General features: G+C 36.3%; 2 protein-coding genes, 1 long non-coding RNA gene and 1 pseudogene across 4 annotated transcripts; 2 read left to right on the top strand and 2 right to left on the bottom strand.

The window, feature by feature from the left end:
• Positions 1 to 4,985: 4,985 nt before the first annotated feature.
• Positions 4,986 to 6,557, bottom strand: LOC143600167 (putative histone H2A variant 1; annotated as a pseudogene). The gene is made up of 2 exons (XR_013147427.1): positions 6,448 to 6,557; positions 4,986 to 5,328 (listed from the first exon to the last, which is right to left on the bottom strand). The product of XR_013147427.1 is annotated as a putative histone H2A variant 1 (transcript).
• A 15,193-nt stretch (positions 6,558 to 21,750) lies between these two features.
• Positions 21,751 to 22,951, top strand: LOC143600162 (uncharacterized). The gene is made up of 3 exons (XR_013147425.1): positions 21,751 to 21,860; positions 22,570 to 22,672; positions 22,763 to 22,951. It is a non-coding gene; the product is annotated as an uncharacterized LOC143600162 (long non-coding RNA).
• An 829-nt stretch (positions 22,952 to 23,780) lies between these two features.
• On the top strand, positions 23,781 to 30,261 carry LOC143600153 (uncharacterized). Its single transcript, XM_077077921.1, has 12 exons — positions 23,781 to 23,894; positions 23,996 to 24,053; positions 24,196 to 24,260; positions 25,087 to 25,093; positions 25,218 to 25,278; positions 25,536 to 25,595; positions 25,817 to 25,902; positions 26,200 to 26,367; positions 27,669 to 27,926; positions 28,660 to 28,872; positions 29,441 to 29,712; positions 29,902 to 30,261. Exons 1-12 carry the CDS (start codon positions 23,806 to 23,808, stop codon positions 30,035 to 30,037), a joined length of 1,473 nt encoding a protein of 490 aa, XP_076934036.1. The 5' UTR covers positions 23,781 to 23,805; the 3' UTR covers positions 30,038 to 30,261.
• A 2,174-nt stretch (positions 30,262 to 32,435) lies between these two features.
• Positions 32,436 to 33,383, bottom strand: LOC143600141 (auxin-induced protein 22D-like). The gene is made up of 2 exons (XM_077077915.1): positions 33,181 to 33,383; positions 32,436 to 32,836 (listed from the first exon to the last, which is right to left on the bottom strand). The coding sequence occupies exons 1-2, from the start codon at positions 33,381 to 33,383 to the stop codon at positions 32,455 to 32,457; spliced, it is 585 nt and encodes a 194-aa protein (XP_076934030.1). The 3' UTR covers positions 32,436 to 32,454.
• Between the last annotated feature and the right edge of the window lie 38,706 nt (positions 33,384 to 72,089).

The raw sequence follows: 72,089 nt of genomic DNA, 5'->3' as shown, positions 1-72,089 counted from the left end.
CTCAAGGGCCTTAAAGGCCTTCTCCTTTTCCGCAGCTATAGCGGAAAGCCTTTGGTTCTCCTCCCGGATGGCCCGCGCCTGAGCAACTTCTTTAAGGCGAGCTGCTTTTAACTTGTCGTTTTCACGACAAAGCAGCTCGACGCGCGGCTGCATCCGAGCAAGGAGAACCCGAAGCTCATTGGTTAGCCTACCCTCCTGGTAGCTAGCCATGGCTTCCCCCAACGCACCACTAGGAGCAGCGTGACGAGCCCATTCCACGCACTCCACAGGGGTGCGAAGGGTTGTTCCTCGGCGAATGTTCCATCGTGGAACATACACTTCATTGGAATCCGACACTGCAAAAAACAAAAAGCAGTTAGGAAAAGATGATAAAAAATATATGTAAAAAAATGGGCCAAAAGAACCCTACGCACCTGTAGGGTCAATTACAGGCCGATAGCCGCCGAACCCATCACCTGAACCCAACGGAAATCCATCCAAGAGGTCAGGCAGATGGGAAGGTGGCGGAGAGATGCGAGAACCCCCATGCGTACCTGATGGATCGGCCGTCGTTGCCGATGGCGGGGGCATCGTAGCAGCCGCCGCGGTCGCTGCCGAATCCGCAGCAATCGTAACCGCCGGCTCAGTGAAAGATGCTGTAAAAATCGCACTCACGGCCGGCGGTGACGTCATCTCGGCTGGAACAGTCGGCTCAAAGGAGTGAGCAACTGAACCAGCGGGCGCAGGCGCAGCCGCCTGGGTCGTCGCCTCAGGTAGGCTGACCGGGCCTACCGTCATTGGCGTGGAGGTACCACTCTGCGCTCCACCCTGGAATGCGTCAACATCCACGCCTGCGTAAAGAAGATAAGTGTTAACGATATTAAGCTATGAAGATAAAAGCAAAAAAAATTGTACTTACGGGTTTTCTTGAGCCTGAAGGTTCGGAGAGGCGGGGACGAACCCGATGGAGCCGGCCTCTTTGCGCCGGTTACCGTCGTCTTCTTGGGCTCTCCGGAGGTGACAGTCACAGCCTCCGGAGCAGTGGTCTTATCACCACCGGGATTCCCCGCCACCTCTTCGCTCTCGGTCTCCGAATCAGACCGAGGCGCTGGATCGGCAGTGGAGGCCTTCTCCTTCCCCTTCCCGCCGGCAGCCTTCTTCTTCCGCACCAACGGAGGACCATCTGCGGATTCCTCATCAGAACAAACGATTAGAGGAATTCCAGCAGAGGTTTCAACATTGAGGGGTCGAGGGTCGAAGAGCGCCTTACCTGGCCGACGGGCGCTAAGGATCTCATGGCCTAGCGGATAGACCTCCACGAACCGATCCGCCGTTTGTTCTAGGATGGGCAACTCGTTCTCGTCCAGAGCGCGAGTACCCATCCGTGCGGGACCGTCAACCTCCCGCGGGTTAAGGAGCGACTGCAGGTCGTTCCCCTCTGAAATAAACAGGAAATAAGTTAGAAGAAATTTCAAAATCAACAAAAGGGAAAAAGGCATACCGTAAGGAACAGAGTTCGAACCGTATTCGAGGACGATCGGAATCTTGCGCGCATCAGCCTCCTTCCACACTCGGCTCATCCCCAGCATCACCATCCCGGACTCCGCAAACCGGTAAACCGGAGATTGGACCCGAGATATCTTCGCAAACCATTCCGCCTCCTGGTAGTTGGAGGCGTGAAGGCTGGGAAGTGCTTGCCCGTTCTTGAATTTCATGGCAATGGGGATGGCGCGAGCGGAGATGAAGAAGAACTCCCGCTTCCACGCGCGAAGACTGCGCTCGGTCGCGCAAATCTTCAAACCCTTAATCCGGGTTGTCAACGTGTACCACCCCTGGATGCACCTCCAAGTGTAGAAGGTCATCAGGCGGTCAACGTAGGGCTCAACACCCAAAATCCGGCACACCCACTCAAAATGGCGAATCTTGGCGATCGCCATGGGGTGCAACTCGGTCAAATGAACACCGTGCCTCTCAAGGACACGGAAAACAAACTTTGTCAATGGGAACCTAAGATTCCCATAAACAAAGAATGCTGCATAAACCCCGATCTTGCCTCTGGGGGCATCGTACACAGTATGATGGGGCTCAGGAAACTCAGGCTCGAGAGACTCGAGCATGAACTTCCTGACGACATACCGGTACAGATCGCCAGGCAGAGCACACTGGCACTCACCAGCAGTACTCTTGTCATCGGCTATGGATTCAACATCACGAGACGACATCTTGTGAAGGAAAGAAGAAAACGATTTCGGGAGAATGCTTGCCTGAAAAGGGGAGTATTCGCCGGAAATCGCTTAAAAGATGAAGAGAAGAGTGAAAGTGTGGATTACAAAGAGCCCTCTACCCCTTCATATACTAATCGCAATTAATGCGATGAAATTAATGCGGAGGGGAGAGAAAATGAAGGTGCAATGAAACTATGACACGTGGCAAAAAGCAAGCTGGCAACAGCTGTTGACAGGACGCATACCATTAATTTCGCGGCCACGCGCCCGAAAAATCGCGCTCACGCGCCTGAAAAAGCGTCTGGATTGACCATGTACTGTCACGTCACCATAACTTCCTGCACGATCTGACACAGTCAGAAGAAACCGTCGCACGACGTTTCAGAGTTTTGGACTGTTCTTTCCACCAACTCTTCGAATTTAAAAATTCAAAATTCAAAAAGATCAAAAAGTAGGCGGGAAAATACCCACCTTACCTTGGCGAACAAGTAACCGTAAGACGGATGCGGGTACAGTGTTAAGGCAAAACCCTTCACATACCTAGCACCCGCAGGGAATTGAAGCCAAGTAAACCTTGGCGAACAAGTAACCGTAAGACGGATGCGGGTACAGTGTTAAGGCAAAACCCTTCACATACCTAGCACCCGCAGGGAATTGAAGCCAAGTAAACCTTGGCGAACAAGTAACCGTAAGACGGATGCGGGTACAGTGTTAAGGCAAAACCCTTCACATACCTAGCACCCGCAGGGAATTGAAGCCAAGTAAACCTTGGCGAACAAGTAACCGTAAGACGGATGCGGGTACAGTGTTAAGGCAAAACCCTTCACATACCTAGCACCCGCAGGGAATTGAAGCCAAGAATACCTCGGCAACCAAGTAACTATAAGACGAGTGCGGGTACAGTGTAAAGGCAAAACCCTTCACATACCTAGCACCCGCAGGGAATTGACGCCAGGAATACCTTTGAAGTAAAGTAACCGTAAGACGAGCGCTGGTACAATGTTAAGGCAAAACCCTTCACATACCTAGCGCTCCGCTGGGAATTGAAACCAAGAAGGATCTTCTGGGCAATGCTTGCGGAAACGGAAATAACATCCCCGCATAGCGGGAACGTCGAGAACATTCGTTGTTTGAAGCTCCAGGATGGAATTGGTGGTCTTAACATAATTGATCACTATGTTCAAAACTACCAAAACTTCATGGAGAATCCACACAAGTGGGACTCAACGCTCCTGACGTGCGAAGAGGTTACATCCTACCCGCATCATACCCAAAGACCAAGCAGGAAACTCGGGAATTTCTGCAAGTGACAAGGACTTCCGCGGGAGGAATCCCCATGGAAAACCTTAAAAAACCCTTTTCAAAACCCTCTGCTTAAGTCCAAAAGTTCACCTCACTTTATTAAACACTCATGAGAAGAACATTGGACTAGGGGACTTGAAGAGGTAGGTCCCAGCAGAGCCCAGTTGGACCCGCAAGACTCACCTTGAAGAGGGACGTCTGCGCAGAAACCAACTGGATCCGCAGGACCAACCATGCTCAGAGACGTGACGTCCTTACGTGCAGTACGCAAGCTGGTCCCGCAGGAAATGCCTCCCGATGGTGAAGGACTCCGCCTGTTCCCGCAGCTTCGGATACAAGCCATCAGGGAAGGCCACCCGCGCAGCATGGCTACACGCACAAGGCACTTAGCTCTCAATCACTCAGTGTCACCTGAGGGAATGAGCAAAGCCGGGAACAATCCCGCACAAGGGCGGGAGGGGGAATACTCCCGCCGAAATAAGCCAGTCCGTACGATACGGGAAAATCTTCTGTACTGTACCTGACGAGGTATGGGAAAAAGATCTGACTAAAGGTACGACAGCTTATTGACAACAGTACGGCGAGCAGCATGCTCCTGTACTGTGTCACTATTAGCCGCTGCCTACTCACCAACTACTGCCATACCACGTGCGTAGCCGGCAGTTGGTGGAAAAGGAATAGTACACAGCAGGCCTGGTCACTATCAGCCGCTGCCTACCCACCAACTACCAGCAGGGCACGTGCGCAGGCCACTGTTGGTGGAACAGGAACACTGTTGCAGCCGGCCACACCTCCTTGGAAACCTACCTTCGGCTATAAATACCACAAATGGTATGACCATCTCATCTTATCTCGTATCATCATATTATACCTGATATCTGCTCTAGCAATCTCTTAATATCTCTTTATATTTAAAGAGCAATCTAGTCTGATTCTCACGCCGGAGGGTGGTCACAAGGAGGAACCCCCCCCCCCTTCTCAGTGACAAGCTCACGGTGTCTGTTTTGCAGGTTATCAGAAGAACCATCTTCTCAGGGTCTAACCCCTCGTGGGAAACATCTATCTAACCCCCAGGTTATCAGTAATCTGCCCGGGGTCCGGCTAGTGTTTCTTCAATGTGCCATCCGTGTGCGTCGCAACTACACCTTTAATATTGTCCATAAGGATAATTTTATATCCATGTCTTTTTTCATAACTTTATCCTCCATATGTTCATAACAAAAATCAGCTTATTATTAATTAAATGAGTCAAGATATACATGTCTTTTTAATCTAAAAATATAAATTATATGTTTATAACATTTAATCAAGAGTAGACCGTAGAAGATAAAGAATGAAAAAGGATTTAAACATTGACAACCAAAAGTTACCAATTCAAAGACACAAATTAACATGTCATCTCCTGTTACAATCCTACAACTATAACTTAGACCCAACACTACAATCACACATGCTAAAGTCAACAGTCAACAGTCATAAAAACAACTTTAACAAGTAACTGAGATAGAATAGTCATCAAACTGCTTCATTCCTTTGTGGTTTTGTTGATTAGAGACTTGTGAATATGCGGAATGACACCACCACCCGCAATGGTACCTTTGATTAAGGTGTCGAGCTCTTCATCACCACGAATTGCAAGCTGTAGATGACGTGGCGTGATCCTCTTCACCTTCAAATCTTTGCTGGCATTGCCGGCTAACTCGAGCACCTCAGCCGTTAAGTATTCCAGTATTGCAGCTGAGTAAACCGCAGCAGTTGCTCCTACTCGACCGTGGGCAGATGTTCTTGACTTGAGGTGGCGGTGAATTCTCCCAACCGGAAACTAAAATAATAAAATATAAATAATAAATAAGCTACTTTAATTCAGTACAACAAGAATTAAGCGATACTCAGGTCGACCCAAAACAAATTTTGACTGTATGGATAACGGGTCAGCCCGTAAGAAAGAACGAGTCAGGTTGACAAAAAACATTTTATGTGTGAAGTTTTTTATATTTTTATTAATAACTAATGTGTTAAATGTGATTCATATATTCAATAATTATGCTACAACGGTCATAAATTAATGTTTTAAAAGGTTTTACGCTTAGAAATACGCATCACATGAACCCAACCTAAAACAGTTTCAGCCTAAATTTTTTTTTTCAAATCTTTTTAACTAATATGCCAAACGAGTATAAAAAAAAATCAATAATTATATTATGTCCATCATATTCTTTTTTCTAAAAGGCTTTATACGTTAAAAATACACTCTACATGAATCCCAACCATATAACCAATTGGATGTGTTATGCATATCAATCAGACAAAACTATCAACTTTATACAAATAGATCAACTTAAAATGTTACAAACACTTTGGGTGACTTGTTGCAAACCATTTGATAATGTTAAATGAAAATGGGGCCTTTTAATAAAAACTGTAACCTAATTGGGGCAAAAATACACGTATTGAAATAAACCATTCAACCAATAAAATTGATTAAACACACGCAAACTGAGTGCAATTTAAAGCCAGTTCAAGTATATCTGATCTAACTGTATGTTAAAGCAACATGATTTTTCCATATGGCATCATTCCAAGGTTTCCACATAGGATGTCTCATGAATGCCATGTGAACAGTTTCCTATTTTATCTTTGTAATATTGTGTGATACAAGTCTCGAACCCAATAGCTCATGTTTCAAACTAAAGATGCTTACCGACTCCACTTAAGTAGTTATTGTGTTGAATTAATGATATATTGTTAATTCACTTATAATTAATGTATTACATATAACAATTTTTAATTTTTACTATATTTTTCACCCGTGTGGAACAAACAATAATTTAAATTATCTCATCTAAATATTCAAACTTGTATGCAAACTTTAAGCATAGGTCACAAGCATGCTATAAAGTAATGTGGTTTAAAACAATTAGGGTTTTTGTTAAAATAAAACCTGAAGACCAGCTCGAGATGATCTGGAAGTGGGCCTCTTCTTATCCTTGTCCTTGGCTGCCGCCGCCGTTGTTTTTCCGCCAGCAGTCCCTTTCCACCTTTTCCGGCCATTTTTCCGATCTACAAGAACATCTCATAAACGATTAAAGATCAACAGCATACGGCATGTAAACTAGCAGTAGTATTTGAAGAATCGATGTGAAATTATCATCGGAATTTCAAATTCAAGAATTATTATTGATTTTTATAGCAGTAAACACGAACCTGAGAAAAGATTGAGATACGGAAGAAGATGTTTGCTGTAGAGTGAATATGAGATAGGTAGGTAGGTAGGTAGGTATGTATGTACAATTTGTCTGATTTTGCATAGTTGGCGGGAAAATCAAGATTTCGAAAAGTTTTTCCCTCCCTTATACGAAAATGGTCTTCAGGGCCAAGGCCTAAGGCTGAGGGGTGTGGAGTGCGACAGGGGACGCGTGAGCCCATCCGCTAGCGCCCCGGGGCGCGAGCACCACACCACCGAGGCGCGAGATGGGCGCGAGAGGGGCGCGAGCGCGGAAAAAGAGGCAGGCGTAAGAGGGGTAGCGGCTGGGAATAGGCGTGAAGGGGTCTTGGGTTGCGTAAATAGAGCCGTTGGGTTCTTTGTTTATTAAAAAAAAATTTTTTTTTTCTCTATAAAACCAATATCACATATCACATACCAATATCACATACCATCAACCCATTTTAACCATATCAAACACAACTTCAATCTCCAAACTCATATATAATATCCCAAAACCAATTTTTTTTTTTAAAATAATGTCGTCGTACTCGTCTGATTCCGACTCCTCCGAAGAGGATGATTTGCTTCTTCATGTAGGGGGAGTTTTGACCGCAACCGTGGTCAATCTCTTGCAAAATCAAGCCCATCAACCCCGACTCCCGAGGGTTAGAGCACCACCTCGTGATCGTGATCGATCGGGTGCTAACGATACTTTGATGAGGCATTATTTTAGCCCTCAACCGGTATACGCGGAGTCGGATTTTCGAACTCGTTTTCGAATGAGCAGGCAATTGTTCACGCGTATAGCGAGTGATTTACAGGCACGGTATCCCTTTTTTCAACAAAGGGAGGATGCTAGGGGTCTTCCCGGTTTTACCCCTCTTCAAAAATGCACGGTTGCTATCCGTCAATTAGCGTACGACATCTCGTCGGACGCTTTGGATGAGTATTTACAGATGTCGAAAAGGGTTGCACGTGAATCCCTTCATTTTTTCTGCCAAGGTAAAAAACATTAATTTTACTTTTTATTAAATATTTATTACATTTTGTAATATATATTGTACGTAGGAGTCATATCGACTTACGCTCGGAGATATCTGCGTAAACCTACAACGTATGACATCCAACGCATATATGAGGTGCACGCAGAAAAACATGGTTTTCCTGGGATGCTAGGTAGCATCGATTGTACGCATGTTGGATGGGCTATGTGTCCATCGATTGTACGCATGGTTTTCCTGGGATGCTAGGTAGCATCAACAAAAACTTCATAACATAGCAAATATCAAGAGCCGTGAGATACACGGGGATCTTCGACATGAGTTGGTTGAACATTTGTGGGCGAGTCGACCAGATGATCTTGTATTAGATTAGTTTTATTATTAAATATTATTGTTTGTTTAATTTTTAGTATGTTTTTTTTTATTATGAATTTTCAAAAAAATGCGTGTTTTGTTAAATAATTTCTTGTTTTTTTAATAATACGTTTTTTTAATACATTTATAAAAAAACAAAAAAAAAACCGCTCGCGCCCCCTCTCGCGCCCCTCCACACCAGGGCCCGGGGCGCGAGCACCAAAACCAACACCCATCTTATCAAGTTTCTCTCTCTGCCACACGTCACAATATTATTGGCTGGAGCCCCTACTCGCGCCCCCTCTCGCGCCCCCCCACACCCCTCAGCCTAATCGATACGGCCCGGCTCATGATCAAATGGATAATAAGAAGGTAATGGAGATATATTGTGACTTTAGTCACTTTACAATCAAATGTGTGAAATTTTTGAAAATAACTGATATTTGGCCGATCAAAAATCTATCTATACTAATTAATAAATAAATGTTTCCTTACGTCACGTGTCCTTTTTTTAGCCCATCATTCATTTCAATTTCACGCCTCCCACCACATTTCTTTTACAAACCCGGTTCATATCCTTACCCGACCCAATTAACTACTTTTAACCCTAACAAACACATTGGCGATTTTTCAGAAACCCTATTTCTTGTCTCTTTCCTAATGTTTAACATTCCAATCTATCCTCTCATTGATCTGTCAAATCGATCCCAAATTATAATTCCAAAATCACTGGCGGCAATACTTCGAATTTCATCTTCAAAATCACTGGCGACTAGAACTAATGGCTTTCTTCGATTTCTCTCATATCATATTGGAAACCCTAAATCAGTTTTTTGGAGTTTGGTAATGTTATTTCGAGAAACTGTAAATCAATCTTTAATTACAGGAAATGAACCTGCATCATCACCTACCTATTCATCAATTTTCCTGTGTCTAAGATTTCATATATAATAAATTCGTGATCTTTCTGAATTTTTAATTGCATATATATTATAATTTAATTAATCTATAGTATAATTTAATTAATCTATCTTACATAAGATATGATTTATTTATTCCAAAATCACTTTTAATTGCCAATTTTGATTACCGTGCTTACAAATATGTATCTGTACTAGGATTTTTTTTATATGAAATTATAGTCATAAAAATAGTTATGAAAAAACCACAGCGCCACCATGATCTTGACTGTGTAACAAAAATGAAATTATATTTACAAACTTTTTTTTGTCCGCAGGCCTATAGATCTTCTTTTCTTTTGACCTAATCTTTTTTTAGGCTCCTCAAACACTTTCATTGCAGATATTTTCTGTTATACTTAAGCGTAAACACCTGCATAACTATTTGATGTTTGTTTTGTAATTTTAAATAAAATGTTATTTTTCAATTTTATATATGATTTTTGTACGATTTTGTGTTCATATGGCATATGATAACTATTCGATGTTTTTTTTCGAAAATTTAATAAAATGTGTTTTTCTTCTTAATAATTCAATGTTCTTTTTCGAAAATTCAATAAAATATTTTTTTCTTCTTAAAAATAATAGTCAAAATGATGATTAAGTGATTTTGGAATAAATAAATCATATCTTATGTAACGTTTACTATAAATAACTTGGCATCACTTCTTATACGGTACAAAAATGTGTTTTGAGGTTGACCTAACCCGTTTTGACTCATTTAAGTTATGGAGAAACAATTGACTTGATTGTATAATTTTAATCTTGGAAATAACAACTAATTTTACTAACTGGCAAGTTTTCTATGACTTTTTTTATGATTGAATATATCATTTATGAATAGAAATTTTAATTAATTAATTATAGTATTTTTCGCATTTTACTCCCTAATTACAGTCCTCTAACAAATGTTTCCAAATAACAAAATTTGTCAAACCATTTGAATCACGTTTTGCTGTGTGAAATTCAGATTATTCAAATTACGATTTTACAATGACTCTGTCTAATTTAGCAAGTTCACTGTGTCATTTAACTTCTGTGTGAACTTAGATGTCAACCTAAATTACATCTGATCCTTCAATTCAGTTACTGTAACACCCCGGCTTAAGCGGAAACGCCCGAGTGTGACGTACAGATTGTTCAAACACACGTGACACTATTTTTGTGACCATAATAACATTAATTCATTAATAAGCCATGTAACACAAGTTCAAATAAGAATACCTTGAAATCAAATCATAATCAAAACAAATGTCTCGTTTATTAAATAACCTAGGTATTCTAAGTGTCTTCTAGTCCTTCATCCTCTAATCACGGTACCTGTAACATATGTATAAAATATGGTCAGCTATAAATATAGCTGGTGAGATTTCCACAGTTTAAATACTACGTAAAAACCATACAATTCCATGAAAAGTTGTGAAAAAGCACATAAGGGTTATTTACACTCGATGCAATGGACCTGAGTGTAAAGAACAAACGAAGGTCCTTTCCAGTTGGGGCTACCAACGTACTCGGATATGAGGTCCCTTTTCCACTCGATACAAATGGACCTGAGTGCAAAGGGGGGCGTATGATCATACTTAATGAGGCAATAACTTTAATTCCACGTATATAACAATTAAACAAATAAGCACACAAGTCCATGATTGAATTGTAGTTTGTAAGTAATCGAAGTAATAATACTTGAATTTCATAATAGATACATATGCCACCCTAAAACATTAAAACATTTAAAAAAGGGGTTGTGGAAAACTCACTCACCCTAGTAATTGAAGTGAAAAAGGAATAAGAATAACTCGAATGCGTCAAAGGAAACCGAAGCGGTTAATCCGTACGAACTATAAATAAGAATAAACACGAATTTTAACGACTATTCTAACGGGATTTTAAAGTTGGTTGAATGAATAGATTTAGAAGTTAGTTATTGTTTTATTACAAACTTTACGGCTCTTTGATTATTATATTATTATTTATGTTTTAACGGAAATCGGTTATTAATATGGTTTAAGTATTTTAACGGCGGGGATATGAACGTTGCACGTTTGAAATACTTGAACTAATGTTTACAAGTCGAAAAATTTAATTTTTGTTTTAACGAAATGATTTTTAATATATTTAAAGTTTACTTTACGTTTATTAAACGATTTTTAATAGCGGCTTATGAAAACGAGAAACCTGGTTTTTAAGTGTGAAACGGTGAGTTATATTTTATATTAAATTTACATAATTTTTATTTTATCTAAAAAGACTTTTATGATCTATTTATGATTTTTTAAATGATAAAAATTATTTGCTAAAAGATAATTAAATTAATAAAACCGGTTTATATAAAAAAAATAAAGTGTATGACCCGGGTGGGTTTCAAAACCGGGTCACTATGCTATGAGTTCTGAGTGTTAACCAACTGGTCTAGGTCTCATATTCGTTATGAACATGGTTTTAATTATTTATATATATTATTAGTTTTTAATGGTTTTGATTAATAACAATAATGATAAACAGTTTACCAAAAAGAAAAGCTTGACCCGGGTTCGGTGATTTACAACACACAGACATAACCAACTGAGCTACATGGAACATTCGTTAAAGGCTTAAGAAAATATATATATATATATATATATATAACATTTCAGGTTCTTCTTCTTCAAGAAGAACCCTAGATTTTTAATTGATGATTCTATCCCATGTTTGCTCAATTAAGTTTAGAGTTATTGTTTATTGATGTGACGACATTAACCTACGTATATCAATTACCTTATAATGTTTTGATTTGGCCGAGATTAAGGTAACCGGAAAAGTTAACAAAGAAACTCCCAATTACAGAAACTCAGTGTATTAGAGGGGGATTAGAGAGAATGAGCAAGTTGTGACGAAGGTTTGGGTTCTATTTATACTACGAACAGGAGCGTCTACGCGTTAATGCATTGATTTGATTATCCGGATTTTCCGGAGAGGATCACGAGTTTGATTCGCGGCGAGATATCGTAATTAAATAGTTGGTTAGGATATTTTATCGACGGAGAAAGATTTCCGTATAACTACCTTGGGTCAACACGCGTTAGAACTGGGTTTTTGGCTACCTCCGGCGCCGATTCCGGCGGCCGGAGGTGTGGCCGGAAAAACGGGTATAGAGGGGCGGGTAGGATTTTGTTATAATATTATAATTTAAATAAAATTTACATTTTCAGCCCCTTATGTTTAACAAACTTATTAAATGTAATTTAAATTCTTTTAAGTAAAAAACAAGTTTTCAAGTTTTACACTTTTGACCCTAAACTTAATAATCGAATTAAATGGTTTTCGGTTTTGGATTATTTACGCGTTTTAACTCGCTTAACGTTTAAGGCTCGGGGTTTCATAAATAAATTGAACATAGTAATAGATGAACGAACGTTGAACATAAATGTCGAGAATACTTTATTAATGATAAATATTAATGATAATACATCAAAACGACCCAACGGGTCGGGTTTACAAATACGAATACGAATTGAAAATTGACGAATGTCACAGTTACAGACTTATTTATATCAACAACAAATTTCGTGTTTTATTATACAAATTATGGAATTTGATTAATAATCAAAATAATTATTCTGTTTCCAAAGCAAACGATTAGTTCATTAACAGCTTGCTAATTCTATAGTGTTATAAATGTCAAAACGTGATGACATTTTTATATCAAATTAATTCATTAACAACTTGGTAATTCTATAATGTTATAAATAGCAAAATGTGATGACATTATAATGGATGGGGAGGTAAATTTTCAACATCATTTTTACTTTTTTATATTCATCAACCACAACTTGATTAAACTTTCAGGGAATGAAGACGCAAGCAAGCCGGGTTTAAAACTTACTTTCCAAACTTTGAATAAGTATTTTCTTAATAGGCATACACTTGCTGAAAATATGCTAAAAGTCAAGCATGTGTAGAATACTCATAAAATCTCATTTTGTTGGAAAACATCACAGATTTGCCGATTTATGATCAATGTATTAGTCACAAGAATTTTATTTATCTAATAATTGTAATGTTTGTTTGTACCTTTTTGTTTAACAAGCAAATTTATCTATCATGACTTTTCATTATTAATATTTCAAACGTTTTGGAGTTATAAAATTAATTTCTTAAACCCGTGTTGTACACGGATAGCTAACTTAGTCTATAATATATATATAAACGTGTAACACCCCGGCTAAAGCGGAAACACCTGAGTGCGACGTACAGATTGCTCAAACACACATGACACTATTAGGTGACCATAATAGCATTATTTCATTTAAATCTTCATGTAACACAAGTTTATCAAATAATACAAGTTAAACAAAATGATAAGTTTTATTTGAATATCTTATAAGCATGCTATGTATCTTCTAACTTTCATCCTCGTATCTTTACACCTGTAACATATGTATAAAATAAAGTCAGCTACGAACATAGCTGGCGAGTTTCCACAGTTTTAAATACATACATAAAAACCGTACAATTCATGGACAAGTGATAAACGAGCAAGTAAGTCCTTTCCAGCTGGTAACAACCAACGTACTTGGGTAATCGTGCAATTAAGGTCCTTTCCAGTTGGTAACAACCAACGTACTTGGATAATGAGGCCCTTTTCCACTCGATACAAATGGACCGGAGTGCAAAGGGGGGCGTATGATCATACTTAATGAGGCTAAGTAATATTCGTGCAAGTAATACAGGTAACACACAAGTCCATATACGAATTGTAGTTTTGTAATAGAAGAAATCAAGGCTTGAATTTTAATATGGATACATATGCTACCAAAAACAATAAAACATTAAAAAGGGGTGGTGAAAAACTCAACTTATCAATGAGGTAAAAACGGGTATCCAAAAGCGTTGATAAGATTAATAACGACAAAAGAACCGAACGCGTCACGAACTCCGAGATGAGCGATCCGCGCTAACTATGATAAAGAAATACGATACTTATTCGCTAATCTTACGGGTTATTTATGGTGTAAACTTATATTGGGAATTTTGTTAATATTTTATATCTTTCGATTATAATACTATTATTTATGTTTCAACGGCACTTGATTAATATTGTGGTATATATATTTAAATGACCAAGGTACGAGGTTTGCATGTTCGAATTACTTGAACTAGGGATTATAAGTTGGTATTAAACTTATTGTTTAAGCAAAATGATTTTTAAAGAATTAAAGTTTACTTTTATCATTAACAAATGATTTTTAAATTACGGTTACGAAAACAAAAATTTTGGTTTTTAAGTGTAAAAAGGTGAGATATATTTTATAGTTAATTTATATAATTTTTATTTAATTTAAAAAGGTTTTTATAAATTTATTTTGATTTTTAATTGATTAAAATGATTAATTAATTATTAATAAACTGGTATTAAATAAATAATAAAAGAAAATGCGTCTAACCCGGGTTTCGAACCCCGGACCTTAAGTTGTAAACTTCGTGTGTTAACCAGTTGATCTAGGCTTTGTATTCGTTTAGAGCATGGTTTTAATTATATATATATATTATTAGTTTTTAATGGTTTTAATTAATAATAATCATAATAATAATAAACAGTTTACCAAAAAAAAAAAGATTGACTCGGATTTCGAACCCGGGTCTGTTGGTTACCAGTCAACGAAGTTACCCAGCTGCTCTAGGAATTTATTCAATTTGGTTATGAGAAAAGTTATATATAAATAAACCTCAGGTTCATCTTCTTCATTATATGAACCCTAATTTCAATTGATCTTTTATGTTTATTGTTTGTTGAAATCACTTTGGGGGTTTTGTTTGTTATATCAAAACTAAACAAATGCATGTAATTATTACCTCAAAGGGTGTTAAACTAACGGAGAACGGGACTTCGCCGAAGCCGAAGTCTTGACGGAGGATTATGGCCAAGTTAGAGTATTTTAGGGAGAAAGAAGATTGTGAGAGAGTTGGAATGAAAGTCTGGGTCCTATTTATACTAGTTAGAGGAGCGTCTACGCATTAATTCGATTAATTTGATTTCCGAATTTTCCAGCGTGATTCGCGGACATTAACACGGTATATCGGTCGTTATATCGCAATTAATTAGTTAGTTATAATATAATATCAAGGATTATTGAGTTTCATATAATTTATTTATTAAAAAATATGTTTTAAGGAGGTGACGGCCACCTCCGGCGTCGGATTCCGGTGGCTGGAGGCCCCGCCGGAAAAACAGGAAGGGGACGGGGGGTTGGGGTTTGAGTTTTATAATTAATATTATTTAAATCATATTTACAGTTTAGTCCCTTGTAGTTTTATAAACGTTTTAAATGAAACTTAATATCCTTTAAGTTAATAATAAGTATTTAAAGTTTACATTTTTAACCCTAAACTTTATAATTAAATTATATAGTTTTCGGTTTTGGATTATTTACGCGTTTAAGCTAGGTTAGCGATAATACTTGGGATTTCATAACAATTGAATAACAACGACCGTTGAACATTAAATGTCGATGAGCATAAATACTTTGAACGATAAACCGAGTCGGAAAACATTGACGAACATGAAACGAATCTCGTGAATATAATATATATATATATATATATAAATATATATATATAAATACTTGAAAACAAAAATCCGAAAACTCGAAACGGGTCGGGTTTTTCGGGTTTGAAAAGTAACGAATGTTACAAAACGAAACCCTTAAAATCCTATGTGTCGCAATGTGGTCGCTCCCCCCTTTTATGGAAGCCACCAGATTGCTTGATTTTTAAATGGAGACCTCTCATTGATAGCTCTTAAACGGGTTATAACATCTCATTAAATTAAAAATTAATCTTACCAATTATTTGATATGAAAATCCTATAAAATAGGGATATACTAAAATTTAATATCCAATTTAAAAAGAAAAAGATATTATTTATAATTAATAAACAATTTTTATAGTAAAAAACATAAGCGGGTCATGGGTCACCAAATCCATATATCTTTTAAACGAGTTATAACATATCATTTATTTATGAAACATTTTCATCATCAAACCCTAAGTATATTATTAATTTTCTTACAATAAAGAAAATTAAAATCCAAAAAACGAAAAATGTAAAACAAACATTCTGTCAAGCCATCAGATTGTTTATTTGTAAATGAAGGTTTTTCACGCATTTTACCTGAATTCACGGGTAAATGTCTCACCAAACCCAAATAGTTCTTAAATGGGTTATAACATCTCAATATATTAAAAATTAATCTCTTAAAATATTTGATATGAAAAATCATATAAAATAGGGATATATTAAAATTAATATCCTATTTTATTTAAATAAAAGATATCTACCTATTCTATTAAAGTAAAATAAATGGGAACACTTGTCATGTTTTGGTTAATTCTCACAAATTTTTCCCTTCAAAACTAATATATCCTAATATATGTAATAAATCAATAATTATTCACTTTCCTTTTACACTATATTTATATAGTATCTATATATTTTTATAAATATAAATATTAACGTATTATTTTACTATATGTTTCAAAAATACTTGGTAAATTTCAAAAATCAACAACAGATATTTCTCAAATGAAAATTGTTTCGGGTTTTTTGTGGAAGTTAAATTTGATTTTATGGATTAAAAGTTGGTAAATACATTGTTTGGTACAAGTTAACTACATTTGGGTCAAAATTTATTACGGGTCAAAAATGAAAATTTTGAGTATTTTTAAAAGTTTAAGAATGCAAAATAGATTTGTCATTAAATTTTTTATGAGTTCAAAGTGTTGACTTTAAAATGTCAAAATATGAAAGTTAGAATTTTAAACATGATTCGGGTTTCAAGTTTATTTTTAAGGGCATTTTTTGAAATAATCAAAAAGTTCAGGATTTGGCAAATTGACTATTTTTCCCTCAACTATTAAAATTTAACAAAAAATTGCGAACACTTTCGACATGCCACCTCCATGCCTATCAATGCTTCTAACTTTTATCAAATTTGAAATATTTATGTCAATATTATTTTTTCCTTCAATGGTGATCAAAATGTTGTATGGGAAGCATGTCATGCAAAACTATGCTCAAATGAAACAAAATATTCACAAAATTGAGTTGGTTAACATGTTATTTTTTATGTTGTCAATAAGCCCTCTAAAACTTATCAAAATCATTTTTATGGTGTAACTCAGAAAAACATAGTTCTTGAAGAACATTCATTGCGACAATTTAATATCCTATTTTTATTTGATGGGTGGTAAATTGATAAATATATCAATAAAGGTAACGCCTCTTTTGTATTTAGGCCGAGTAGTTAGAATTACAATCGTATGAGAAGTCTTATTTTCGAAATTGTTTCATAACCAAAAGTTTTTCAATTATACATATATGACACTGAGAATGAATTTTTCAATAGAAAGAAGCATTATCTGGTACGATTTTGCATGGACATTTTTTTTATTAAGTTCATTTAAGAAAATCATTTTGTGATATAAATTAAATCAATTTATGTACACACTGTATAGATATAAGCATAGATGTAATACATATTTTTTTTCATATACGCTATGTAATTATTTGTTTTACTTATAATTTTATAATTTGAATTATCCCGTGTGTGACATGGGCTGTAAAACTAGTAAATAAATAAATAAATACTTGACCAAATAAATGATTTTAAAAAGTAAAAATATTATAATTTTGGTATATTTGATGATAATTTAAACTAAATAAATATTTGATACTTTATGAGTCCAATGCTTTATATGGTGGATTACAAGGATTTGTTGGCATGTTTAATTGGATTGTCAAGATGAACCAATCACACTTCATCTTCTTCATTAAAAAAGGTGGGAGCTAGTAAGTGAAGAGTTGTAAATCCGATCAAGAAATATCCTTGGGGATGAAGTGGTTGATTTGGAGAAGGGACACTATGTAGTTTCATTGGTTTTCAGATTTCAAATTTCATGATATTATATCATATATTCATATCATTATGCTATGTATATTATGTTTGCATACAGATGTTGGGTCAACTTAATGCTTATCATTACCGCTGTTATTGACCTCACCTTAAATTGTTGTATCTGTTTTCTTAGTTATAGGGTTTACATACATAAAGCACACTTATTTTGATGACCTTCATTATATTTGTGTTAAATAAAGTTATATTTATTTTATTGCATTATTTCTAGCAATACTCCTCTTACTTATACATGGCCGATTTGGGTAGTGTTCATTTTCCTTATAAATGGTCAATTTGGGTAATGTTCGTCTTTTCATACGGGCAAATAGGATAAAATTCTCTCAAAATAGGTGACCATTTGTACCTTTGAAATCGTATAGGAGATCTTTGTTCGTATCTCTCATCGAAAGGCGCTATTCGATAATGTATGTCTAGCAAATTCCCCGCTAACCCGAGTGAAGATTCAAATATTTGTTCCACATTATTTTGCGAAGGGAATGTTTTCTGTGAGTGGTTACTTTAGTTGGTTTAATATTTCTTCTATGAACACGTGGGAAGATTTGTATGTTTGAAGAAATAAACGAGGGCCTAAATTATGCTTCCCAAAACCGAAAGCAAAGGTAATTGATACAAAATGAGATTTGTATGTTTGAAGAAATATACGAGGGCCTAAGTTATGCTTCCCATACCAAAAGCAAAGGTAATTGCTACAAAATATTTAGCTTTTTGTGTATACTTTGCACCATTTTTGTATAGACATACGTGTCTGCTACGGTGAAATTAATATGTGATTGTAAATGAAACATTGTTAAATATAATTTGTATTTACAATTTAGAGTAAATTATTCGACAATAATATAATTTGTATTTTAATTAATTATTGCATTCAATTATATAATCCATCATTCATTAGTTTATAAAATCGTGTGTACTTGATATCAATATTAACAAGAAATATGCACCTTTTGAACTTTCAAAAAGGTTATACACTCAACATACCTGTGAAGTCATTTTCACATTATGTCTTTAACATTACATTAATTTATCTTTTCATTGGATAAACAAAACAATCATAAAAATGAGTCTCTTCTTACCACTCTCATTGGTGAATTAGTTTGTGTTGGAACACTATATGAAAATAAACAGAAAAGAAAAAACCATCAAACTTGGCCAAACTAGCTTGCCCACTACAAACTAGCTTGCCCACTACCATTATGGCCACATGTTACGAAATTATTGGTTCACTTTTTAATTTAGTTTTTCTTTTCTTTTCATACTAATTAATTTGACCCAATTACAAATTTTGTCCTTTAAAATAAGACGAATTACGGTTCGTGTCCTTTTTTTAGTTTCCTTGCAGGCGGTGTACTTTAAACTTTTTTTTCCTACAAGTTTTGTCCTTTACGCTAACTGGGTTAGAAAAAGTCAGTTAAATCCCATCACGTGAGGCACATGTGAGGGTAGTTTTGTCCTTTCATATATCTCTGCAACTAAACCCCCCTTTATCAGTCTTCCCCCTCCCTTTCAATCGATTCAATTCCCGGCGATTAAAAACCCTCGTATCCGACTCGACTCAACAACCCGACAGTTAATACCTTAAATTGCACATCATTCTCAAAACTTAAAAACGTAAGATGGATGATCCTCCTCCTCCTCGATTCTACATTCGTGAAGCTGATGAACAATCAAATGCTGATGCGTTTTATGGTAAGTTAAAACTTTAGGGAGCAAAAAGTTAATCGTCAAATAAATTGAGAAAACAAACAGTGTACTAGCCAGTTTTTCACTAATGCACAAATCAAGATAACTTGATTAAAGTAGGATACTAGTAGATAGTAATAACAGAATAATTTAATCAAAAGATACCTTGTAAAATGTTCAAACAAAAGTAGCTGCTCGATATAGTGCAAAAGCTCACTCTTCTGATACGGCTTTTGCTGCAGTAAAATATATATAATCAAACTTAAGTGGAAAACTAATCACTGGATCTACCATTTACAGAAGAGTGTATGCAACTATTTATTTTAAACTATTAAGTTCATAAACAGTTAGTTTGTGGCCAAAAGTCAACACTGCATACGAAACAAAAACTGAGAATAAAGAAATGAGAATCTACCTCACTCAACTCCAATACACCATCCAAAGGATTTTCTTCATCTCCAGACTCATCATCTGTCAAGCATTTGGTTGTTCAATCAGCTTCACGAATGTAGAATCGAGGAGGAGGAGGATCATCCATCTTACGTTTTTAAGTTTTGAGAATGATGTGCAATTTAAGGTATTAACTGTCGGGTTGTTGAGTCGAGTCGGATACGAGGGTTTTTAATCGCCGGGAATTGAATCGATTGAAAGGGAGGGGGAAGACTGATAAAGGGGGTTTAGTTGCAGAGATATATGAAAGGACAAAACTACCCTCACATGTGCCTCTCGTGATGGGATTTAACTGACTTTTTCTAACCCAGTTAGCGTAAAGGACAAAACTTGTAGGAAAAAAAAGTTTAAAGTACACCGCCTGCAAGGAAACTAAAAAAAGGACACGAACCGTAATTCGTCTTATTTTAAAGGACAAAATTTGTAATTGGGTCAATTAATTTTAACACTAAAAATGTTTTTCCTTAATAACTTTTAATAAATAAGTTTTTTTTTAAAATCTAAAAACACAGTATTGTTTAGTTTTTTTTTTAACACACAGGTATAAATTTTATTAAAAACATAAGATTGCAAAAAAATATATTTTTATAATAAACTAAATATTAATCATTAGTGATATACATTTCCGACACTTGTCAACTCCGTATTTGTTCATAAGATTTTTCGGATAAAACTTATTACCTAAAAATCTAACATTATCTTATTATGTAATTCATTATCCGACACTTGTCAACTTCGTATTTGTTATTTTTAAATAAAGAAATTATTTTTTATATTTAGAAACACTTTTAATAAAAAACAATTACAAATTATATTTATTTAATAAAAATACTGAAGTTTGGGTTGCTAATGAGTGTGAAAGGTTTGGGTTTGGTTGAGTTGGGTATGTGGAAAAGAGAGAAATTAATTTTATAATAAAGTTTGAGTTGGGGTGGTTTGTGAATGAGAATAGCTAGTGTTATATATTTTGAACGTAAAAGATTTCCACATTCGCATATGAAAACCACCTTTCCTTAACTTACAAAACCGGTTTTTACATATGATCAAGTGCATGCCGTATTATCAATAATTACAAGACGAAATGACATCAAAGTTGTTGTTCTAAATAATGATGGTAATCTTTCAAATAAATCAAATGTTGCATATAAAAGAGTATATAGAAAATTGTATAATAAAATTTTAAATAATTTTTCATCTTTTAAAATTTTATAGATCGTATTTATTAATATGAATTTTTCAACCGCATAGACTAGTACCATGATATATCTTGATCACGACCAGATTTTAATTTTACGATGATGGTGTTAAAATTGGAGTAACCCAACAACAAAACGATTTGAAACTGAAACCGGATATCAACATCACCTTCTTCAAACATTACACCAGTTTCAGACGCAACAAATAGTAATAATAATATTCTGATTCTGAAATTGGAGCTTAAAAAATCAATCTTTTACACCTTTCCTTGCAAACCCATCATCAATTCCCAAAACCCAGATCTTACTTCACCTCAATTACACGAAAACCCCTAAATTAGGGTTTCAAGATCCTTTGTCTTATTACCATTCTCTCCTCATTGCGTAAACTACACGTTGTGTAATCAAATTCATCTGTTTTTATGACAACATGACTACTGCTTAATTCAGCTACATATCAATGTCGAACAATTTCAGTTGGATCATTATTAATATTTTAATTATTATTCTGCACTTATCATGGGTCTCTGCCATTGATGACTTCAATCAAGCGTAAGTGCTCTCCAATTTTCCAATTCGAGTCAATGCATGTTGGGTTGACTTTGACTCTAGATCTTCATTGGGTTAATTTAAGCTTCAATTCCTGTGAATTTGGATTTTTTTTATTGATATAATTGTTAACAGGAATGCTCTGTGTCTAATTAGCTGATGCTTGATATCTATTTTGCATCTAAAAGTGATAGGTTTGACTCGTAAAGTCAAAATGCAGCTTTTGACATTGATGATAAAGGACCTTTAGATAGTTACATGATTGTAGACTTATAGCACTAGGTTTTCTATATTCTTTTATAGACCTATAAACGAACCGAAAGTTTAGTGAACTGTTCGCAACGCACACAAACAAACTTTTTATGTTCATTAAGTTAAATGAACATACATGAACACATGTCTTGTTTGTGAATGTTCATAAACGTTGGTTTACATTCATTTATGCTCGTTAGTACACTCATTAAAAATGTTTGGCCCGATACAACTTAGTTTAATTTTAATAATATATAAGGCCCAACACATTTTTCTTCACATTACTTTTAATGGAATTCCAATTCATATATGCTCAGTTATGCTCGTTCATTAACTGTCCGTTTATAATCTTAATGAACAAAAATAAATGAACATAGACTAGAAAACTCATTTACTTTCATCATTTCATGTTGGGGTTCGTGACATAATATTTGCATTGAATATTATTATATTCTTACAGGTTTCCTATCATTGAACCCGATCCGGGTCATACAAAACTTCGTCTTTCTCATGAAGGACTCGAGGCTATTCGTAGAATAACCAATCCTATAGCAGCCGTGGCTGTAAGCTTCATATTTTATATTTTATAAATTTCTTTTATTTTTGGTACATTTTTACTTTTAAACTTATATGGGTGCCTTAACTTTTAATAGGTAATTGGTCCATATCGATCTGGAAAGTCTTTTTTGCTTAATCAGCTTCTCTCACTTTCTTGTTATGAAGGCATGCTAATTTTTACTAATTTTAATGATTATAGTATTTTACAGCACGTAATTTGATTTTGCTTTACGAAATTATATGCTCTGAAGTTTGATACTTTGCAGGGTTTGGTGTTGGTCACATGCGTGACACAAAAACTAAAGGTATTCACTCGTATATTCTTTTAAGTTATTAGGTCTTTTTTGTTATACTATACGATTTAGGCTATAAACGAGTCGATCTGGGTTGGACTCGGGCTTGGTTCATTTATTTTAATGAGTTGAAATGTTGAGTTCGAGCTTGTCTCGCAAAAAGCTTTAGCTGGATTGTGGCTCGTTGAGCCAACTAGTTTATTTTTTTAATAATTTGTATTTTATATTTGTACGCGTAGTGATATCTAGGAAAGGAGCCTAACAAGTGTATTTTATACTTTTGGTTATAATTTATATACTAAAATTTGGGCTTTGTTTTAAACGACCCAGCTAAAGGAGCCTAACGATTCGGCTCGTTTATATTTTTGAAAAATTTTGTTTTATGTTTTTACACATATTGATGTAAGAAAAAATATTTTTAACTACAAATTTTATAATATATATATATATATATATATGTATTAAAATTTGGGATTTATTATATTTTTAACTACAAATTTTATAATATATATATATATATAGAGAGAGATGTATTATAAACGAGTCAACGAGCCTAACGAGTGAGTCAACAAGCCAGACTTACCATGGCTCTTGCTCGACTCGTTAATAAACTGAGCTTGCTCAGCTTGTCTCGTTTACAAACTGAGCTGGTTCGGCCTGGCTCGTTTACAAATGAGCGAATTTCGAGCCAGCCACAAGTTTTTTAAACAACCCTATATGTCTTTATTTTAAAATTGATTACTGCTTCCATGAGAAATTTGTTTTTGGAAATTTCAATTAAACTTTTTTAAGATACCTAATATAAACTATTTGTAGGAATATGGGTATGGGGAACTCCGGTTGAAATGGACATAAACGGAGTTAAAACGTCGGTCTTTTATCTCGACACAGAGGGATTTGAAAGTATAGGGAAATCAAACATCTATGATGACAGGTGTTATAAATTATACAAATCTTGTGATTGTCTTTTCATTCTTTTCTTTTAATATAATATATATAATACTAATAATATTATTTTGGATTGTGTTTTCGTAGGATATTTGCTCTTGCAACGGTTTTGAGTTCCGTCCTTATATACAATTTGCCTGAGACGGTTCGTTTCCTTTCTGTTTTATTTATTTGTTAGTGTTTAATAACTTCAAATACTTCGTCTTAGGCCTATATTTTTAAATGAAAAACCCCAAGTTTTTATTCTTGCATTACTGTTAATATTACTATTAATTTAATCTTTTTAGATACGTGAAGCGGATATATCCCGGTTGTCATTTGCTGTTGAGCTTGCTGAAGAGTTTTATGGAAGGTTAATTTTCGTTTGATCATAATATCGTTTATAATTAGGGTGTGCATGGATCGGTTTGGGCTCAAATCGACCGAATATTCGGTTTCTTGGTTTTTGAAAATGATTTGGTTTCCATTTTTGGTTCTCCGTTTTCACAATAGGTTCGGTTTTGATTTTGTAATCTGGGCTTGAAATTTTAGGGCAAACAAAAAGTCCAAAAATCATGAATTTGAGCCTGAGACTTTGATTCTATTTTTTTTTTGTTAATTAATGATTAATTGATTATGACACATTTGGGCCTAGTTTTTTGAGCTACACCATTTACTATTTTGTTTTTTTTTGTTTTAATAAATTACTCAGCATTTAAAAATAAAAATTATAATTCATACATTCAATTAAAAAGTCGGTTTTCCGGTTTTTACAGGCTCGGCGCAGTTATAAAAGTATGTTTGTTTTTTACAGTATTAGCAATAATAATATCCGTCCAAAGAAATAATTCAAATTATTTCAAATCCACAATCTGTAACTTATGATCCAATTTTTGAATAGGATCACAAGTTACAGATTGTGGATTTGAAATAATTCAAATTATTTCTTTGGAGGGATATTATTATTGCTAATATACAGTTCAGTTTTCGATTTTTTTTGGGATCCAGAAAGTCAGTTTTTGTAGAAAACATAAAATTAAACTATCGGTTTGGGTTGGGTTATTTTGGTTCGGTTATGTCGGTTATTTCAGTTAGCAGGTTAGTTAGTTCAGTTTCATAAACACCCATAGTTTAAATCTGCCTTTAGTGCGTAACTGATTTTCTTTTTGGTTTTTTGTTTCTTTTTTGTCAATGAACAGAGTCAAGGTAAAGTTTGGCCAACTTGGATATCTTCAACTCTGTATTATTTCTTTCCCTAGAAAACGGTAGGCTTGTGGTGAGATAAAGTTGTTCTTTGTGTTTGACCCGTTAGACCTGAATACAATTGTAGGGTCAAGATGTGGCGTTTGAACCAGCAAAACTCTTGTGGCTTATACAACGTGACTTTTTACGTAAGTTTTTATTATTATTTTTATTTCTGTTATGTAACCTTGAGGTGACAATATTGACCCGTATATATAATAGGCTAAGGTAAAAGATTAAATTAAAAAGGAAGCGGGTCAAACGGATTGAAAGTCAACCAAAATGTACTGAAGTGCATAAAGCCTTTTAACTAGTTTTTTATTAAAAAAAATTATTTTATAGATTAATATACAGTCCATCATGCCATTATACCTTATCGTTTAACATTCATTTTGGCTCGTTACAGAGGGGAAGTCTGTAAAAGAAATGGTAGATGAAGCTCTACGGCACGTCCCTAATTCTGATGGTTAGCTTTCTTCCTTTTCATATATCAATATAAATGCCTTTTTTGATTATTAATATAGGATAAAAATAGTAAGAAGGTGGTGTATGGATTTGTGTTTGATATTGCTCATTGTGACTCTTAAATAATCAAAAAATAAAATCACCGGAAGAAAGGGTTGCGCTTATTTGAGATGAAATTTATTTATATAACAAATAATTTGCTAAATGCATATTTTTTTCCAGGTGACAAAAATATTGACCAGGTCAACCAGATTCGAGACTCCCTAGCTATCATGGGTGACAATAGTACAGCTTTTAGTTTACCGCAAGTATGGTCCTTTTTGTCAATTTTTATTATATTCTATAAATAATTTGCATGTCAGATGTTATTTTAAAAAGCATATCATTTTAATAATTATGCGATGTTTTGAACGAAATAATATTCGGTGGTCTATGCATCAAAGTGACACTCTGGGCAACTTTTGACCTGTTTTAACATTTTCTTGTAAGCCAATATTTTCTTATGTTACCCCTTTGGCCCGGAACAATTTTTTGTGCATTTTTGTTAATCAAGAAAGTAGGTTCTTTTCGACCTTTAGTAATTTTATTCTGCATTTTTCGAGCAGCCACATCTGCAAAGGACAAAACTTTGTGACTTAAAAGACGGGGATCTTGACCCGAGTTACGTTGAAAAGAGAGAGCAGTTGAAAGAAGTTGTTAAATCTGTTATTCGTCCCAAGATTGTTCAAGGAAAATCACTTAACGGAAACGAGTTTGTATCTTTTCTTGAAAAGGTGCGTTTTTCATAACCCCATGTGCGCCAATTTTGTCGGGTCGGGTAATTGCTCAAACGGAGTTTCTATAACGTCACTCAGCTTTCATTAGGTGTTGCAAGTATATGAATCTTGGTTACTATTTATTTAGTGATTATTATTTTTTCAATCCGACTTAAGTTTAACACTTAACAAACTTGATTATTATTTAGTGAATAATTTTTGTTCAATGTTACCTCCTCCTTCAAATTAACTGGAATAAAATTATCACTTATTAGTAACCAAGATTCATACATGTTTCATTTGGCTAACTTAATTTAAAAAAAAAATTATTAAGAATTTACATAGGTTTAACAGTGAAGTGAAGGTTTCCTAAAAAGTAACCTAAGTTGACCAATTGCCGCATGAGATAGGTTCAAATTGACCCATATTTTATTTTACCAAAACAAATATGTTTTGACTTTTAAGGCATCATTGAATGTGGATATCTGGATATTCGTTAAATAAATATTACCGGTCATTATGCTTCATTAGGTTTTAGTTGTCTTTTAGCCCACGGGTCCATTATAGGTTTTTTAGTGTTTCTAGTTTACTATATATTGAGCCAGGCTTGTAAACAAACCGAATGGACACGAATGGAGCATGCTAGTGTTCGTTCGTTTAACTCTAACTGAACAAATGATCGAACACAAACAATTAAACGCACAAGTTTTTCTTGTTTGTGTTTGTTTGTTAAAATGAGTGTGTTCGCCTTCGTTTATGCTCATTTGTTATTTGCATAAATGAACAGGCCACGGACGTAAATGGACGAACATGAAACGGACACCAATTAGAAATTTAAAAGTAAACGTGAACATCGGGACTAAAATATTTACACAATTAGACTAAATTGCAATGAGCCTAAAAAATTTAATAAATATGCGAATGGACAAACCTACTAATGAACACAAACGGACGTACACAAAGGAGCGTGAATATATGAATGCTCACAAATGAACAAGACATGTGGTCATGTCCGTTCGTTTAACTAGATGAACAAAAAAAATTGTTCATGTTCATAGAACAGTTCACTAAACGAAACGAACTTCCCACTGAGCGGCTCACTTAACGGTTCCTGCCGAACTTCGTGCCAAACGGTTCACTTAACAGTTCACTTAACATTCAGTTTGTTTAAATGCCTTATATTGAGGGTTCCCCTTTCATTGTAAATTTGTAATTACAATTATCGTATATATTATTATTCCAGTCTCTTTTACAGCATCCACTTAATTTATGATAATTTTGTAAATAACTTGGGAAATATATTGGGTTTTTTTTTTCAGATTTTAGAAGCTTTAAACAGGGGGGAGATTCCATCAACAGGGTCTCTTGTGGAGGTATTTAACAAGAAAATATTGGAGGGGTGCTTGAAGTTATACGAGGATAGCATGTCAAAAGTGATCTTACCGATTTCCGAGAAATTTTTACAATCCATCCATGAATCTTCAAGAGCCGAATCTTTGAAATCATTTGATGAACAACATTTTGGCCGCCACCATGCCAAGAAATCTGTGGAAGCACTTGATGAAGATATTGAAAAGGTAAAAAATTGAGCATTTTGTGCACACGGTCTTTATAAATAATTAATGTGTCAAATGTGATTTGGATCTTATTATCTCAATATATTTTTTTTAAATCACATTAACTCAAAACGGGCAGTTTGTTGGTGCAAGTTGAAACGGGTTAGGTTCGGATGGTCATAATACTTTTTGTCATCATGTATTATGAATTACCATTTCTACCTTTTTGACCCATTAGAAATAAAACATTATTTGAGTAGAAGTAGATGGGTTCAGATAGCCAATATTACTCTTGCTAGGGGTGTGCATGAGTCGGTTTTGGGCTCAAATCGAACCAAATTCGGTTTTTGAAAACCGTTTAGTTTCAGTTTTTCAGGTTAGCCATCCGGGCGTGAAATTTTTGGGTCAAAAAAAAGTCCAAAAATAATAATTTTGGCTTAAATATTTTTGTTAATTAGTGATTATTCGATTATTTCACATTCAGTTTATTAATTTTTTTAATAAATTACTTTAACATTCTAAAATAAATATCATAATCCAACAAAATTCACTTTTTTTTCGGGTTTTATGGTTCGATTTTGTTTTTATGGTTTTCGGTACATGCAACACCTGAAACCAAATTGGCAGTTCAGTTTTTGAAAAGCAAAAACTGCCCGTCGGTTTTGGGTTTTGGTTATTTTGGTTTCATGCACACCCCTAACTCTTGCTTCAAATAAAGATTGTTAAGTTCTAAAAAGTTTTATTTTTTTGGCAGATGTTTAAGAATTTTGTGATGGCAAACCAATACCAGTCTTCAAAATTGTGTGAGGCACTATATACAACGTGTGAGGACAAAATGGACCAACTTCAAGTACTTAGACTACCCTCCATGGCTAAATTCAACGCGGGCTTCCTTCAATGCAACCAAAGTTTTCAAAATGAGTGTGTCGGGCCTTCTAAAACCATATACGAGCAACGAATGGTCAAGGTTTGTATATTTTCTTTTATCTTTAATGTTATCGGTATCTATAAACTATCGCCGTTTTGTTTGTAAAGACTAAAGATATCTGTTCAAGGTAAAGTGAAAAACGGGTTTCGGTTGAAACATGTCATTTTTTAGTAGAATTTAAATAACTGAACATACATGAACGAACATAACTGAGCTAAAACCAATTAAAAGTTAACGTGAACAACAATGTGTCGGGCTAAAAAGTTATTAAAACTAGACTCAGTTGTAATGGGCTTAAAAAAGTTTAATTTGCATATTAACGAACGAAGTTAAACAAACATAAAGTAACGAACATAAATGAATGCAAACAAGTGAACATAAACGAACATTAATGAACATAAATGAACGAACAAGACATGTTCATGTTCGTTCCTTTAACTAGATGAACATAAACTTTCTTTTCATGTTCGGCCGTTTATTAAATAAACGAATTTCCCGCCGAATGGTTCATTGAATGTTCCATTTGTTTACAGGCATATCGACCCGTTCATAAGTAAAGGTATTAAAACTGCCACGTATAATTTTTATTTATTTATTGAATGTGCAGATGATGGGAAAGTCAAAGTCTTCGTTTATAAAGGAATATAATCACAGATTATTTAATTGGTTGGTGGCCTTTTCACTCGTAATGGTGATTGTGGGCCGTTTCATCATAAAGTTCATTTTAATTGAGATCGGGGCGTGGATTCTCTTTATCTTTTTGGAGACTTATACGCGTATGTTTTGGTCCCCCGAGTCTCTTTATTACAATCCCGTCTGGCATGGTATTGTAGCCACATGGGAAACACTCGTTTACAGCCCAGTTCTCGATTTAGACAGGTAAATTACTAAATTTAAACTTATTTTATTTAACTAGTCTAAAAGTTATGGGGTTTGACATTTTAGAGTCAACATGACTTTTTTTTTTGGCTTAAAAGTCTCTGAATTTATGAAAGTTCCTACAAAATATAGATAGTACACAGGAGTTCAATTTCAATCTTTTGACACATTATATGCTGATTAATACAGATGGGCAATACAAATTGGATTCATTTCATTAATATTGGTGGTATACTGGCGGTGCTGTCGAAGGAGGAAACACGGGCCCCACTCGCTGTTACCGTTGTACTCCAACGCTTCAAAAGTTCGGGATAGATCAGAATAGGTCATGACAGCATTTTAAGGAAAGCTTGACTTAAAAAAAATTCGGAAAGAGCTGTGATTGTGATATGGGATCATGATATATAAATTGCCAGAACATGAGTTGAAAGATTTGATGAAGAAACGGTGATGTATGTAACTTTAGAAGTACAAATTGTCTGTATGATTGTAGAGGAACCCATATTAAGTAAAGCTGTGGCTGATGTGCTGTATGAGTTAAGCCGGGCTCGAGTCTGACTGACTCGAGCTTGGCTTCTGAGAAATGTTAGAACTTAGAAGCTCAATCTCGTAGTTTGCTTTCCAAATTTCGACTACTTTCATTAATATGCAAAATTATATTTTTATATATGTTGATAGTATTATTTATATTTAAGATCATTTATGTTATTTTAGTTTTTTGTTATAGATATGCATATGATATATATTATTAAATGATCTTCAAATAAGGCTTAAGCCTAGATGACACGAGCTTATTCAAGCCCGGCCCGGCTTGTTTTGAGATTTCTACGAGCCTCTTGAGAGAGAGCTTTTCGGCTTGTTTACACATACCTAAAGCCAAAGTTTATTCTATTGAGTTACATATATGTTCTATTATATTTCCATGGCTTTTATAAAATCATTTATAACAATCAGAATACATGTTTCTTTTTACCCCGGCTAAGTTTCTTCTATACAATTATACATCCCAGATTATACAATCACAACCCCCAAAAGTCAACAGAAGTGTGTATGTTACATCACACGAGCCATATAAGTCAACAGAAGTGTGTATGTTACATCACACGAGCCATATGATGTTATATAGTATGTGATATCAAATCAAGTCTATATATTTAGAAATTTGTGAACTTTAAATATAAATATTAATTATCAGTATAACTTATATAATTACCAATATTCAAATGCTATAACTATTGTGACTTGGACCCATATTGGTGTACACCTTACCTGTCCAACAACCATTAGCTTATGCCTTAGCACATTATTTTAAATGTTTAAACCTTAATAAAATAAATCTAGCTGTGATTATACAAGTTATGAACTTTAGATTTTAAATATTGTTTGTACAAGGAGATGAGTTTATATATATTGCATTTTATTTTTTCCTTACGTGTAGTGACATTTGACGTACTTTGTTGATTATATAAAAGCTAGTTTTAATATCATTATTAATATGACCCAAGTTGATCTAATCCAACCCGGACCAGAAAAAGTTATTATATAGCGATAGACAAACGATACCTATAAATTTTCACCACCGCGAAATATTTTTTGAGTCTGTCACTAGTTGATTACCGATAGATACCTTAACCCACGAAAGATCGACAATTCACTACCAAGGCAAACACGGATCTAGTTGATATTTGTGTGATCTTTTTGCTGATAGAAGATCTCTTGGCTACGTGACTACTAGATTTTTGGATGGTTACTTGTATACCAAACTTTCTTTACCTAGAAATCACATCTTCTAAAGAATTTCGAGTTTCAAAACTATCTAATATGTATTTTCAACAACAATAATTATAGGGTAAGGTTAGAATACAAACGGAGACAAAATGAGAAGTGTGAGAAGAATTTGTAACCACACAAAAAACTCCTTAAAAATAAATTCAAAAAAATTAATAAAAAAATCATAACTCAAAATATAAATAAAAAACGAAAAAAATTAAAAAAACTAAAATGTTTCCCCCGTCATTCCCCTTTAAAAAAAAGACACAATGGCGAGATCAAAGACACAATGACGAAAATAAACAAAATACACAATTATAACTAAAAAAGACACAACAGATCGCAAAATATAACACAACGCCGAACAAGATATAACACAATGTTGAGTAATATAACATAATATCAAGAAAAAGGGGCATAATGTCAAGGAAAAAAGACGCAATCAATGATGAAAATAAACACAAAACACAATGATAAACAAAATGACACAATGATGTTTTTCACTCAACATTGTTTTTTTGTTTGTTTTTTTAGATAGAGAAAGATGGTGAAAACATTTTTGTGTTTTTACCTTTTTTATTAAATTTTAAGTTATGATTTTTTTAATAATTTTTCATTGTTTCTTTTAGGTGTTTTTTTTTCTATAAATCATTCTCATTCTTCTTATTTTTGTCCCCATTTGTAGAATAACTTGACCCTTAAAAAAAAGGCAACCAAACACTAATTCCATAAAAAAAAATAATGTGTATTCATATTTACTTGCATTAAATATATTAGTAACATAGAAAAATTTTTTAATGATCATTTTGCACGGATCACACAACATAACCAAATTGTTCCCTCATTTCTTCTTAAAATTCAATTTCCAAAACCTCATAGATCTGGTTTCATAAGTCTTTCTTCCAAGATCAAGAATCCTCTTTTTGTATAGATGTAATTTTTTTTTTAAATTGTGAATAGTTTGGGTTTGATTTATAAAGAACCACCCAACCCTCTAGCTTCACAACTCTTCATGATTCTAAGTCTTTTGCAAGAACTTATAAACATCTCCCATGGTACATCTCCAACAAGCATCCAATCTCCTTCTTTATCTTCATAAGTTAGAGCATGATGTGATCCATTGTACCCTTCTCTTTCGGAGTACAGCCCGATAACGCACTTAAACATATCTTGCAAACCCTTCATTAGTTCTTCATAGCTTGTATACATTTTAAGATCTAGTTTCCTCAAATATGGAGCTCCATCCATGCTTACTTTCACATATATCCCCGAACCCGTCTCCGACTCCATTTTCTTCAATTGAAGTATGTTTTTCCGGTACGATCTCACCGGAGGCCACCCCACAATTTGTTCCCTGAAAACATTACAGCAATACACATAAGTTTTATTTTACACAAGAGCCGGATTAAACGATCAAAACAAAATTAATAATAATAATAATAATAATTCCCATTTTCTTAATTTGTGTATATTTTATGAACAAAGAAAACAAAGAATTAGACATATTAAAATTAAAGTGAGTTTTAATGAAAAAAAACCGTTAGGTATATAAATTGTCCTTTGCTTTCTTATCAAAATCTGAAAATTAAACGAATAATTATTATTATATAATATTATAAAAAGGTTTCTTAATTTTTTTTGAAAATGTAATTATTTGTTATTTAGGGTTTGCATGGGGTTTAATTATAACTAACTTACTTGGGTGGTGGTGAGAATGTTGATTCATTTTCATCCATGCATGTGTTTGATCCCATCTCCGATGAGCTTCTTTTGTTGCTTGAAAGACTTGTTGTCTTTGTCTCCGGCTGGTCATCGGATCCCGGCAACCCTAACCGGAGTTCTGTGGTAAGATCATTATCCTCAAAAAGATTCAAAGTGTTTCTCTTAATTATTTGATCCATCTATATATGTATGATGGAGTAATTTGTTTCAAAGTGTGAATATGTTTGACTGGAGATAGTGGAATACTATTTCCGGTGAGTTTGCTGATATTCCGGCGGTGATATTTGAGTTGAGTTGAGTTGTATAATTTGGTGGTGGGAGGAGTTAGTTTATATATAAAGATTAGGGTACGTTGGGGACATGATGTAGGTGTCATATTCTCTTTGTGCATCAATTTCATGACCAACCGTATATTGAATCCAACTTGCACACTCGCGGCACGTCAACATTTACACAAAAACTAAAGGCATGAAAGATTTTTATAATAAGAAATTAAACACGAGAAAATTTAGTTATATTGCAACAACCATTTTACTTGCTTCTTAAAATTACTCTAAAAGAATAACCATTTTCACAATAATTTTTGAAAATTTCCAAAACCACACATGCATGCTCGTCTCAAAGACTTCAGATGCCCAAAGCAAGCCTATAAACATGGACCCTAATTATATGCATTTTTTTCCAAGCATTGACGATAGTTATAGTAATAATAATAAATAAAACAAAGTTATTATATACAACAATAAATAAAGACAAAACAAAATTAAAAAAGAACTTGGGTCTCCAGTATAGGACCCAATTTGAAATACCTAATTACTTTTTAGTTAGTCCATTAACATGTTTGTTTATGTTTAATGAGCTATTTGTGTTGAATATTGGGCTATGTATCTTAATATGTTATTGTTGGTCTTTAAAATAAAGTACCGAGTTAAAAAGAGTAAGGATATCTCAAAGTAGGTTACATGGCAAAACCTTTGGATGAAATGCTCTTTTACAAAGGCAATGTGTCTCTAAAAGAGGAGAAGAGCTAGAGAGTGCCTATTCATATTATAAAGATAAAAATTAAGCATTGAAGATAGTACGTATGAGAGAACGTTTAAAATAAACGCTTTAATAAATTTACTAGCATATTAGTTATTTATACAATTTCTTTGCTATAATTATATTATATTTTCTTACTCGTGAAACGAATCCATAAGGTTTGGGTATCACGTGCGTGACAAGTGCGTACATATTATGCCACAAAAGAAAACATGTTGTCAGTTTAAGATGGGAGATATGTCAGTGAATTGAGTAATACCTTTGGTCTGGTTCCAAGAAGGTAGGGAACATAGGGTAGACAAGGGCGCATGGAGTCCATGTGATGTTGGCCTAGATTTTGTCGACACTCCTCCATGTGTGAGGCTTGATTACTGGGGCCCACTAAGCATCCACCTGTATCATATTTAGTCGTGGTGAGTTAAATAAAGTCGACTCTAAATATTTATGTGTGTTCGTGTTCTGGCTGTGATTTTAACGATTTCTAAGTTAAGGTTGCAAACAAAACCAAAACAACTGAAAATTAAAACTGAATCAAACCAAACCGATGCTTTATTACGTAGTTACGTAAAATACCATCAATGTACAGAAACAATGACGTTTTCAGTGGTTAATAATGCGTGTGTTGGTTCAATTGTTGTTTGGTCTAAGTGTAAAGTCCAGCGCAAGAATTATTAGGGTTTATTATATTTGGTAATGTCTTGACTAACAAGTTTGGTTAGTCTATATAAGCCGAGTTATGGTTAGACATTAGAATAAGAAGTTGGTGCAACCGAGTTAGGGTTCATCAAGAGTCAAACCGAGTTAGGGTTTGAGGTACTGTAATCAGTTTTTTGAGTAATATTTTCTGATTAATATAAACGAGAGTTAGTCGTTTACTTTGTGTTTGATTATCGATCTGGGACTTGAATTGGTATCAGAGCCAAGTTCAAGATCTCGATAATCGACGCCGCCACCACCATTAGAAGAGTCCACTGCCGTTGTGTGAGTCAGACACAGCCGCTGACGGAAGAAGACTGCCGCCACCCGCCTCGAGACCAAGCCACACCGGGAAGATACCGTAACCGACGGCCAAGCTCATAGGGTCGTCGTCGGCGGTCTTTTCGCGTCACGGGGATCTCATTGTCGATTTCTACTTCGCGATTGAACAAGAAAAAAGGTTCGATTGTTGATTTGTTGTCACTGTGTTTGCTTTTCTGATTGAACGAAGAAGACGAGAAACGAGTCTTGTGGCGGGGACTTGTATTTTCTATTAAATAAAGAGAGAATATGGGTTCACATGTTACAGCTAGCATACTTATGTTTTCTTTTGGATTGTTTTGACTTTTGTGGCTGGGTCAAATATTCAAGAAGAAAAAAACTTAAGTTTGGTTCTTGACAAAGTGCTATAGTGAATTTAAAAGAAAGAACATACAGTGTATTTATTTTTGTTGAAGGAGACAAAAGTCAACAGGTGGTTTGGGTTTTGTTTCCTAGACAAAAATTTCGGTTTCGAGAGGTATTCGTAACTGGGTTTTTGTGAGAAAACGTGGCCGGTTCTGAAAAGATGTTCAGACTGAGCTGTTTGTATTTGTTCCAACGAAGTGAAGCAAAGGGGTTTGTCGACGTCAATGGCAGGTGACGAAGAAAGACCAATAATCCAACCCAAAGCAAGTGGGGGATATCACTACAGGCTCCAAAGTTGAATGGAACTAACTACATGACATGGACAATTGTGGTGGAAGCGATCTTGGATGATCAAGACCTATGGGAAGTTGTTCAACCGAAAGAGGGTGCGGTTATTGATGCGAAGAAGAATAAAACGGCAAGATCGTTTTTGTTTCAAGTGGTGGATGGTAATATTCATCTTCGGATTTCTCAATACAACAATGCCCGAGATATATGGACGGCTTTGAAGGCACGATATGTTGGAGCTGAGCGAGTTCAAAAGGCTCGACTGCTAACTCTGAAAAGTGAATTTGAGAAACTCAAGATGGCAGAAAACGAGACTGTTGATGAGTTTGCAGGAAAAATAACAAGTATGGTTTCAAAGGCAACGAGTCTAGGTCACGTGTTCGAGCAAGATGTCTTGGTGAAGAAGTTACTAGATGCGGTTCCCGACAAATACTTTCAACTCGCAGCCTCAATCGAGCAAAGTGTTGATCTTGATAGTTTGATGTTTGAAGATGCTATTGGAAGACTTAAGGCGTTTGAGGAACGTCTACATGGGAGAGAACGAGCTTCAAATTCACAAGGACAGTTACTTTTCAATCGATCAGAAGGTAGTTATAAAGGCAAGTCGTATGATCAGTCCGGTACCCGAGGTAAGGGTTGGCCGAGTTCACAGGGGCGTGGAAGAGGGCGTGAAACTGGAGGTCAAGACCAAGAGGATGAGGACCAAGATGGTTGTGAAAACCGAGGTGGTCAAGATCGTGGGTCAAGTCACAAGGGACAAAGAAGAACCAATGATCTTCAAAGGGGAAGAAAGGATAGATCACAGGTTCAGTGTTACCGTTGTGATGAGTTTCGTCACTTTGCGTCTATGTGCCAGGAACGTATGAAGAAAAAGGAAGAATCCAATTTGAACCAAGTTGATGACTTTGATCCATCTTTGTTTATGATAAAAGGTGATCAGAAAAGGGTTTTTCTGAATGAAGACGGGGTGATTCCAAAGTGTTTCGAAACCGAGCCGATGGAGAAAGATGTTTGGTATCTCGACAACGGAGCATCGAATCACATGACGGGTAATAAAACGTACTTTTATGAATTGAATGAACAAGAAACGGGAACGGTGAAGTTCGGAGGTGAATCTTGTATTGATATTCGGGGAAAGGGTCTGTCTTAATTGAAGGGAAAACGGGGGAGCAGCGCCTGTTGACCAATGTCTACTACATCCCGAGCTTACAGTGCAATATCATAAGTCTTGATCAAGCAACGGAAGGTGGATGCGAGATTCACATGAAACATGATTTGCTAACCACTAAAGATGATACAGGTAAGCTTTTGATGAAGGTGACAAGGACCAAGGACCGGTTGTACAAGATTAGCCTCAAGATAGCAAGTCCCGGTAAACGAGATAGCATTGGAATGAAGAATTTTGCAGGTCGGGATCTTCAAAATATTGGACTGAAAGAAGACAAGCCGGTTACGAGTCAGATTCCAATCAAAGATCCAAGTTCCAAAATTCAAAGTCCAAAGAAGAGCGTTCAAGAACTTAAACGTGTGGTCAAGGAAGAGATTCAATCCCAAGGAAAGGTGTCTAATGATCAAACGAAGCAAGTGTTACTTCAAGCCAAGTGGAGCCCAAAGAACATTGCAAGAGATCAAGAAAAGTCTAGGGAGAATCAAGAGAATGATGACAAGCGTGAAGTTGAAGATCCACCAATTTCAAGTAGGAAATTAGGGGGTGAGTTGGGTGAGTCGGATACAACAATTGGGGGGGGGGGGGGGAGGGGGTGATTGATGGCTCAATTGTTGTTTAGCCCAAGTGTAAAGTCCAGCCCAAGAATTATTAGGGTTTATTATATTTGGTAATGTCTTGACTAACAAGTTTGGTTAGTCTATATAAGCCGAGTTATGGTTAGACATTATAATAAAAAGTTGGTGCAACCGAGTTAGGGTTCATCAAGAGTCAAACCGAGTTAGGGTTTGAGGTATTGTAATCAGTTTTTTGAGTAATATTTTCTGATTAATATAAACGAGAGTTAGTTGTTTACTTTGTGTTTGATTATCGATCTGGGACTTGAGCGTGTAATTAAGTTTAAAATAATAAAATTCTTATATAAAACAACTTATAAATTTGCATACATAGCTTAGAAGCCTATGGTTTGTTTCGTTTTTTTTTTCAAAGGGTCTTTGTGTATAAACCATAACAAAACGTTTGGTTACAATTTGTAAATTCCTAACATGATTGACCGAAAAAGTTTTTGAAAATGACCACCAAACCACTCCAATAACCGTCGCTTTGCATGATATGCGAAAGGGATTTTTAAGAGAGGCTTAATGAATTATGTCACAACCTTCAAAAGTTTGTAAGTTTAAGTAAATACATTTTGCTCAACTGTTAGTACAAGATAATATAAATACATTTTGTTTAAAATATTAAAAAGCAACGGTAGAATCATAAAACAGTCGGTGAACATTTACAATTATCATTTTCTTTTAATATGTAATACTTAAAACCAAAAGAATGTAACTAAAGAATTTAATTCTGATAAGTGATAAAGGAAAGTGATATTGATTTTGACCACTTTGTACATTATTGCAGGTATTTTTCTTTGTTTATTTACCGGCAACAAATGCCTATATTAAAACCAAAAGGGAAATAACCGGTTAACACAGTAAGTAACTACACAGCCACAGCACAAGAAACACTAACAAAGAAAACTACATAAGACCAAATACAATACCCCCCCCCCCCCCGGCGGGCGGGTTCACCCATAAGATTGATTGCTGGAATTTGCAGAGCACGTCTCCAACCTTTATTTAAAGCTTAAACCAATATCTCCGTATGTGTCACACACTCAAAAGTCATGAAATATACATATCATGAATTGCGGCAATTGCCGTGTTAATGCTGGGCCCCCCATTTTTAAAATCGTTGTTGATAATAACAAAATATAAAATATGTAATGTAACATGCCTATAAAGTAAACCATAAATAATTTGAGGATATATATGTAGAGAGAAAGAACGAAAATCCTTTTGAAGATTTGCTCACATACATTAGGGATTTTGCCACACATGCAGTTTCTACAAAATGTCTGTTCAATTGTTTGTGGTGGAAATACAAACAGCAATTCATTGGGAAATAAATTGAAGACGGAAAAGTATTAATAATTAATTGGGATTTACATTAGAGATTTCTTACACATAAACGATTCTTCTGATTCTTCTGTTAATTTTCTTACAGATCTGCGTGAAGGGAGGTCCAAGTTAAGGCCAACTGATATTCTTGTGTTCAGGTGGACAGAGGGAAACACGCTTGTGTGGACCTTACAAGAGTGTTTCCTCTCGTCGGGCTCAGAGACCATGGGTTTGTTGTGGGTCAGGCTGCGTTGAAGGCCGAATCGGGCAAAGTTGTCAAACACGAAAAAGCCTGTTTAGAGAATCAACATGTGTTTCTCCCCTTTGCTTTTGATACTTTTGGGTTTCTAGCCCCGGAGGCTGTGAATTTTCTGAGCAAGGTTCAGTGAGTTATACATGGTACCTTTTCGGCCCCTACGTCCCAAAGCTTCGTTTTTAGTAGGATTGGCTTTGCTATTCAAAAGGGGATTGCGGCGCAGCTTGTTGCCCATTTGCCTGCAACTTTATTGTAATTGTTTTGAATTTAATTCTTCTCCATTTAAAGCCCTACCCAGTTGTTATGTTTGATGGAGAGGTGGAGTCACTTTAATGTTAGCCGAAAGACAAATTTTATATAGATGACTCTGCTCTATGATTGGCAACTAGTTGATTCTAATAACTATTTCAACATCCGATTTCCTTATTTGTTTTTGTTTTGCAACGTTATGTCTTTGTTAGTGATGAAATTAGGTACATATTGCGGTGTGCCCATATAATGTATGTATGTGTGAATCCTCGGGTGGGCAAAAGTGAAATTGCATTAATTTTGACGTTATTTTACTAATTTCGTGAAAATAACGTTAAAAGTGGCGGAAGGTTAATCAGGCATCATGTGGTGGCGTTGATAGCCAAAAGACAAGGGTACACGCACCAATCGGCCGGTGTCCCGGTAGTTGAGTGTTATGTGCCTTATGTCTAAGGCTTGATGCAAAACTACTATTGAGCCGGGGGTCTCACTGGAAGCAGCCACTCTATTCTTACGGGGTAGAGGTAAGGATGTCTACATCTTATCTTTCTCAAAACCTACCATATCTTTACTATTGATGGGATTTACTGAGTACGATGATGATGATATTTAAAGTCTTCGTAATCAAGTCTTTGTAGTAACAATGTGTCTCAGCTTTAGCACGCTTATGTCTTTGATAAGATCTTTGAGTAGAGCTTGCAACTTGCATAACCATAAGCTAATTAAAAACTTTAGTAAGTGAAAGAAAATTGAACACATAAAGTTAAGTTGAATTCTTTTTGGACCCCTTTTGTGATCATGAATGCTATAATATCTATAGGTCCAGTGACCATAAATTCTAACACGTCTTCTGCCCGTATTTAATAACAAAATCTCCGTACCTTTCATACACTCAAAAGTCATGAAATCCCTCATCAATTGCCATTGTTGGTGTTATAGGCCCCGTATTTTAAATAGTTATTGGTTATTAAAAAATTAGTTTTTAAGCAATTATGTTTGAAACATACTAATTTAGTACAAACTCATAAATTTTGACATACAAAAAACTAAGTTCTTACTTAAAACACTTTTTAAAGGTATGAAAAACAATAAACGGGTAATACATTTTGGGTTAATTCCATGGAGTTGACATGAACACAATCCGTTTAACTAAACATGTACGATTTGTTTAGCAAATCTTGTTTGACTCAAAGTTGGCCTGAACGTTTAGACTAAACCTAAACTTCTGTGTTAGCAAAACAAATGTTTAAACTTTAATCAACCTTAATGATTCTGATAATGATTAATTATATTAATAATATTACTAGTTTATTAATGATGTTATGATATGCCATATACATGTGAATGTCTCTATCTACTTGATTAATCATCTTTAGTCATTAACAAGTATAAAGTATGACTAAGATAACAAGTGTGAAATGCATACATCAAATTACGAAGATGATGCAAATACAAAACAAACTCATTGAAGATGAAAAAAAAAATATAAAATGAAGAAAAGAACTTTTATAAATTTAGGGAAAGTTTATAAAAATGTTATTTGAAAATAAAAAGTTCTTGAAAGAATAATTTCACTTAGGAATGCTATTCACCCAAATATATCCAGAATACCCAACTTTGATGAAAATTAATAAGTCAAATGCAAGAATGAAATTTACGTATAATAATTTGGCTTTGATAAGTCATAAAGTGAATTGATCATGTTTACAAGATCAAGTGAGATGTGGACTAATCATTCACGGTCGATGGAATCGACCGTCAACCCACCATAGATTATACAATCTAGGGCCCGTCACTCGAACTCGCTTGTTACTTGGAAAATGCTTGCTCGTTTTTTCGTTCGATTGGAAACGAGCCGCTCGGTTCGGTTTATAAACAAGCCAAGTAACGAGTAAAGGTCCGCTTGGTTCGGTTTAAATATTTTTTTAATTAATTTTACGTAAAATTATATGTACACAAAATATATAATTTGTTATTATAATTATCTTGAATATTGTAATATTGAATATTAAATATAGTTATTTTTTAATTATTGAATATCTTTAAGTACTTTAAATAATTAACAAGTAAAAAGATAATTATATTTAGTATTCAATATTTAAAATAATTATAAAAAGAAATTATATATTTATGCATTTATATATATATATATCTATATATATAATTTTTGGTTAATTATTAACTAGTTTTATACACATTATATCCAACTTTAAACTTTAATTTTATAAAAATTTACAATCCAATATTAGTTATTCTAAAAACTACTAATTTATGTTCATGTACATTATATTCTACTTCAAACTTGTTTCTTATAGAAATTTTAAAGGGAAACAAAAGGAAAAAGAAATGCTAAGAAACCTGTTCGCTACCGCTCGAAAATGCTTGCTTGATTTTGGCCAAGTTGGATTTTGAGCCGATCGGCTTGGTTCAATTTGTAAACGGGCCAATCAACGAGCAAGCTATAGCTCAGTTCGGCTTAGCTCATGAACAACCCTAATACAAAATTCTATGAATGAATTATGGAAGTCTGCAACCTTATTCCTCACCGCTCTGCTCTACAAAACACATGTACGTATACATTGAAAATCTCACTCAATCACAATTATCTTTCAAGCGCCAAAGAGAAGAGAATATCAAGACCAAATCGAAGAGCATAAGCTAATTCATTTATAATTCATTCTTGTAATACTGTGGGGCATCAATAAAATTTTGATTAATTCATAGATGGTTTGATACCATCATAGACTGATTCAAAGTTGTTATCTCCTCCTCATTCATATCCAATATATACAATACAAAGAATTATAGTCTAATTACAATACAAACTCAAAATACTTGGAGATGATAATAAATCAAACTCAAATTGGTTCTTATTAACCCGAGAAAAATCCAATCGGCCGTCAACAAGTCACCCCATTTGACCCATCAAAACTTGCAAACACCGGCGTTGGTCTTCCTATGAACCCGCCCACTGCACCGTTTTCTCTCACACAAGCACACACCAAGAACTCTCTCTCTCTCCCCTCTCCTTTTAGCAGGTATAAACACCCACACTAGCTTTTGTTGTGGGGTAGCATACCACAATACCCGAATGGGGTGGCCGAGGGTGCTCCGTCCCCACTAATAGTATGCTACATTTTCATTTGAACAGATGGTATGCTACAAATGATTCTAAATTTGATTTTCATAATTTGCACAATCGTATAGCCTTCAAGGAGAATAAAAAGGTTGGTAATGGCTCATTGATTGGGGAACATGAGCTTTGTAACTTAATGCTCATGTTTGATATGGTTTGATATTAATCATTATTGCTTTGATACGTTTGTGACGTTCACATTTTAGATCCAATTAAAAACAGACAATCTTACACGCTTGTCTAATCAGGGGCTCTAGTATTTTCCTTTTATTATTTTTTTAATATATAACAAATCTTTAACTTCTATTATTATTATTATTATTGCTGCTACTTCTCCTGCTACTGCTGCTTATCATTTTTTTATGAATTGTGAAAACATAGTAATTGGCAATTAGTGAAAAATCGACAGGTCATCCCGTATAAAGTATCTAGGCAATTTTCTATTTGTTGATCATTCAAAAAAAAAAAATTCAAGCAGCTGCTGTATTGCTACTAGTTGAAACATGTTGGGTTGTTGAAACATATAACTTTTAACACTATTTTACTTTTGAAGCAGGCTTGGTTGCGTGGGGCTGACCGCACATGTAGTTCGCTGTTAGTTGAGTTGTAGGTGGCTTTGATAAATATGTTACGGCTTTTGAATCTAACAATTTCAGTACTGTCTAACATTAGGAATAAATCCAACTTTGTAAAAAATTGGGGTTTCTTTTTTTTTTTATGCTTCTTTTTCTATGTGAGAGGTTTGATAACTGGGACACGAAAGATTTTGAGCGCTCGGATTTTGAAAGTTTTGAGAGCTAGAAAAGTGGTGAAATGAAGCCAATATTCGGTTACTTATATATATTAACACATGGGGGCAAAAATATCAAAAAGAGGTTTCTAGCAGCTATATAGATGCTTAAAAACAATTGACAATCATACCGAATGTTAATAACCGGCTATTAACATGTTGAAATTAACCGCCTTTGGTTAAGCCGTTCCCTAACCTACAGTTAATATCGGTTTCAAACTGGTTACTATTATACTAGTTTCGGTTTCAAGTCCTAACTGGTTTGAGTTCATTTAACCGGTTAGGATTTGTCCCTCTAGTTTTTTGCTAAAGACGTACAAAAAAAACCTCGATTGTATAAACGTTGAACCTAGCACAACTGATGTAATATTGACACATTTGTAAATTGTAATTATGTATGACTATAAATGCACCATCAATATTCGGCCCAATATCAATATAATACCGTGCCTTTTAGTGGAGTTTGGACTTTGGAGTAATCAAAGCCCAAGTCCGGTTTATGCGATATAGCAGTATCTTCAAAAATTCTTTTCTTTTCTTTTTTTTTAATTTTATTTTCCTGAAAGAGGAAACTCGACCCCTTAACGTGTTCACAAAATAATCAAAATTTCTAGAAATAGCATAAACAGGGTTAAAAAAGCACGTTTACAACAAGTAATGCTAAGTAATCACATAAGTATTTGAAGAAACACTAACTTAAACATGGGTGGACTTAGCTTAACGTCTCAATCGGGATTGTGTAAGCACCAACCTAACCCTGGGGGCTGGGCTTAGATTAATGTTCTTCCGAGGATTGTAACAAACGGCTTTAACAAATTATGGCAGCCTTCACTTGCAAAACCGAACACCGTGAGCTCGTTACGAGAAGGGAAATTTTGGGGGGAGGGGGGGGTCTTCTCGTAACCACCCTCCGACGTAAAAATCAGTGTGGTAGGTTATGAGTAAATTCTTAGAGAGAATAAGATTCCGATCCTTCTACCGTTGGTTTTCTATAAATATTTATAGCCAAAGGGGAGGAGAATGAGTAGACCAGTTGCTTCACTCAATGAAACCTTCTAATCTTATGGCTGAGAATGATAATGATTCATGATTGTTAGACTGCTAGCGTACGGAGATCGTAGTTGCAGACAGGTAGAACGTTGACCTTTTCTGATTAGTCCATCCAGGGCCGGCTCCGAGAATTGGAAAAAAATTGGGCCGAAGACGAAAAATATTTTTGGTTCTTAAGTAAAAGAAGCAATTTGTTGTGTTTAAACAATTTAATTTTTAAATAGGATTACTTGGTTATGATTTAGATTGTGTAAAAAACTTTTGTAATGTCTCAAATGAAACTAGAACCCACAACCTTTTGTTGGGAGTCATACCCTTTGCCACTAGACCAAACTAGTTGTTAGTAATTGAGTTTAAACATTAAATATACATATTTTTTTTCATAAAAATACACACAATTTTTTTATAAAAAATTTTGGGCTTAGCGAGGTATCGCGGGGTCCGTCGACCACCCAGCCCCCTAGGGCCGGCCCTAGGTCCATTGTGCAATCATGAGCATTATAGGGATCCTGACTTGTGATTGGTCTTGCCCTTTCCTGTCATGTGGCGTCCTGCCTTTTAGCATAACGTATCATCTACTAAACTCTTTGAGTTGGTAAGGAATGAGTATTTCTTCCGTGGAGGATATGCCCCTCCGACCCTCCCTGCAGAAGATGTTCCGCACATGCGGATGTTTATCTCTTCCTTGATAATATCTCTTCCACCGAGAGAGGTTAGAGAAGGAAGCTGAGGAACACCCGAAAATCATTTTTAATTAATATATTTCCATTTATGTTTGCAAACGATCAAGAAGCGCACTGACCATGATGAAGCTACCGTAGGCGTTAGGTGTCTCATTAACACTTTTTGGCTGTATGGTGTCTTTAGGATAGAATAAAACTAACACGTCCAAAGTCAATTACATAAGTATGATGATCCGGTATAAACTGCTGGGCAGTTTCTTGCACAAATTCTAGTTTGACCAAGTATTGACCGCTTAATAATTTACATCCCAGTTTTTAACATTTGAGGGTTTAGAGCATCCACACCCATAAACCAATTCAAACCTCCACATCATCGCCCCATTATATTCTAAACTTTTCATCAAAAAACCCCACTTATCCTCCACCCATAAACCAATCTAAACCTAATTAAAATATAATAAATATGTATATATATGTGTGTGTATATATATGATTTGTGAGTAGTGGTTGTGGTGAGGCCACTACAAACCCACCTCTCAAACGATTGAGAATGCAAACCAAACCTAACACAAACATTTGTTTCCACCCATAAACCAATCCAAACCACATGTCATGTCACCAAAAACCAATGGGTGAAGATGCTCTTGCAACTTTACATATTAAATATCCACTTAAGGCTTTTCATTTCAATTTCTATTGTCTTTACATCCCAACTCATTTTAACATGTTACAGTTCACCTAGTTAAAGTATTCTATTATGTAATTCAATATCACTAACAACTAGGGTGTGCATGGTTCAGATAGGTTTATTTTTTCTCGTGACTGAACAAGTCTTAACATATTTTAAGCTTTGGCTAAATAAGCCTAAATTTAATGTAAAATATGAGCATCAATGAATACTTATCCTAGAGAAAAATGCTAGGCTTCCTAACATCAATAATATGTGGCATCGTCGGTTCCAAGTTAAATTGTGCCTCAAGCGTGGATGGTTCCGATGATTATATTTTTCAGCTACCCGTCATGGCATTGATGATACTAAACAATGACCCAACTATTTTATTTATTTCTCTATATATAATTACTAGAATAGAGCCCGTGTGATACACGGGTGGTTAAAAAAAATAAAAAACTGAGTCAAGGGGTTATAACATAACTAAAAGGGTTCGTGTCCCATATTATGTTTACAAGAAGAGATGATAAAAGACGTGACATCTTATGTATAAACCCTAGAATGATGCCATGTGAAAAAATCATTTTGCTTTAATATTAGATTAATTATGTGGAAATTGTAAGCATGCAATGTGGATGCATGGAACATTAGGTGAACAACCTAGGAGAATGACAAGTGAACAAATTGGTTTTACTTTAATATATTAGTTAGACTAGGTTATAAATCCGTGTGATACACGGGGCTGCATACAACAAATTACAAAATTAAGAAAAAAACTAAAATAAATATTTACGTGTTATATTTGAAAGTCAACTTGTAAAGAAAGTAAAATATCAAATTCAAAACACGAAATAACTTAATAAGTTTCTTCCATAGAGCCAATGAGCTTTAGATCAATTGGCTTAAAGGGGAAGTGAGGATTTGGGTTGAAGATTGTAAGGTCTCAAGTTCGAATCCGACCAAAAATTGGATTTTCCACAGTGGCCCTTTGGGCGGTGGATGTTCGCCAAACATGAGATGATGACTTTGGGCTACCCAATACAATCTGTTATCGCGATTCGCGAGCGCATGGGGTTGCCTTTTCCAAGAAGACAATGAGAGAATGCAAAAGAAGAGGCTTCCATATAGAAACCTAATCCGTTTCCCCCATAAAGAAACATAACTTTAGAAACCACAATACCTAAAACCTGACTCAATAAACACGCATGCCACATTCAATGAATTAATACAAATACAGCAAACACTAGTGATAGTAACCATTTTTAGTTTGTATAAAATTCAAATTAACACTAAGAGTGTAATTAGAAAATGAATAAAATATACATAAAAGAACAGACAACTGGTCACCGGCTATCCTTCTATTTCTTTAACCATTTGTTGTCAAATGCCATCTCTATTTGTTTAGTTACAAAGTGACCAAAAATAAATAACATTGTGGCCGTGATGCTTGTGATCTCTGAAACTTCCCAATCAGCAGCACGAACCCTGGGAGCTTTTCATTTCTGGTCATCCGCCATTACCGAGTTAGACTAGCTACCTGGCATTCGAGTTTTGGTTTTCTTGGACCATCTTGACAAATATAGATTGCAACCAGCCACAACCACCTGCTGGACAAACTGAGAAACAAACTTTGTAACCTGCAAACAAACTGTTACATCATCAGGAGAAATGCAAAAGCTTTAAAGATTTGACATTTTTGCCCTTTTGTTCTTAACGTGTTTACAAAATGATTATAAGCCTCTACTGCTAGGTACCTCAAGAGTTTTTCTAGAATCAATTACAGTTTTTTTTTTCGTTGTGTGCGGTGATTCAAAAATTGATGGATCAATAGATATAAGGTTTCTAAAACAGAATTGTATTGTAGATGATTCTCTAACCCCTCCTATGATTTCTCTTATATCTAATACAAAATCTGAATCAATTTTAAAAACAATTAAAGCCAAGTTCCTAGAAATTGAAATTAATAGTTACACATATTAAGAGAACAACTAAAGTAAACATCCGCTTGCAGTGAATGTTTTGCTTTAATTTGTTTTGAGTGAATATCAATATAGAGACGTCGGGAGACGTGAGATAAAATCCATTTATCTTAAAGTTAACCAAAAATATTTTTTTGAACATCAGTAGCCACCAAATAGTAAACATAGTAATAACCAAATATATGGATGTTCTAAACCTAAACGGCTGTTGCAATAGTTCATAGCCTTGTAAACTGCCTGAAAGTCTTGAAACCTTATAACCTGAGAAAAATATAACATCCAAACCAAACTCACTTTGACTTACTGAGAAAATAATTTCCCCCATAATGGCATCCCTAAAGTGATACAAACCACCGCTGAACCATGATAGGTATCTGAACAACAATGCACTCAAATACCAAAAGAAGAAATAATTGAAACACAATCTAACAGTTTTAATACAATAAGATAATCACCTGGTGTATTGAGTTCTCTGGAAATCGATGAGACATAAAAATGCAGATTCCCTCTCCCCGATGAGCCAAAATTTGGGGTTAGAATCAACTCAAATTAAGAACACCAAAAGGGAGTAATATAAAAAAATAAACATGTACAAAAAGGGAAAATGGTTATAATTGTATTATAGGCTTGAATTAATGACAAATTTAGGTGTTGATTCGTTCGCCTTAAAGAAGCTTTGAGTGTGGTTCAAACTTTTATCAGCCCGGTACAATTAATTCGTTCCCATATATCACCATAAAAGTTTGGTAACCGCATAGTTGGAGGGAACAGGTTGAATTAGGTTTCGATTTACAATCTCCTAAATCAACGTTCTTGAGTCTCGACTATGGTGAAGCAAGTGTCAGAATTAAAATGCTGTAAAAACAAAAGGAGAGGCTATGTATGAATAACAGATGTAATAAAGTTAAAGTAAATATTAAGTTATAAATTTTTAAAACTTTAAATGTTAAGATTGACCAATACTTGTGTTATATATTTGGTTTAAACGTTAATTAGTATTATAATTAAAATTAATTGATTAATTATGTGGAAATTGGACACCTTAGAAGAAGGACAAGTGGACAAATTGGTTTTGCTTTAATATATTAGTTAGATTAGATGTAATAAAGTCAAAGTAAATATTAAGTTATGAATTCAAAACTTTAAATGTTAAGTTTGACCAATACATGTGTTATGGATTGGTTTAAATGTTAATTAGCATTATGATTAAAATTAATTGATTAATTATGTAGAAATTATAAGCATGAAAAGTGAATGACATGAAACATTAGGTGAATAACATAGTAGAAGAACAAGTAGACAAATTAGTTTTTGTTTAATATATTAGTTAGATATTATTACAAAAAGAACTTTTAAATCTTGTTCTTTGAATGGTGATATTAACAATGATCCGTCATTTATATATATTGATGTAAACACTGACCTCCATATTAATTATTATTATTATTATTAATTATTATTATTATCGTTCAAAAAAATTAACTCTAATTTAACTTTATCTTGTATTGAGACTAATCAACCATGACACCATAATGTTAAAAAGGCGGAGTCTCTTCCAACTTAAAAAGGTGAGGCCATCCCGAACCACCATTATGCCCCTGCACCATATGCAATTCGAAAAAAATGTAAAAAATCCTAAATTAATATAACATTAACAGATTGGAGACCAAATGCAAAATCCTAAATCAACTTAATACAAAACATATGTAGATATACATTTTTTTTAATCACAAAGTGAACTTTGACATGTAGATATACTTGGGAAACATACAGAATCCAAACTCACAGATTAGTAGAAACAAAACAAAATCTATTTATTTGTAACAAACAGGAAACCAAATTGTTTGATACCAAAATATTCATAGATTTGAAAACACACAAATTTAGACAATCGTATTGTTCTTATTTCTTACAATTATTCGTGTAAATTAAATTGGTTCCGAGTTCTACACATATACTTCATAACCAAATCAGTTTAAATAAACTTTTTGGTTTTTTAATATGAGGTAAACAAACATAATAAATTATATTAAAAAGGTATATTGGTTTTAATGATCCCAACTATTGTCTTTTGGTCACTGTTGGTCCCAACTAATGAATTGACTACTGATGATCACAACTTTTAAAGTATTTGTTCATAACGATCCGAGACTAACAGAATCCTAACGTCGTTAGTTTCAGGTCGCCGGAAAAACGGGTTTGGCCGGAAAACTCAATTTTTTTTCCCGAAAACTCAACATTTTCGTCCCAAACATCTTGGTAACTTCGTATCGGACCTTTATTGTCACACCCCGACCAATGAAGGCGGAAACGTCGAGGCGCGACATGATTGCTCATTGCACAATGACACTATAAAGTTACAATATTTAAATAACTCATTTAAATCCATATCATCATAAATAACACAACAATTGTTCATACAAAATGCCAAATAGATAGATAAACAAATAACTTGTTCTTTTATTTTCTAATATCCTAAAGCCAAAATAATAAGTTTCTTCAAGTAATCCAATCAAGCTAACATCAAACATGTAACATTGCATAAAATAGAGTTTGTCAACAAGAAGGTTGGTGAGCAATTTTCATAGTTTTGGACAATAAGTATATAGTATGAAATCCACAACTAGTATATGAAAACAATAAATAATAGCAACAATTTAGATAATAAAACCGTCAATAAAAATACATTGACGAACTGTCAATAAGAACACATTGACGACACCTTTCCATATGGGGATACCATATATACTCGGAATTAACGTATGATCATACTTTGATGAGGCTACCCGCCTTAGCATTCAAGAGGCTACCCGCCTTAGCATTCAAGGATTTGCACATAATCATGTAAAGCATATAACACCAAATCGAGCATTTATTTAGGTAAACATATACAATACGTGTTGTGGTTTAAGACTCAAGTATAAATCATTTGAATTTGAATAAGTATGCAATGTCACCCCCAAAACGAAAGATGGAAAACGGGGGATGAAAAAGTACTCACATTAACAAGTAACTTGAAAGATAGTGTCGTGAATAATCGGAGAGATCGGTTTAACGAGCAAGACCTATATTAAACGGGTCTTGTGTTAGTAGGTAGTCTTGGAAAGGTTTAAAATAAAATACATGACAAATAAGTAAATAAATAAAGTTTAGGATTTAAAATGTAAATATTTGAGAAATTAAAGAAACGAGTTTTGTAAAATAAGTTTACTCAAAACCGGGTCTCGGTATTCTATTCATTAGTTTTTTTCTTTTTTTTTACTCAAACTATGTTAAGTAATAATGTGGGTTAAAATGCGATATTGCAAAACCCTTGGTTATAAGAATACCAAAACGAGGTTTAAACGAGTGTTCGGGTTTGTCTGTTCGAGACTTGATAATTGACCAAGCTCAAAGTTAACTTCCCAAAATAATAAATGTTATGAGATAACTCCATAAAAATCAAAATAGACTTAACCAAGTATGTAGTTATATTGTGAAGAACCTTAACGTTCGTTAAGCGAGTATACGACTTTATCGGACCGAACTTGTTATAAGATCAAGTTGGTTACCGACATGCCAAGTATGTTTAGAAATTAACTAAAATTGATTTAAAATATAATCTTGAAGAAAAATATGAGTTTTGGTGGCTAAAAACACACTTGTGTGTCTTATGCGAGTGAACTCGGTTTAGTTCGGTTTTTTTGGTTCGGTCCTTGACTCGGAATAAGACCGAGGATGGTTACCACATACCCAATTACCATGGAACTTGTAAAATAACTTATAAATAATAATACTCAAGTTTTACATTCAAAAAGTTAACAATAAAGCTTTTAAACAAAAGTTCGGTTTTTGGTTCGGTTCTCAACTCGGGATGAAACCGAGGCTAGTCACCACATACCCAATACCATGGAACTTGACAAATATGAACACAATAAACTAAAATATGCAGAAAAAGTTAAGCAAGTATAAAAAGTTATATAGTTAGATTTGTTAAATATATAAACAAAGACTACAAAGTCCTCCATGTAACCTTGCCTTACTAGCCCGACATTTCAACCAGCCGAGACCGGAGAAATGAAAGACCAAAGGTAAACAAGGAGTGTATATTATATATATGTTGTAACCTCAAGCTTTAAGTATTGAGAAGTTTGTTAAAATGAAAGATTAGCTTATGAAGAACAACCTTAGAATTCAAGAATTTGAGAGAGAAATGAGGAAATAAGCAAGCACAAATGAAGAAGATGGGTGTGTATATATAGGGTAAGTTGAATGGGTCTTTCATAAAAGGTGTTGAATGAAAATGGGTTGGTTATAGACCCAAGAAAGCACAAACTACAAATGGGTCCTTCAAGTCTCCGTTTTGATGGTTTTAGTCCCTAGAGTTCGTTTTGAGCGTTTTCGGGGCATTTTAAGAACCGAAAAAGGTGTTTTTTTTATATCCAACAACTATAAAACAAATATGTAACATAAAATTCATCATTTTGATAATATCGAAAGGTTCGGGATACAAAACCGGTCGGGTTTACATTAAGAATACAAGAATAAAATAACCTGAAATTGACAAATGTCATAATTCAACTAGACCCTCCACATAAATTGCCAAGTGTACAAGTTTCCATTTTTACAATTATTTATGAATAAAATAAATCTATTGTTGGTTGGAATCGAACTCATCACCTTGCTTTTAAAATGTTTATGGTTTACCGACTTAACTAAAATGAATTTATGGTAACCTTCTCCTTTTTTTTTAATTGTTAAAGATTCACAACCTTTCATTTTTATTTTCTAATACAAATACAAATTATTATTACTAATCTATGTATTTTAAAAAATTATTTATATCTTATGAATTTATAAGGCATGTTATTATACATATTATTCAGTTTAGCTTTTTTGTTGTATTTTTTTAACCACCCGTGTATCACACGGGCTATATCCAAATAATGAATATAGCAAATTGGAATTGTATGCCATATCTATAATATATATAAACAAAAACCCAAAAATCCTATGTGTCGCGATGTGGTCGCTCCCCCCTTTTATGGAAGCCACCAGATTTCTTGATTTTTAAATGGAGGCCTCTCATTGATTTAATCCAAATTCATGGGTATGAGTCTTACTAAAACCAGATAGCTCTTAAATGAGTTATAAAATCTCATTAAATTAAAAATTAATCTTACCACTTATTTGATATGAAAATCCTACAAAATAGGAATATACTAAATTTAATATCCAATTTAAAAAGAAAAAGATATTATTTATAATTAATAAACAATTTTATAGTAAAAAACATAAGCAGGTCATGGGTCACCAAATCCAGATAGCTTTTAAACGGGTTATAACATATAATTTATTTATGAAATCCTTTTATCATCAAACCCTAACATTGCATTCTTGAGTTTTTTATTTAAGGGTTTGGAAAAGAAAAGATAAAAAAAAATTTCTTTTTTCATTCTTAAATTTTTTCATTAAAAGAAAAGAAAGAGAATGAAAAAAAAAAGTTAGTGTTTTTTTACTCCAAAACTTTCCAGCTAAATATGGTCTGATTCGGAAGGAAAGTTTATAGTCATGCACAATATTACTAATTTACCCTTATTTTCCTTCCTAACTAACTCAATAATGAGGACATGATTGTAAAGTTACAATTTTTTTCCCTATCTTTTCCTTCCTATGTAACTCAAGAATGTAATTAATATTTTCTTTTCTATTCTTTTATTTTAACTCGAGAATGTCTTTTAAATATATAATATATTTTCCCTTCTTCCCCTATCCAATCTTATTATTTCTTTTTCTTGTATTTTAAACCCGAGAATGCAGTGTAATTATATTATTAACTTTCTTATAATAAAGAAAATTAAAATTCAAAAAATAAATATTAAAAAACGAAAAATGTAATACAACCATTCTCTCAAGCCATCAGATCACTTTATTTGTAAATGAAGGCTTCTCACGCATTTAACCCGAATTCACGGGTAAAGGTCTCACCAAACCCAGATAGCTCTTAAACGGGTTATAACATCTCATTAGATTAAAAAATAATCTCATCAAATATTTGATATGAAAATCCTATAAAATAGGAATATACTAAAAATTAATATCCTATTTTATTTTTAAAAAAGATATTATTTATAATTAAGAAACAATTTTATAATAAAGAAAATAAACAGGTAATGGGTATCACCAAACCCAGATAGCTTTTAAACCGGATTATAACATATCATTTATTTGTGAAACCATTTCATCATCAAACATCAAGTATATTAATTATTAACTTTCTTACAATAAATAAAATTCAAATTCAAATATACATATATAAATATTAAAAACGAATAATGTAAAACAACTCCAGTAATACTGGGGATAAAATCTAGTGTGCGTGTGTGTGTGTATAGGGTTAGGTTAGAATAAAAACCCACTTGAGTTGTGAAAACTCTAGAAACTCATTCTCAACCACATGTTTTTAATTAAAGATTAAATCTTGTGGTCCACAATTAAAGTTAATAAAAAATGTAAAAGTTTATTTACATTTTCTCTCTCAAGAAAACATATATAAAAATTACTAAAAAAATGTAAAAAAAATAGCAAAACATTTTTTTTTATGTTTGCGATGTTTTGTATTAAATGTAACAACATATATTACATGTAACAAAAAAAAAGATGTTACATATGGTTTTCACGGGTTTTCTCAACAAAAGGGTTTTCAAACTATACTTCTCCTATATATATATATATATATATATATATATATATATATATATATATATCCAGGCATGGCCTGTAAAAACTGTTCGATTTCTGTGACCAGATTTTGTTAAGTTATAAACGCGAAAGGGTGTGAATCAGTGATTGATCTGGAATTCTAGAATTATGGTTGCATGACGTAACTTTTTATAAAGGTTATACATTCTTTTAGGAAACTGCAATGAACATGCTGTTAATTGAACATGCAAATAAACAGTATATGAACCCTATAACTTAACCAGGGCTTAAGGAAACAGCAAAGGAATGTTAGCATGTAATGATACTATTGACTGACTAAAAAGATTAATCGGTCCGTCAAGTCGATCTATCTATACTATATATAATGTATGAGAGCAGGACAAATTAAGACACCTTGGTTTTAAGGGATTTACAATCGATATAACAAATGGTACAACCTTTAATACATATAGGATAAAAACCCGTACAATAAAAATGCAAATACAGTTACTAAACAATATTTTACAACATTGGCCCCTTCACTTTGCCTAACTTTTGTAAATTTTAAAGATAGTAACAACTATGATCCTTGATCTTTCACTAATATGTGATTTTTATTTTCACTTTTAACCCAATTTTCCCCATTATTTTTAAGTGTTAATAACTTTTTCATATGTTAATATTTTTTTTAAAGAAATTGCACCAAAAAAACGAGCATATATTCCTCTTTAATTTGAGTATAATATTGTATAATTTTTTTGATGGTCTTTAAACTAAACCATGGGCCAAACCGTTAGTAACGGGTTCTCGTCGTAAAAAACTGAACCGAAACTTTGAAAATTGAAAATGACCGGCCAAAACTTAACGAAAAAATTCAACCGTGAAACCAAACCAATGGCCGGTTTGAACGGGTTTACGGTTTCAAACCAAACAATGAACACCCATAAACTTGTTATATGATTGCCAGGCCTATGTTTCCTGCTGCATAGCGCGGGCACTCGTCTAATAATTCTTTGGGGAATTTTAGCATTTCACACAAGGGTGCAATTCTTGACCTCAAAATTTTGAGTTGCATTGCTTCGAGAATATGCTCAACCCGTTTAATTAAATGGGCCGTGTTCAGGGTTGACTATTTTAACCCATTTAACTAAATGGGCTGTTTCTTAAAATTCAAAAAAAAAAGTATACTAGGTAAGTTAAACCCGTTAACGACACCTTTAACTCATGAAACCCATTGAACCCTTTTACAACTTGATTATAGCCCGCTAACTTATTTACATACCTCGTCTATTAGATTAAAGTTGTGTTCATGTTGCACGATTTCAAGTGTGTGGTGCGTGCCCGGTTAAGATTGATTTGGATTCATCACTTCAACCAGCCAACACGTGCATAAAGACTATAGTCACCAACCCAACACAATTTCCACTATTTGCACCCATCAATTTACAAGATTTTAGAGACCATAATGAACAGTGTAACTGTAACTAACTTTTGCCATTTATTTACATTTTTAGCAAATTTATACAATTATATCTATGCTATTCTAGGCAATTATCAGCTTCTTGAACTGGTCACTTTCAATATTTTGCATTTTGTAGAAAATTATATCAAAGAAATTTACCACTCCTCTAAAAATATATACTATTAATCAAAGCATGTTAAACAAAAACAAATTTTATAAGGTCAATGAAAAGTGAAACTCAAGAAACAAAATCGAATTCAAAAACCATTGAATCCGGCCAACATCTACGTTTTCATTGGATGATAAATACATGAATCAAACGAGGGATTAGGCTTCCATGAATGTCCCATGCTCCAACCGGAGAAATTTTGAACTATTATGTCAAGTCCCAAATCGATAATCAACACGAATAAAACGAATAACTCTTGTTTATATTGATAGAATCTCCGTATTTTTGTATCAAATAATTTTGAATGAGAATTATAAGAAATGTCAGAATGTTAACATGTAGGAGCCAAGAGCGTAGCGCCTCTTGCGTCGACGGTCCCCCCAACATTTTATCTACTATACATATCAAACAAGATCATTCTGTCCGATAAGAAACTTCTTCGGCCTCATATTCGATACCAAAGCAGGATTAGGCAAATAGATTTAGGCAAGTGGAACAAGAAGTGACCCAAGATGGATTATATTAACATTATCATATACAGTAATTATCATAATAATGATTCAAACTAGAGTTACAAGATTTTGATGGATGATCAATCTAGTTATCTCCCAAAGTACTAGTCGAAATCGAGTGTTTGTAAACCAACTTCAAGAATCATACCCGCGCATGTTTGAAAAACTAAAACAGAAAGAATGGCTATTATACACCATCACAAACTAGGTAATGAATCTATGAAACAATTGAGGGTTGATCTAAAGGGAGTTGTAGATCTGCTTGTGAAACAATGGGTTCAACAACTATTTATTTTTGTTGATAAAATATTTATGCCATGGATATGAAGAAACTGAAACGGCATTGTACCATTCTTCATTTTGAGATGGTACAATTTCGTTTCAGTTTATTCATATCCATGGTATAATTATTTTATCAACAAAAATTACAGTGGTTGAGCCCATTGTCTCACATGCAGATCTACTACACCCCGGTCAACCATCATTTGCTTCATAGAAACATCGTCTGTGAATTGCAGACCACATCGAAATTACCATCACCGTGCTCATCAAGATTCGCGGTTTTCACAAAACTCTATGAGAATTATGAAGGCATGTGGATGTCATCTTTAAACCGGAAACTCCTCAGTTTTTGAAACTTGGAACTTTAGCAATCTCAAGCTATCTAGACACCGGATTTAGGGGGTTTTCATTTGTGTTTATGCTATAAAGCATAGCTAAACTGTCACATTGTGACTGGATTTTGTTAAGTATATTTGCAGAAATGAAAGTGTCTGATTATGGATGCATGCAGCATTCACCCATTTATAAAAGGCTATATTTTTTAGGAAACTTCAAAGAACTTGCTGTTGATTATACATTCAAATTAGTAATGAATCCTAGAATGAGGGTTTAGTTAAGGAAATAGCCAGGAATGTTAGTATATGATGACCCTATTGACTGACTAAAAAGATCAATCAGTTCGTCAAGTCAATAATTAGGCAGAAATTTTGGCGTTTCACATAGGGAATAATCAGATTTTGACTTGTTCGAGTTGACATGCTTAACTCCTTTGATTAAATGCCTAAACGGGTCGTGTTAGATTGATTTCTTTAACCGGTTTTAATTAAACAAGTTGCGTATGGCTGATTTGTTTGACCTGTTTTAATTAAACAGTTCGTGTGTGTAGATTAACTTATATTACCCGTTGTAATTAGAAAGTTCATGTACTGGTTAACTTACTTAACACGCTTAACGAAACTAGTTGACTCGTTAACCGGTTAAAAACTAAAATATAAAATATATATTACAACTTCAACATTCAACATGTCAACAACCCTTGTAACCCATTTATTACAATCCGTCAACTTGCTTAGTCCTTTTACAACTTGATTACAATCTATTTATATGTCGCCAACCAGTTAACAACAATTTGAGTTGTTTATATAAACAGGTTCAACTTGATTACTGCGTCCCATTTTTACAAGACTTTTAAACTTTACACAATGATCAAATATTCAAATCATATTAACGGAAACTAATTCCAGAAACAAAACCGAAGCAAAAAAAAACATTTAATTCAACATCAACGGTTTCATTGGAAGATTCGTGTCGTCACAATGATAAAGTCATGAACCGAAGATCATGGCTTGCAGCGTTTGCATCAATGTCCCACCAGCAACACGCACGGGATTAATATATTTATTTTAGTTTATGTTGTTAAAAGTAAATCGTTAACTTAAAATATTTAAGTTAGCTTAAAAGGGATTGAGTGATTAGTATATATTAAGCTATTAAAAAGAAAGTAAGCTATGGTTATGATAATAATGTTGTTCTCACATAAATACTTAAGCTAGTTATATTTTATTGAACTTATGAGACGGCTAAAAGCATATTATAGTGTGAACACGATCTTTCTTCTACAATATTGAGGTGAATGGAATAATGTATTTTCATTCAAACTTTATTTATAGCGTGAAGATAACACATTTGTCTTGCTACCCGGATGAAACTTTGAAAGCGATTAGCTAGCATGTATTAAGCTATTAAAATAAAAAAGCAAGTAGTTATGGTGATGATAATAATGTTGTTCTACAAATAACTGAGTAGATACTTTATCGAATTTAAAAGACGGTTAAAAGCATATTATAGTGTGAAGTGTGAACACGATTTTTCTTCTATAATATCGAGGTAGGTGGAATCGTATAGTTTTATATATTTAGACTTTATTTATGGATGAAGATGAAGCATTTGTCTTACTATCAAGATGCTGAAGGGCGTCTTAAGTTGGGTAATGGCTCAGATTCATTCAAGAACACCGTTACAAATTCATCCCATTGGGGAATGGGGCTGGGTTTTGGGTTCACAAAGCCAAAGTAGAAGCCAACTAATGATACCGATTGGTTTTGTGTTGAAATGTGTGTTTGGGTAATTTTTGATAAAAATGAGGTGGTATTATATGGTTGATTGATATTTTCGATAGTTTGAGTAACAATTAATTAGGAGTGTTCATTCCACCCTTAAAAAAAAAGTAAACTACACGCATCATTCATTTAGCTCGATTTAAATAACAAATTTAATAATTTGTTATAAAATTTAGAGATTTCATCCCTATTATCTTTTTTTTTTTTTTTTCATAATCTGATCTAAATTAAACATTGAATAACGAATTAAACTTTTCTTCCAAATTATTTTCAAATAGTTTGTTTTCATATATAGTATCAAACCAAATTACAAATACGAAGGACGGTGTTCATAGACACGTCTTTGTTCTAGCTTAATCCAATTCTGCTTCACCTAGCTAATCATCACCTTTTCTTGTACTTATTTCAAAACGATGTGATATTCGGGGATGGTTTCGTGCAGGCATATTCAAAATTTAACAAGGCTAGCTTATTCCCAAAATATACCTCTCGTAACTTAAGGAAGTACAAGGAAGTTCACCGAGTTGAGTTTCCACCAACGTAAGACATCAGACATATCAATAGAAATAATGTTTTATTGACTTGGCTTTCTTGGAATGCATATCACATATGAGCCCTAAACAGCTCCCAAAAAAGGCATATTGTTTAAGGATATAAAACCAATGCAACATGCAATAATAGATCCACGAATTCTTCATAGTTGTCCCAATATTTTTCAAAATCCATTTCTTTTTTGAATTGTTAGCATTCTTATACGATTGCATGCATTGGCAAACTCCAATAAAATGCATGTTCACACATTAAAAAGAAGTGTATATGACATATACCCTACTTGGATGAAAATTAACAAATATCTCTCATTTTTGCAATTCACTTCATCGCTATTTCTAATTGAGTTTGAGACATATTAGTCATTTTAGATACGACAAGAAAGCAAGATTGTGCAAAAAGATTCAAGGAAGTAAAGGAGAACAAGTACCCCAGGATGGGTTATATTAATGACATACAAAGTAACTATCATAATTATTGTATTTCAAAGTAGAGGTACAAACATTTTGCTGGCCCAATCTTGATATCTCCGAAAGTACTCAGATTGATCACTATATATCAATATCGAGTGTTTGGAAATTACCAACTTCAGTAATCATGCCCACGCGTGTTTGAAATAACTGATTAACACATCGAGAAACGCTATCATGCATGTCCCATCACCAAGTAGGGTACGAATCTACAAACAATTGAGAGTTGATCGAAAGGGAGTTGTAGATCTGCTTGTGAAACAATGGGTTCAACAACTAATTACTTTCTTTGATAAACTAATTATACTGTGGATATGAAGAAACTGAAACGATATTGTACTATTCTTCATTTTGAGACGGTACAATTTCGTTTCAATTTATTCATACCCACAGTATAATTGTTTTATCAACGAAAATAACAGTGATTGAACCCATTGTCTCACATGTAGATCTACTACACCCCGGGCAACCATCATTTGCTTCATAGAAACATCTACTACGAATGGTAGACCACATCGAAATCACCACCGTGCTCATCAAGATTAGTTGTTTCTTGAAACTCTATAAGAGAATTATGAAAACATGCTGACTTCGTCTTTAAACTCGAAAATGGCTAAGATGTTTCGTTTGCGTTTATGATATAAAACATAAGCTACAGTGTCACATTGTGACTGAACTTTGCTAAGTAATTGTAGAAATGAAAGAGTTTGATTCTTGATGCATGCAGCATCCACCCTTTATAAAGGCTATAAATGCTTTAGGAAACTGCAAAGAATTTTCTGTTGATTATACAAACAAATAAATATATAAAGTAGCCATGAAATTTTGCATATAAAGACAGTACTGTTGACTGACAAAAAGAAGTAATCGTCCGTCAACTCAACATTCAACCGGGAATTTTGGCGTTTCAGACAGGCAGCTTGAAGAGGTAGGTCCCAGCAGAGCCCAGTTGGACCCGCAAGACTCACCTTGAAGAGGGACGTCTGCGCAGAAACCAACTGGATCAGCAGGACCAACCATGCTCAGAGACGTGACGTCCTTACGCGCAGTACGCAAGCTGTTCCCGCAGGAAATGCCTCCCAATGGTGGACTCTGCCTGTTCCCGCAGCTGCGGATACAAGCCATCAGGGAAGGCCACCCGCGCAGCAAGGCTACACGCACAAGGCACTTAGCTGTCAATCACTCAGTGTCACCTGAAGGAATGAGCAAAGCCGGGGTCAATCCCGCACAAGGGCGGGAGGGGGAATACTCCCGCCCAAATAAGCCAGTCCGTACGATACGGGAAGATCTTCTGTACTGTACCTGACGAGGTATGGGCAAAAGATCTGACTAAAGATACGACAGCTTATTGACAACAGTATGGCGAGCAGCATGCTCCTGTACTGTATGTCACTATTAGCCGCTGCCTACTCACCAACTCCTGTCATACCACGTGCATAGCCGGCAGTTGGTGGAAAAGGAATAGTACACAGCAGGCCTGGTCACTATCAGCCGCTGCCTACCCACCAACTACCAGCAGGGCACGTGCGTAGGCCACTGTTGGTGGAACAGGAATACTATTGCAGCCGGCCACACCTCCTTGGAAACCTACCTTCGGCTATAAATACCCCAAATGGTATGATCATCATATCTTATCATATTATACCTGATATCTGCTCTAGCAATCTCTTAATATACATTTATATTTAAAGAGCAATCTAGTCTGATTCTCACGCCGGAGGGTGGTCACAAGGAGGAACCCCCCCTTCTCAGTGACAAGCTCACGGTGTCTGTTTTGCAGGTTATCAGAAGAACCATCTTTACCGGGTCTAACCCCTCGTGGGAAACATCTATCTAACCCCTAGGTTACCCGTAATCTGCCCGGGGTCCGGTTAGTGTTTCTTCATTGGCGCCATCCGTGCATAAAAGCTAGAACTTCATTTCTTTTCAGTTTTTTCAAACTTCTGGAAAGATGGTTAAAGAAACTCCGGTAACCACAACCCCAGCTACTGGGGGGAATACCGGCTACACAGTCTTTACAAACACTACCCCGGTTACCCAAGCCGGGGCAAGTGAAGTAAATCTTACGAACACTACCCCAGTTACCCAAGCTGGGGCAAGTGCAGTAAATAATCGCTCACTGGGAATCACCGATACCCAGTTAGAGAAACGAACAAGACTCCCCCGCCAAACACTCGATGAAGTTAAGGCATGGGCGGAGGCACGTCAAAAGGAATTCCAATCTGAGTTGGACGAACGCTTGCGTTCCGTCCAACAGGCTGACGAATTCGAAGAATACTTGGACGATGACTCTGAGGAATCCGACACCGACGCGAACCCTCGCCATAGGGCAAAAGGGAAGCGTAAGGAAACGGACTCCCAACCGAGAAGGCATTTTGGAGAAGCCTTCAAACCAAAAAACACAGAGGGAAGTCCACGTGACTTCTCGAAAACATTCAGACCAAACGTTGCAAATGCGGGAACGTCCAAATTTGCAAGGGACATTGCGGAAGCAATTGCCCCAAAAAGTGCCAAACAAATGTCCAGCATAGGCACATATGATGGTATATCTGACCCAGATGATCATTTGAACAGATTCATAGCGGGGGCAACCGTCAGTAGTTGGACGGAACCTACGTGGTGTTACATGTTCCAAATGACGCTTGTCGGGGCTGCTAGAGCGTGGTTCGATCGTCTACCGGTCAACCACATCTACGACTGGGCAGACTTCCAACAGAAGTTTAGCCAACACTTCAGCCAGCAAAGAAAGTATACCGAGGAGCAATGGACAATCCTCAAATGCATTCGAGAGGAAGATGAATCTTTGCTAGACTTCATCACTCGCTTCAACTCGAAGAAGCTAAGTCTGGGTAACATTAGCGAAGATCTTGTTCGCGCTGCTTTTATTCAGGGCGCGAACGACCCAGAGCACATCCGCACCTTAACGGGTAAAGATGGCATGCCATCCACATGGGATGCCATCATGACAGCAGCTAAACGCTTTGCGGAAACGGAGAAGCAACTGGGTAGAGATCTCCCACAGAGCACAAACCTCTACACCCAGAGAACAAGAGAAGACAACGTCCTTACCGCCCGATTAAACAAAAAGCGGAAGCTAGGCATTTGGCAGTCAAGGGTAAACTTTGACACCTCATCCGGCTTGCAACATCGGTTAGGCGGAAGGGGTAACGTACAGTCGAACCAGAACTCCAGATGGACGCCGCTCACCAAAAGCGTCACCGAGATATTCGCCACTGAAGAGCTCCCATGGCCAAAGCCTCCAATAATCCGACATCGTCCCAATGCTGATCGGAGCAAATACTGTGACTTTCACAGGACAAAAGGCCACAACACTGAAGAATGCACAGACGTAAAGGACATGGTCGAAGCATTTGTCAGAGATGGGACGCTCGCGCACCTCGTGGCGCAATGAACGCTGAGCAGGCTGATGCGTGTAGAACCCCAGCTGGGGAAAACACGAATAAAATTTCCAGCTTCAATGTGGAGACTACATGCTGCGTAAAGAACGAGATCCCGAACCAGGTATCGGCTCGATGGCACTCCCATCCCAACAACATGGAAGGGAGCTCAATTACACAGTTTGCATGTAAATCAATTCCAAATTTGTAAAGAAAAGGCCCAGAGCCACTTCTAATGGAAATGATTCTCCTTAGAACATCGACGCTGACAATTTTACATTTATACTTTTAACACTGATGCCGGTTTTCACCGCATACATAAGTGAGTCGTTGCGTGGGGAAGGCGGCAAAACCCGCATAAACCCAAAAAATGGCAAACCTTCACGCAGGTCAGTTGAAGGGGAAAAGTTCAGTCATCCCACTAAATGAAAGTGCCGGTCTATCCGCATGAATCATGAGAGGAAACTGAACACTAACCTATTGACAACCGCGCGTCGAACGGTTAACTTATTCAAAACAGAATTTCTAACAAAAGGATGAGGAAAACCTACACGCAGGTCAGATATAGGTAAAGTTTAGCCATCCTACTAAGTGCAAGTGACGGTCCTACCCGCACAATCACGAAAGAGGAAGCAAAACTTCACACCTATTATCTGCCACGTTCAAAGGTTAACTTATCCTAAACACTTAGAAATTTCAAAAGGATGAGGAAAACCTACACACAGGTCAGATATAGGTAAAGTTTAGCCATCCTACTAAGTGCAAGTGACGGTCCTACCCGCACAATCACGAAAGAGGAAGCAAAACTTCACACCTATTATCTGCCACGTTCAAAGGTTAACTTATCCTAAATACTTAGAAATTTCAAAAAGATGAGGAAAACCTCCACGCAGGTCAGACATAGGTAAAGTTTAGCCATCCTACTAAGTGCAAGTGACGGTCCTACCCGCACAATCACGAAAGAGGAAGCAAAACTTCAACCTATTATCTACCACGTTCAAAGGTTAACTTATTCTACACTTGGAAAATTGCTAATTTAAACTAAAATATGCAAGTCATATAACGTTTATAAAGCAAGGAATCCAGAGAAAGTAGCGGTCTTACCCGCACAAAGATTTATATTTCACAGATTCATTACAAGAATGGCCGGGTAACTACCCGCCTACAAGAAAATAAATCTATACAGGCTAAATCTATCCTAGCAGTGGGAAGGGATCTTCAGGATCAAGCTTCAGGGCCACTTCCACTTGGACCAGCACCATCAGTAGATCGTGGCAGTTCAAGGAAAGCTTTAAGGATAGCTAGCCCATCATCAGCAGCAGCAACTTGGTTCACCTTCTCCACCACCGGATGCGGGAAGGCGGCATACTGATTCACTGCTTGGTCGTAAACAGCTTCAGTATCAACATTATACAAAGGGAAGTTGGAAGGCGGGATGCCTTTCTTAACGAACCCTAGACCAAGCAGGAAGCCGGCCTTTTCCCCATCCTCATGAGAAGCGTTGAGGGTTGCGCTCATAGCATCATCATAAGACGTCTCTGAGAAGACCCGATGCACAACCTACAAGAAAATATACAAGTATCAGAACCTTTTCTATTTACAAAGAAAAGCGTAAAGACATGAAAAGCATACCTGAGACAACGCTTCTCGAAGAAGCCATTCCTTGGCAACCAGAGCTTCTTGGAGGGCAGCTTGAGCTTCGTTACGGGCGCGTTCGGCTTCACTCCTGTTGAGGTTGGCAAGCAACACTTCTTTAGCCGCAGCCTCTTCGACGCCCTTTAGCTTCCGCTCAGTATGGTCAAGCACCCCCCTCTGGTCCAAGATCTCCTGGAGCTTTTTGGCGTCTTCCATCGCCAAGGCATCATGAGCCTGCTGGAGAGCCTCTAATTTGGCTTTAAGCTCTTCATTCTCCACGCGTAGAGGCTCAGCAACAGCTTCAGTCTTGGTGGCCCTCTCGGTTGCGTTCCTTGCAGTTTCCTTAGCCAGCCGAAGCTGTTCATTAACAGCTTGGGCAGCCTTGGAACGGGCCTCGAGCCGGGCCTGAACTTCAACCTCGAGGGCCTTGAAGGCCTTCTCCTTTTCCGCAGCAGCTGCGGTAAGCCTTTGGTTCTCCTCCCGGACAGCCCGCGCCTGAGCTACTTCTTTAATGCGAGCTGCTTTTAACTTGTCGTTTTCACGACAAAGCAGCTCGACGCGCGGCTGCATCCGGGCCAGGAGAACCCGAAGCTCATTGGTTAGCCTACCCTCCTGGTAGCTAGCCATGGCTTCCCCCAACGCACCACTGGGAGCAGCGTGACGAGCCCACTCCACGCACTCCACAGGGGTGCGAAGGGTTGTTCCTCGGCGAATGTTCCATCGTGGAACATACACTTCATTGGAATCCGACACTGCAAAAAACATAAAGCAGTTAGGAAAAGATGATAAAAAAAAATATATAAAATGGGCCAAAAGAACCCTACGCACCTGTAGGGTCAATAACAGGCCGATAGCCGTCAAACCCATCACCTGAACCCAAGGGAAATCCATCCAAGAGGTCAGGCAGATGGGAAGGAGGCAGAGGTTGGCGATAAGCCCCATGCATACCTGAAGGTTCGGCCGTCGTTGCCGATGACGGAGGCATGGTATCAGCCGCCGCGGTCGCCGCCGCGGAATCCGCAGCAAAAGTAACCGCCGGCTCGGTGAAAGATGCGGTAAAAATAGCACTCACAGCCGGCGGTGACGTCATCACAGCTGGAACAGTCGGCTCACAGGAGTGAGCAACTGAACCAGCGGAAGCAGGCGCAGGCGCCTGGGTCGTCGCCTCATGTAGGCTGACCAAGCCTACCGTCATGGGCGGAGGGATACTCTGCGCTCCACCCTGGAATGCGTCAACATCCACGCCTGCACAAAGAAGATAAGCATTAATGATATTAAGCTATGAAGTTAAAGATAAAGGAAGTTTGTACTTACGGGTTTTCTTGAGCCTAAATGTACGGACAGGCGGGGATGAACCCGATGGAGCCGGCCTCTTCACGCCGCTCACCATTGTCATCCTGGGCTCTCCGGTGACAGTTGTCACAGCCTCCGGAATGGTGGTCTTATCACCACCGAGATTCCCCGCCACCTCTTCGCTCTCGGTCTCCGAATCAGACCGAGGCGCCGGATCGGCAGTGGAGGCCACCTTCTCCTTCCCCTTCCCGCCGGCAGCCTTCTTCTTCCGCACCAACGGAGGACCATCTGCGGATTCCTCATCAGAACATACGATTAGAGGAATTCCAGCAGAGGTTTCAACATTGAGGGGTCGAGGGTCGAATAGCGCCTTACCTGGCCGCCTGGCGCTAAGGATCTCGTGGCCTAACGGGTAGACCTCCACGAACCGATCCGCCGTTTGTTCTAGGATGGGCAACTCGTTCTCGTCTAGAGCGCGAGTACCCATCCGAGCGGGACAATCAGCCTCCCGCGGGTACATGAGCGACTGCAAGTCGTTCCCCTCTAAAATAAACAGGAAAGAAGTTGGAAGAAATTCTAGATTAACAAAAGGAAACAAAGCATACCGTAAGGAACAGAGTTCGAACCGTATTCGAGGACGATTGGGATCTTTCGCGCATCCGCATCCTTCCACACCCGGCTCATCCCCAGCATCACCATCCCGGACTCCGCAAACCGGTAAACCGGAGATTGGACTCGGGATATCTTCGAAAACCATTCCGCCTCCTGGTAGTTGGAGGCGTGAAGGCTGGGAAGTGCTTGCCCATTCTTGAATTTCATGGCAAGGGGGATGGCGCGAGCCGAAATGTAGAAGAACTCCCGCTTCCACGAGCGAAGACTGCGCTCGGTTGCGCAAATCTTCAAACCCTTTATCCGGGTTATCAACGTATACCACCCCTGGATGCACCTCCAAGAGTAGAAGGTCATCAGGCGGTCAACATAGGGCTCAATGCCCAGAATCCGGCAGACCCACTCGAAGTGGCGAATCTTGGCAATCGCCATCGGATGCACCTCGGTCAGGTGCACACCGTGCCTCTCAAGGACACGGTAAACAAACTTTGTCAATGGGAACCTAAGATTCCCATAGACAAAGAATGCAGCATAAACCCCGATCTTGCCTCTGGGGGCATCATACACCGTCTGGTGGGGTTCAGGAAACTCAGGCTCGAGAGACTCGAGCATGAACTTCCTGACGACGTACTGATACAGATCGACAGGCAGAGCACACTGGCACTCGCCAGCAGTACTCTTGTCATCGGCTGTAGATTCGAGATCACGTGAAGACATCTTGCAGAAAGAAGAAAACGATTTCAAGGGAATGCTCGACTGAAAAGATGAGTATTCGCCGGAAATCGTTTTGAAGATGAAGAGAAGAGTGAAAGTGTGGATTACAAAGAACCCTCTCCCCCTTTATATACTAATCGCAATTAATGCGATGAATTTAATGCGGAAGAGAGAGAAATCGAAGTTGCAATGAAACTATGACACGTGGCAAAAAGCAAGCTGGCAACAGCTGTTGAAAGGACGCGTACCATTAATTTCGCGGCCACGCGCCCGAAAAATCGTGCCCACGCGCCTGAAAAAGCGTCTGGAATGACCATGTACTGTCACGTCACCATAACTTCCTGCACGTCCTGACACGGTCAGAAGAAACCGTCGCACGACGTTTCAGAGGTTTGGACTGTTCTTATCCTTTCACCAACTCCTCGAATTTCAAAAAATTCAAAAAGATTCAAAAGTAAGCGGGAAAATACCCCTTACCTTGGCAACCAAGTAACCGTAAGAGGGATGCGGGTACAGTGTTAAGGCAAAACCCTTCACATACCTAGCACCCGCAGGGAATTGAAGCCAAGAATACCTTGGAAGTAAAGTAACCGTAAGACGAGCGCGGGTACAGTGTTAAGGCAAAACCCTTCACATACCTAACGCTCCGCAGGGAATTGAAACCAAGAAGGATCTTCTGGGCAATGCTTGCGGAAACGGAAATAACATCCCCGCATAGCGGGAACGTCGAGAACTACATTGTTTGAAGCTCCAGGATGGAATTGGTGGTTTTAACATAATTGATCACTATGTTCAAAACTACCAAAACCTCATGGAGAATCCACACAAGTGGGACTCAACGCTCCTGACTTGCGAGGAGGTTACAGACCTACCCGCATCATACCCAAAGATCAAGCAGGAAAGTCGGGAATTTCTGCAAGTGACAAGGACTTCCGCGGGAAGAATCCCCATGGAAAACCTTAAAAAACCCTTTTCAAAACCCTTTGCTTAAAGTCCAAAAGTTCACCTCACTTTATTAAACACTCATGAGAAGAACATTGGACTGGGGGGACTTGAAGAGGTAGGTCCCAGCAGAGCCCAGTTGGACCCGCAAGACTCACCTTGAAGAGGGACGTCTGCGCAGAAACCAACTGGATCAGCAGGACCAACCATGCTCAGAGACGTGACGTCCTTACGCGCAGTACGCAAGCTGTTCCCGCAGGAAATGCCTCCCAATGGTGGACTCTGCCTGTTCCCGCAGCTGCGGATACAAGCCATCAGGGAAGGCCACCCGCGCAGCAAGGCTACACGCACAAGGCACTTAGCTCTCAATCACTCAGTGTCACCTGAAGGAATGAGCAAAGCCGGGGTCAATCCCGCACAAGGGCGGGAGGGGGAATACTCCCGCCCAAATAAGCCAGTCCGTACGATACGGGAAGATCTTCTGTACTGTACCTGACGAGGTATGGGCAAAAGATCTGACTAAAGATACGACAGCTTATTGACAACAGTATGGCGAGCAGCATGCTCCTGTACTGTATGTCACTATTAGCCGCTGCCTACTCACCAACTCCTGTCATACCACGTGCATAGCCGGCAGTTGGTGGAAAAGGAATAGTACACAGCAGGCCTGGTCACTATCAGCCGCTGCCTACCCACCAACTACCAGCAGGGCACGTGCGTAGGCCACTGTTGGTGGAACAGGAATACTATTGCAGCCGGCCACACCTCCTTGGAAACCTACCTTCGGCTATAAATACCCCAAATGGTATGATCATCATATCTTATCATATTATACCTGATATCTGCTCTAGCAATCTCTTAATATACATTTATATTTAAAGAGCAATCTAGTCTGATTCTCACGCCGGAGGGTGGTCACAAGGAGGAACCCCCCCCCTTCTCAGTGACAAGCTCACGGTGTCTGTTTTGCAGGTTATCAGAAGAACCATCTTTACCGGGTCTAACCCCTCGTGGGAAACATCTATCTAACCCCCAGGTTACCCGTAATCTGCCCGGGGTCCGGTTAGTGTTTCTTCACAGCTAGAAACAATAAGATACTAATTCGAAAATAACCATGTTTTAGGTTATCATGTAAACTAGCTTGGCTATGTAGGGGTTGTCCTATTTGATCGGTTTAGCTATGGGTTTTGTTTGAGTTGACTTATTTAACTCTTTGGTTAAAACAGGTTGATCGGCCGACAATCTGCTTAAAATTAGAAAAATTTAAAAGTATATTTTATAAGGTCAACCGTCTATGACCCGTTTAACCCATCTATTGCGTACAGCCCACTAATCTGTTTAACCCTTTGTTTAATACATTGTTTGTGGATCTGCTTCCGATTTACTTTGTTTAATTAACTCTTGACCGAATCTGTAATCCAAGATAACCCGTGACCCAACAACTGGATTAACCCAACACAAACGTCCGTAAAATCATCAACCAAACATGATTACCGCTACTTTGCTCATCCTGTTTTTACAACACATAGACCATATATAATATGGACAAAGTACATATATATACAAATTTTGCAAATTATTTAGTGACATTTTTAAACAAATTAATTTATGCAAGTTAGTATGTCTATGCTATTCACCAGCAACTTGAACTGGTCACTTTTGCGGAAAATCAAAGATATATATACCCCGTTTAAATAATTTGAACCGGTCAAGTCAAAACCCTGGAAACAAAATCGAATTTAAAAACCATTGATGTATGACGTTTCCTATGGATGATAAATGCATGTATGAGGGATTAAGCTTCCATGAATCATGCCCCACCAACGGGAAAATTTGATTTCATCATGTACGTACACGTGCATGGCTGGCGGCTTTTCATTTACTTTTATATTTATTATATTATGGAATTTAAAAGGTGGATAAAACCATATTATGGTGTGAACATAATTGAACTTAGTTGTTTTTATCTGTGACTTGTTTCATTATTCACGAATATCTTTCTGTTGACAATAAAACGTGCATGTTCTACTTACAAGAAAATTTAAGTATTACATTGAAGAAACACTAACCGAACCCCGGGCAGATTACTGGTAACCTGGGGGTTAGATAGATGTTTCCCACGAGGGGTTAGACCCTGAGAAGATGGTTCTTCTGATAACCTGCAAAACAGACACCGTGAGCTTGTCACTGAGAAGGGGGGGGGGTTCCTCCTTGTGACCACCCTCCGGCGTGAGAATCAGACTAGATTGCTCTTTAAATATAAGTGTATATTAAGAGATTGCTAGAGCAGATATCAGGTATAATATGATGATACAAGATAAGATGAGATGGTCATACCATTTGTGGTATTTATAGCCGAATGTAGGTTTCCAAGGAGGTGTGGCCGGCTGCAACAGTGTTCCTGTTTCACCAACAGTGGCCTACGCACGTGCCCTGCTGGTAGTTGGTGGGTAGGCAGCGGCTGATAGTGACCAGGCCTGCTGTGTACTATTCCTTTTCCACCAACTGCCGGCTACGCACGTGGTATGGCAGTAGTTGGTGAGTAGGCAGCGGCTAATAGTGACAGTACAGGAGCATGCTGCTCGCCATACTGTGTCAGTAAGCTGTCGTATCTTTAGTCAGATCTTTTTCCCATACCTCGTCAGGTACAGTACAGAAGATCTTCCCGTATCGTACGGACTGGCTTATTTGGGCGGGAGTATTCCCCCTCCCGCCCTTGTGCGGGATTGTTCCCGGCTTTGCTCATTCCCTCAGGTGACACTGAGTGATGGAGAGCTAAGTGCCTTGTGCGTGTAGCCTTGCTGCGCGGGTGGCCTTCCCTGATGGCTTGTATCCGAAGCTGCGGGAACAGGCGGAGTCCTTCACCATCGGGAGGCATTTCCTGCGGGACCAGCTTGCGTACTGCGCGTAAGGACGTCACGTCTCTGAGCATGGTTGGTCCTGCGGATCCAGTTGGTTTCTGCGCAGACGTCCCTCTTCAAGGTGAGTCTTACGGGTCCAACTGGGCTCTGCTGGGACCTACCTCTTCAAGTCCCCCCAGTCCAATGTTCTTCTCATGAGTGTTTAATAAAGTGAGGTGAACTTTTGGACTTAAGCAGAGGGTTTTGAAAAGGGTTTTTTAAGGTTTTCCATGGGGATTCCTCCCGCGGAAGTCCTTGTCACTTGCAGAAATTCCCGAGTTTCCTGCTTGGTCTTTGGGTATGATGCGGGTAGGTCTGTAACCTCCTCGCAAGTCAGGAGCGTTGAGTCCCACTTGTGTGGATTCTCCATGAGGTTTTGGTAGTTTTGAACATAGTGATCAATTATGTTAAAACCACCAATTCCATCCTGGAGCTTCAAACAACGTAGTTCTCGACGTTCCAGCTATGCGGGGATGTTATTTCCGTTTCCGCAAGCATTGCCCAGAAGATCCT

This window comes from Bidens hawaiensis, unplaced genomic scaffold (assembly GCF_021521415.1).
Source record: "Bidens hawaiensis isolate Kalapana, Puna unplaced genomic scaffold, B.hawaiensis_p1.1 tig00001960_1, whole genome shotgun sequence".
NCBI lineage: Eukaryota > Viridiplantae > Streptophyta > Magnoliopsida > Asterales > Asteraceae > Bidens > Bidens hawaiensis.
The sequence above is the reverse complement of the archived record's forward strand: the minus strand, read 5'-3'. Positions and strand labels throughout refer to the sequence as shown.

Bases quoted from the DNA above. Each gene is read 5' to 3' on its own strand.
- LOC143600141 (XM_077077915.1), bottom strand. From the start codon at position 33,383: ATGGATCAAATAATTAAGAGAAACACTTTGAATCTTTTTGAGGATAAT. The intron at 32,837-33,180 runs GTAAGTTAGTTA...TAATGTTTTCAG, and splicing joins ACATTCTCACCACCACCCAA to GGAACAAATTGTGGGGTGGC.
- LOC143600153 (XM_077077921.1), top strand. From the start codon at position 23,806: ATGGACATAAACGGAGTTAAAACGTCGGTCTTTTATCTCGACACAGAG. The intron at 25,279-25,535 runs GTAAGTTTTTAT...GGCTCGTTACAG, and splicing joins TATACAACGTGACTTTTTAC to AGGGGAAGTCTGTAAAAGAA. The intron at 27,927-28,659 runs GTAAAAAATTGA...TTTTTTTGGCAG, and splicing joins TTGATGAAGATATTGAAAAG to ATGTTTAAGAATTTTGTGAT.